The sequence below is a fragment of the Salvelinus fontinalis genome, chromosome 27 (assembly GCF_029448725.1).
Source record: "Salvelinus fontinalis isolate EN_2023a chromosome 27, ASM2944872v1, whole genome shotgun sequence".
Lineage (NCBI taxonomy): Eukaryota > Metazoa > Chordata > Actinopteri > Salmoniformes > Salmonidae > Salvelinus > Salvelinus fontinalis.
In genome coordinates this window covers 34909623-34981711 of record NC_074691.1, presented here as the reverse complement: position 1 = coordinate 34981711, position 72089 = coordinate 34909623, and the positions used below count along the sequence as shown (strand labels likewise).

The 72089-nt window shown below is 43.1% G+C and overlaps 1 protein-coding gene across 1 annotated transcript; it reads left to right on the top strand.

Moving 5' to 3' along the window:
* Positions 1-44588: 44588 nt before the first annotated feature.
* LOC129825496 (proline-rich protein 36-like) lies at positions 44589-49391 on the top strand. The gene is made up of 2 exons (XM_055885646.1): positions 44589-47252; positions 47767-49391. Exon 1 carries the CDS (start codon positions 45961-45963, stop codon positions 47173-47175), a length of 1215 nt encoding a protein of 404 aa, XP_055741621.1. The 5' UTR covers positions 44589-45960; the 3' UTR covers positions 47176-47252; positions 47767-49391.
* Positions 49392-72089: the final 22698 nt, after the last annotated feature.

The following is a 72089-nucleotide window of genomic DNA, read 5'->3' as shown; positions in this document are numbered from 1 at the left end:
ACAATAAATACAGTTTAAAAACTTGATATGGAATCTTTGGAGTGTTCTTTAGACATTAGAGGGGTATGGGCAGGCTCTATTGAATCTTCAAACTTTTTAAAAATAATTATGTGGTGTGAAGCCTATTGAATCATCTGCAGGGTGTTTATCCATAAGAAGAGTGTGTGAAGCATGGGTAGACTCTATCGAATCTTCTGTAGGTTATTTAACAATGAGAATGTTGTGAAGCGTGGACAGGAGAATTCACTGTGGGGAAACACCACATAAAAACTATAAAGCCTTGCTTTTTCTCAAGTTCTATGGTAACAGGAAATATGTATTAGTGTATTTAATTCCATTTTAATAACCAATGGCTGCAAATATTTCTAGCTATTTATACCTTACATGATAGTCTAAGTTGTAACACCCTTCATGGTGATTCAATTGTTGCCAGGGGTTTAATCCCCTTCTTTCAACAAGCCAGCTAAAGTAAACACATTCACAGTCAGCATTGCATTGTCTTCAATGTTTTTCCGATGCATTTGATGTTAGATGCACACAGAGAGAACAAAGGCTGTTTTGTAATGACTTAGTTCTGATGGAAGCCTATTAGCCACATTACCACCACTGCTACAAAATGTGGTATTTATCTGAGTGTGTAAATGAGGCACATCATCTCTCACATCTGCCAACACATACAACCCTGCATCCCACTGCTGGCTTGCCTCTGAAGCACGCACGCATGCACACACACAATGGGTTTTGTTTACCAAAGACAATGAACATGCTGCAGGCATCAGGTACAGAGGCACTCAAGCAAGGAGATAATGGGTTCAAGTCAAGAGGGGCTGTTCTTTCCTTTCACTCATTACTGGAGAGTAGATAGACGATGATGATGAACGAGGGTAGATTGATGGAAAGAGACATATTGGAGAAAGATTGCATTAGAGGCTAGGATTAAAAGTATTTAAAGCATTTATGTTGTTTTGAAGATTATTAGTAAGGCTTTCTTCAGTAGGGTTTATTTGTGGAGAGCACTTTTCAAGGCCTAATGTTTCCAATCCAGGTGCTGGATATGTTAGTTGGTATAAATAATCCTTTATTCTACATCAATAGAAGACTCATCATTATTACTGAGCCATCCAGATGCAGACTGATGTGGGTTTGAGAAATAACTTGCTGGAGACAGTACACGCTGGTGGCATCAGTGGATGATTGTTAAAAAAAAACATCTGGCCAATGACAACTGGTAGCAACATCAGCTGTAGCAGTGACAGCCAGGAAACTCTGTGTTGCTGTGTACAGTAGGATGTAGGGAGGTAAAACATCTGAGTTTATTTATTTAACCAATTGTGAGCCGCCCTATGGGAGTACAGGGGAACCATTTATCTCAAAACATCAACAGAGCCTGATAATCACACTCACACTGGCAGTGAATCATACCCTGAGGCGGCACGCGCACACACACACACCCTATATCCCAAAGCACTAACCTGGGATCGGTTTTATTTGGTTGGCATGGGGATGGGGGCTGGCGCTTAGGTGACATGATCCTAGGATCAGTAGTGCTTGGGGCATCTGCTCCGTAATGAGACACAGTTGGAGAGGAGGAGCGGATGGGTAGTTATGAGAGTTTCCTTAGTGCATGGCCACTGAGGGAAGGCACCAGGCTGGGAACAGGACGGCCACTCTGAGGGAAGGCACCAGGCTGGGAACAGGACGGCCACTCTGAGGGAAGGCACCAGGCTGGGAACAGGACGGCCACTCTGAGGGAAGGCACCAGGCTGGGAACAGGACGGCCACTCTGAGGGAAGGCACCAGGCTGGGAACAGGACGGCCACTCTGAGGGAAGGCACCAGGCTGGGAACAGGACGGCCACTCTGAGGGAAGGCACCAGGCTGGGAACAGGACGGCCACTCTGAGGGAAGGCACCAGGCTGGGAACAGGACGGCCACTGAGGGAAGGCACCAGGCTGGGAACAGGACGGCCACTCTGAGGGAAGGCACCAGGCTGGGAACAGGACGGCCACTGAGGGAAGGCACCAGGCTGGGAACAGGACGGCCACTCTGAGGGAAGGCACCAGGCTGGGAACAGGACGGCCACTCTGAGGGAAGGCACCAGGCTGGGAACAGGACGGCCACTCTGAGGGAAGGCACCAGGCTGGGAACAGGACGGCCACTCTGAGGGAAGGCACCAGGCTGGGAACAGGACGTCCACTCTGAGGGAAGGCACCAGGCTGGGAACAGGATGATCCCTCTGAGGGAGGCACCAGGCTGGGAACAGGATGATCCCTCTGAGGGAGGCACCAGGCTGGGAACAGGACGGCCACTCTGAGGGAAGGCACCAGGCTGGGAACAGGACGGCCACTCTGAGGGAAGGCACCAGGCTGGGAACAGGACGATCCCTCTGAGGGAAGGCACCAGGCTGGGAACAGTACGATCCCTCTGAGGGAAGGCACCAGGCTGGGAACAGGACGATCCCTCTGAGGGAAGGCACCAGGCTGGGAACAGAACGGTCCCTCTGAGGGAAGGCACCAGGCTGGGAACAGTACGATCCCTCTGAGGGAAGGCACCAGGCTGGGAACAGGACAGCCACTCTGAGGGAAGGCACCAGGCTGGGAACAGGACAGCCACTCTGAGGGAAGGCACCAGGCTGGGAACAGGACGATCCCTCTGAGGGAAGGCACCAGGCTGGGAACAGAACGGTCCCTCTGAGGGAAGGCACCAGGCTGGGAACAGGACGATCCCTCTGAGGGAAGGCACCAGGCTGGGAACAGGACGATCCCTCTGAGGGAAGGCACCAGGCTGGGAACAGGACAGCCCCTCTGAGGGAGGCACCAGGCTGGGAACAGGACGGTCCCTCTGAGGGAGGCACCAGGCTGGGAACAGGACGGTCCCTCTGAGGGAAGGCACCAGGCTGGGAACAGGACGGTCCCTCTGAGGGAGGCACCAATGCTGGGAACAGGACGGTCCCTCTGAGGGAGGCACCAATGCTGGGAACAGGACGGTCCCTCTGAGGGAGGCACCAGGCTGGGAACAGGGATGTAATGAATAAGTGCAGTGTGTGCGATCATGCGGGCGTACGTGACTGTGCGTGTGTATTTGTACATGCATGTGTGTGTATTTGTGTGTGTGTGTGTATTTGTGAGCTTGCACGTGTACGTGTGTGTGTGTGTGTGTGTGTGTGTTTGTAAGTGTGTGTGTGTGTGTTTGTAAGTGTGTGTGTCCTTGCAGCAGGCTGGGGACAGGGAGCAGGGAGAGGTAATGAAGAAGTGATGCCCCGAGGCAGACAAATTCACCCTCACTGAAGCACTCCATTTCCTCACATTATCCTGCCATAACATAACATATCAGAACATTATCTTGCTATAATATAACATATCAGAACATCATCCTGTCATAATATAACATATCAGAACATTATCCTGTCATAACATAACATATCAGAACATCATCCTGTCATAATATAACATATCAGAACAATATCCTGTCATAACATAACATATCAGAACATCATCCTGTCATAATATAACATATCGGAACATCATCATCCATAACATTACATATCAGAACATCATCCTGCCATAACATAACATATCAGAACATTATCCTGTCATAACGTAACAAAACATATCAGAACGTCATCCTGTCATAATATAACTGTAACGGCTTTCTTCCAGGGGTGAAGGAGAGGACCAAAGTGCAGCGCGGCTAGTGTTCAACATGTTTAATTAAAGAACAAGTGGAACACTACAAACAACATACAAAACACCAAATGTGAAAAAACCGAGACAGACCTATCTGGTGCAGACAAAACACAGAGACAGGAAACAACCACCCACAATCCCCAACACAAAACAAGCCACCTATATATGACTCTCAATCAGGGACAACGATTGACAGCTGTCTCTGATTGAGAACCATATTAGGCTGATCACAAAAACAGACGAACTAGACACACAACATAGAATTCCCACCCAGCTCACGTCCTGACCAACACTAAACAAGCAAAACACATACGAACTCTGGTCAGGACGTTACAATAACATATCAGAACATCATCCTGCCATAACATAACATATCAGAACATCATCCTGTCATAATATAACATATCGGAACATCATCCTGCCATAACATTACATTAAGGATTAAGAAGTATTGCATCAGGTCTGAAAACTGACTGAAACTACACTGAATTTCAAATACAAATATAAAAACACAGAACTATAACAACCTAGGTCTTGTCTTCTTAGATTAGGCGTGTGTGTGTGTGTGTGTGTGTGTGTGTGTGTGTGTGTGTGTTTTCACACGTGCATATACCCCTGTTGGGCACCAGATTTACTGCCAGGCAGATTTGATATACAGTACTGTATCTCAATATAGCTACAGTATACAGTAATATTGCAGTTGAATAGTTAACTGCTTTACTGAAGCACGTCCTGTTTCTTCAAAATATGTTCTATCCTATGCTGGCATGGAAAGGGAGTACAATGGACAGTGCTATTCAAAACAGATGTGATACTGTGATCATTGTTGCTGTGTTTGTTGAACCTAAGGTGAGCTCCATCTGTTTCTTTTCAGGGTAGTAAATAACAAAACTATTCAGTGAGAAATTAGGAGCAATTCAGAAACGTTGTTTAGGTCAGAGAGAGAGAGAGAGAAGTGAGAGTGAGAGAGCAGATAGAGGGAGAGAGGGAGCAGGGAGAAGGAAAGGTGTAGGTGGAAGAGAGAGTGTGAGGCAGAGGATGGAGAGTGTGAGAGTGGGAGTTGAGAGAGAGAGAGAGAGAGACAGAGAAAGGGAGGATAATAAAAGGATCTATTTCATTGGTAATGTGTGGTAAACAGTCAGTCAATCCCAGAATGCACCCTGCTGGGACTCTGACAAACGCACGCACTCATGCATGCAGACTATTAAAAGCAGGATCAATCAATAAGTCTCTCAATGTTAACTCTCCTAAAATTCAGCCCTAATGGAGTGTCACTCTCCCAGACACACTAAGCAACCATCTCATTCCTCATCAGTGTTTAAAATGGCAATATACCTCAAATCATTGACCTCAGACCCACCAATCAGACAAACAGTAAACAAACACATCAGAGTGTTATCTTTGAGTGTCCTCAGAAAACCTTGTGATAGTGAAACCGTTAAATAAATGTTTGTATAGTGCAGTGGTTCTCAAACCTCTCCTCGAGGACCCCCAGACATTTCACATATTTACATAACTAGTTCACCTGATCATTTAATCAAAGGCTTGATAATTAGTTCACAAAATGGATCAGGTGTCTTAGCTCTGGAATAGTTCAAATACTTGGAATGGCTGGGGGTCCGTGAGGAGAGGTTTGAGAACCACTGGAATAATAAATACATGTAAAAGTACTGTATATGCTTTCATCGATGTACTGTAGATTCTTTAAAGTGTGTCAAAATGACTCATATCAAAATTATTTACATCATAATTATTTCATATTAGGAGCCTATGAATTGAGAAATATGGAGTCAAATTCAGCCAAATTCTAATAAACAACTACAGTATCTATTGGGAAAACATATGTGGGTTGTAGCCAAAGCCAGCATGAGATCTGCTCCTAGCAGGGACATACATCATTGTAAATTATTTTCTGTAGAATAGACCTTTGCCTTAGGCCTACAGAGACACAGACCAACATGTGCTTGATCTTGTTCACTGAAAACTCCCCGAGGGCACCACTTTGACCCCAAGCCTCCATCCTGGGCCATCTTCTTCCTAAAGAACATCACTCTTCAACCAGTTCTTAGACTTACGTTTTTACAGGATAAAACTGGCAAGATGTTTTCATTCTTCTTACTCCTAAAGGACATCTCTCTTCAGCCTCAACCTGAGTTATCTTTGGTTTTTGCAGGATAAAAGTGACAAGATGGTTGGATTATTTTTTATTCCTAAAGGACATTCTCTTTTACAGGATAAAAGTGATAAGATGGTTGGATTATTTTTTATTCCTAAAGGACATTCTCTTTTACAGGATAAAAGTGATAAGATGGTTTGGTTCTATCTGCTCAGTTCTATAAGTAGGTTGGTTGCATCTAAGTTATTTTCTGTGCTGAAAAAGATTAAAGTGCTGCAGCACCCAAGTGACACACAGACATGTAGAGGTATGTTTATATTTCATGGGGGAAACTGTAGGGTAAATGGCCAAGCACAGTTTAGAGAAACAGTCGCTTTTAAAGAAGGGATTTCGTGGCTAATTGAGGTGAAACAGTCATTCTGCTCATAGATTATGCATGTATGAACTACATACAGTATATACACATCCATCCCAAAGCGGGAGGTTCAAAAAAGATCTACTAGTCGCCAAAGTACCGAAGCATGTATTTAAGGCAATCGGGATAATTAGGACATAAACTTCAGTTTTTCAATGGAAAGTTTATATTTTAGTCCATAGAATATGCCAGATTCTACAATCTCAGCATCGATAGGATGTCAAGAAACAAACTAGTATCCTCACTATGGCTTCAAGAAGCACTGGTTGCACAATTCATTTTGAGAAACAGCTGCCAAAAGGATCAGTGGATTCTTCAGTAGGGATGCATTTACATGTCAGTCATTCGTCTCCAGAGAGACTTACAGTAGTGAGTGCATACATTTTCATACCGGTCCCCCATGGGACAGAACTTACAACCCTGACATTGCAAGCGCCATGCTCTACCAACTGAGCCACACGTCCTTCTCCACAGGGAGCTCTGTGATAGCTCTGTGATAGCTCTGTGATAGCTCTGTGATAGCTCTGTGATAGCAGTGGGTCATGGATTGAAATCTTTAAGCTTAACACATAGTATCTACCAAGTCAAGTGTAGATTGCCTTCCCATGACCCTCTGCACATTCTATCTCTCTCACACAAATACATACTCAATCACACACTACCCACAAACCCCACAGTAAGTAGCCTTGCATGAGCTTTGGTTTGTGCGAGCCAGAATGACTCATAGGAGCAGGAGCCTTTCTCCTGTAGAGTGAAGCAACTTGATGTACAAGTTTACCCCCTTGACAATATGCTAGTCTATTGTAGGTCCTTACCCCCAAGCTATCTCTTTAATGCTGAGTGTCTAGCAGAGATGCATTGGGTCCCATTGTCAAGTCTTTGGTATGATTTGGCAGGGGATCGGACTCCAAACTTTCCAATCTCAGGATGGTCAGTCTTACCACAAGGCCACTGAGTCCATAATGCATAGCAGAACACAGACGTTATGCATAAGGCATACAAAACCCTCAGGTGATGTAACGGATCAGTTTGTTTTCAGACCTAATTTAGAAAGTGTTTGCTCAGCACCCAGGCCCATAGCTGATCAGGGTATGACAGAGCAGCCATTTTGAATGCAGGTGCTCTCACTCATCATGTCAGCTATGGGCCTGGGTGCTGAGCAAACAATTTCTAAATTGAAGCTGAGAAAAGCCCTATGGTTTTGGACATAAAAAATGCACCAGCCAGGTCAATGCCCTATATCACCCAAAACACAGCACTGTGCAGCTTCAATTTACCCTTCCTACAGCTTTGATTGTTTATCCATTTATGATTTAAAGGTTTTTACACAGGAAATACATAGGTTGTATTTCTTGGAGGTTTCATGTTCCCCCTGCCGACTCCCCTATCCTATGATCAACCAATCAACCAACTTAGAGTAAACGGAATATCTTCTCATTCCTGAAATTCCCCCTTTTCATCTACTTCTACACCAAAGCCCACATATTACAACAGACACGTTGTAAGACATCAAGACTCCAAACTGACCAACGGTTTACACATTGGGAATCGTTCAGTCGGGTAATAGTGCCTTCCGGATGATGGGTGAACATCACAGATAGCAGGCTAATACAGGCCAAGTCATGTGGAATAATGGAGCCGTCTGTCCCTGTTTGATGTTAGTCTTCCTCAGTGGTCCTGATGGGGGACAAGGAGATGTGTTAGACATCACAACCTATCATTGGCCGCTGACCCAGAGCTCCTATTACCATTCTTTCTCAGGTTTGTCACTCTGATTCAGTGTTGCTTTGCAGACGTACAGAGTACAGATGTAGGATCTTAATTTGAGCAAGTTTGCTACAGCAGGAAAATAGTGAATTATTATGTGTATTATAATTGAGTGAAAACAGAAAGGAAATGGCGCACACTGCTGCTCATGCTCCCAGGTGATATTTATTTACAACAACGTTTCGACCCTTAGGTCTTCATCAGGCATCCGTATCCCAGGTGGGGGTGGAATGTCCCATATATAGGAGCAGTACTCAGTGACATCACTTCCTGAAACAGGAGGTAAACAAATTATAACATAGTTTAAAAATATTAACATTCAATGTATCAAAATATATGACCATACACAGGAAATGTGATGATAATTCATAAACATTTTTGTAGGGGTTAATGCATTTTTGTAAGAGAAAATCAAGTCTGAAATTTCTAAGTGAAATTACAAACTTCAGAACCCTTTTTAAACCTCAACTACAAGTTCTACCTTTCCTGCATTGCAGGAAAGTTCTCCTGCAACACGGTGATCAAATTAAGATCCTACAATTGTATGCTTTGAACTTCAGAAAGCACAGCTTGCCCTCTGAAGGGGGTGTCTTGCCCCTCTTTTCAGACTCACTACCCCTTACCCTGATACTATAATTGCCAATGTTTGCTGAGTGCTCTGGTGCAAAATGGCCCTTGTGCATCAACCAGTTTGGTGCTACAGTACATATTGCTAGTGGATCTATGTTCATTAACCTTTCACGAGTATCTACCCCGGGTCCGGGATCACCCCCCACCCCCCCCACACTGAGTAGCATAGCCTAGCATAGCGTCACAATTAAATAGTAGCATCTAAATATCATTAAATCACAAGTCCAAGACACCTAATGAAAGATACAGATCTTGTGAATAAAGCCACCATTTCAGATTTTTAAAATGTTTTACAGGGAAGACAAAATATGTAAATCTATTAGCTAACCACGTTAGCAAAAGACACCACTTTTCTAACTCCATCAGTTTCTTACTCCATCAGGTGCTATCACCAATTCGGCTAAACTAAGATATTGATAGCCACTAACCAAGAAAAAAACTCATCAGATGACAGTCTGATAACATATGTATGGTATAGGATAGGTTTTGTTAGAAAAATGTGCATATTTCAGGTAGATATCATAGTTTACAATTGCACCCACCGTCACAAATGGACTAGAATAAATACATAGAGCAACGTGTTTACCTAATTACTAATCATCAAACATTTCGTAAAAATACACAGCATACACTAATCGAAAGACACAGATCCTGTGAATACAGACAATATTTCAGATTTTCTAAGTGTCTTACAGCGAAAACACAATAAATCGTTATATTAGCATACCACATATGCAAACGTTACCAGAGCATTGATTCTAGCCAAAGAGAGCGATAACATAAACATCGCCAAAATATATTAATTTTTTCACTAACCTTCTCAGAATTCTTCAGATGACACTCCTGTAACATCACATTACAACATACATATACAGTTTGTTCGAAAATGTGCATATTTAGCCACCAAAATCATGGTTAGACAATGACAAAAGTTGCCCAGCTGGTCAGACAATGTCGTGCGCCATTTTAGACAGTGATCTAGTCGTATACATAAATACTCATAAACGTGACTAAAAAATATAGGGTGGACAGCAATTGATAGACAATTAAATTCTTAATACAATCGCTGATTTACATTTTTTAAATTATCCTTACTTTTCAATACAGTTTGCGCCAAGCGAAGCTACGTCAAACAAAATGGCGTCATAAGCGATTAACATTTCTCGACAGAAACACGATTTATCATAATAAATTGTTCCTACTTTGAGCTGTTCTTCCATCAGAATCTTGGGCAAAGAATCCTTTCTTGGGTCTAATCGTCTTTGGGTCGAAAGCTGTCCTCTTGCCATGTAGAAATGCCCATTGCGTTCGGCATGAACTGGAACCGTGCCCAGAGATTCACAGTGTCTCAGAAATAAATGTCCCAAAATCGCACTAAACGGATATAAATTGCTATAAAACGGTTTAAATTAACTACCTTATGATGTTTTTAACTCCTATAACGAGTAGAAACATGACCGGAGAAATATAACTGGCTACACTAATGCTAGGAAAAAGAGCAGGTCGGTGTCCACCGCGCGCCCGACGCATCTGGAAAAGAGTTCCTACCTACACGTGTTTTTGTTTTATAGGGGCTGTGATTGCGCAATCGATACCATTCAAATCGTCATCACGTAAAGGCATCCAGGGGAAGACGTAAGCAGTGTCCGTATCCTGATAGCGTTCCCAGTGGCCATTAAACTGACTCCAGATCAGGGGCCAAAATGTGTGAAATCTGACTCCATGTCAGGGAAATTGCTGTAGAATGAGTTCTGTTCCACTCAGAGACAAAATTCCAACACCTATAGAAACTAGAGAGTGTTTTCTCTCCAATAATAGTAATAATATGCATATTGTACGAGCAAGAATTTAGTAGGAAGCCGTTTAATCTGTAATGCAATTATGCTAATGAGAAAACAGCACCCCCTGTAGTCGCAAGAAGTTAATGTTTCTCGGACATCACATTTCGAAGTGTTTGAGGTTCAGTTTAGGTATTAACTTAGGTTTGGGATAGGCTTAAAACAAAAATCTCAAAAACAACTTTCTATCACAGGATTCAAACATGCATTATTTGGCACCAGAGGCAGATGCTTACTTTATATCATTGGATTCAAACATGTAATCTTTGGCACCAGAAGTAGATGCTCACGCCCATCCACCATCCCTGTCCACAACTCCCTAGCAAAACCGAGACGTACTTTAAGGTAACAGCGTTCACCTTTGGCCCGAGTGGCCGAAGTCCATGTTGTCTCCCGACGTCCTCACACATGGATGGACGTCGAGTACTGACTTGTATCACAGGTGACTTGGCTAACTGGACATAGTATCACACAACCTAAAGTGGTTTCAGACACAGTGAACTGCGCTTCACTATGTAAATCCACATTCATGCTTATTCTTCTGCTTTCCTACATTAGGACAATCAGGAGGCCAAACTCTCTTTAATCAAACTGATATTTTTCATCCATCTTCCAGCCCAGCCACACATGATACAGTGAGCCAGACCTTAGCCATTCTGTTCAAAGCCTTTTCAGATGTCACAATTCACATACAAGACCGTCCGTCAAGCTCACTAGTATTCTAGCTATTGGTTTCAGGCGCTAATCCCAAGCTCATTTGACATGTCAGTGCCCTCGTGATCCATGGCACTGATAGCTTTTGGCTGTTTTGGAAGGGAGTTGAGATTGTTTTGTGTTGGGAGGGAGGGAGGGAGGGAGGGAGGGAGGGAGGGAGGGAGGGAGGGAGGGAGGGAGGGAGGGCCGGTGGCCTCAGAACTCAGTGGATTTATCCCAGCCAGCTGTGTAGTATTGATTAACACAAGTAGCACAGGTCTCTTAACTCAGAGATCAGACCTCCGGGGCCTACAGACGTCGCCTCTCTCTGTCACTGATTCCACAGAGTGATTGGATCCATAGTGGATCCTGATCCTTCTATATCGATGTGTCATATGGTGACTGTCATATAGAGAGGTTGGTTGCATTTGTGTTTATAGTGGCTCAACTTCAGGATGATTACAGTGGTTGTCATTGCTTACTTTTTGAAAAAGCAATAGTATCATATACATCTACATTTGAATGATTTAGCAAACGTTCTTAGCCAGAGCGACTTACAGTAGTGAGTGCATCAGTGGCAAGTATTCATGGACGCCAAGGGAAGCCAGGCTTCCCCAAAATGTATCTCACTGGAGAAAGCATCTGAGTGAGTGAAACAGCGCCCCTCTGTCTCTGTATGTGTAGCCCATCTACAGTTGAAGTCGGAGGTTTACATACACTTAGGTTGGAGTCATTAAAACTTTTTTTTCCACCACTCCACAAATTTCTTGTTAACAAACTGTAGTTTTGGCAAGTCGGTTAGGACATGTACTTTGTGTATGAAACAAGTAATTTTTCCAACAATTGTTTACAGACAGATTATTTCACTTATAATTCACTGTATCATAATTCCAGTGGGTCAGAAGTTCACATACACTATGTTGACTGTGACTTTAAACAGCTTGGAAAATTCCAGAAAATTATGTAATGACTTTAGAAGCTTCTGATAGGCTAATTGACATAATGTGATTCAATTGGAGGTGTACCTGTGGATGTATTTCAAGGCCTACCTTCAAACTCAGTGACTCTGTGCTTGACATCATGGGAAAATCAAAAGAAACTAGTCAAGACCTCAGCAAAAAATTTGTCTGATTCATCCTTGGGAGAAATTTCCAAACGCCTGAAGGTACCACGTTCTTGGCCATAATGATCATTGTTATGTTTGGAGGAAAAAGGGGGAGGCTTGCAAGCCGAAGAACACCATCCCAACCGTGAAGCACGGAGGTGGCAGCATCATGTTGTGGGGGTGCTTTGCTTCAGGAGGGACTGGTGCACTTTACAAAATAGATGGCATCATGAGGCAGGAAAATGATGTGGATATATTGAAGCAACATCTCAAGACATCAGTCAGGAAGTTAAAGTTTGGTCGCAAATGGGTCTTCCAAATGGACAATGACCTTAAGCATACTTCCAAAGTTGTGGCAAAATGGCTAAAGGACAACAAAGTCAAGGTATTGGAGTGACCATCACAAAGCCCTGACCTCAATCCTATAGAACATTTGTGGGCAGAACTGTAAAAACGTTTGCGAGCAAGGAGGCCTACAAACCTGACTCAGTTACACCAGCTCTGTCAGGAGGAATGGGCCAAAATTCACCCAACTTATTGTGGGAAGCTTGTGTAAGGCTACCTGAAAGGTTTGACCCAAGTTAAACAATTTAAAGGCAATGCTACCATATACTAATTGAGTGTATGTAAACTTCTGACCCACTGGGAATGTGATGAAATAAATAAAACCTGAAATAAACAATTCTCTACTATTATTCTGACATTTCACATTCTTAAAATAAAGTGGTGATCCTAATTGACCTAAGACAGGGAATTTTTACTAGGAGTAAATGGCAGGCATTGTGAAAAACTGAGTTTAAATGTATTTGGCTAAGGTGTATGTAAACTTCCGACTTCACCTGTATCTGATGCTGACTGGTCAAAAAGATGAGGATATTGTTGCAACCCGTAGCATTGAATGCAAGGGAAGTTTTTGGCCTCCATCACATAAAAAAACTTGAATTGTTGCATTTCATTTTGTTGTTGTCTTCCCGTGGCTAGCTAGCTAGCCAAAATTGTCCCTTTGCTAAATTAGTTATGGACGGAGATAGGGATTTGGACTTGTGGTTTTACTTAATTCTCCGTGCTGGCCAATGATTGCTACAGCGATTATGATCCAACCATCTCTCTGGCCAGAGAGAATGGAAGTTCAAAATGTAGCTAGGCTAATGTAAACTAGCTGGCTAATCATTGTCCATGAAAGGAAGCTAGACACAGTTGGGTTCAAACTGTAGAACCCAGTTCCTACTTTCTATAAGAAAAATAGATTTTATAAAACAAAACTATGCTACATTTTATCTCTTGGACACCTCAGGGAGACAAATCAGAGCACGATTGCTGAATGGAAGTACGTTATTTATTTGTTTGAATGTATCAAACCAGTTGCCGTGATAAAAGTTTTTTGTTGTTGTGCACTCTCCTCAAACAATAGCATAGTATTTTTTCACTGTAATAGCTACTGTAAATTGGACAGTGCAGTTCGATCAACAAGAATGTAAGATTTCTGCCCATATCAGACATGTCCATGTCCTGGGAAATGTTCTTGTTACTTACGACGTCATGCAAATTACATTAGCGCACGTTAGCTCAACTGTCCCGTGGGGGGAACACCGATCCCGTAGAGGTTTTAATTAAGAGCGTGTGAACGATGCTGAATGGGTGTAGACAAAGAAGAGCTCTCCAGTAGGTGCACCAAAATATTCAAGGGCCATTTTCTCAAACGTGGGGTTACAAGTTTAGCAACTTTCAAAGCAGAATTACTTTCCCATTGTTCCTAAACTGCAGTGTATGATACACAATTTTCTAGCACTGAGTATCTACTTTTATCCAATGTAAAAAACATATTTTCAAATGTTGCTACACAAGACCAAATCGAGGCGGTCGGTCACAATTATCTAAACACGTTAGTATTAACATGGCTTTCCCCCCTTGTCCTTGCTTCCCCAGTGACTTTACCCACACACCACTACAGGAGTACGTACATTATCATATATATGTTTTCCTCATACTGGTCCCTCATATGAATCAAACCCACAACCCTGGCATTGCAAGAGCCATGCTTTACCAACTGAGCTACACAGGAGTGGTTTGAAAGCTTGGTTGTTTTTGTATTTATCCTGGCTCAAATTCAACATGATTCTTTGGGACTGTTATTGTCATGTTTTTCTTACTGTAAAATCAATATCTACAAATGTTGGCATTACAGTGTACTCCGCAAATTGTAATCTGGACCTCAAAACCAGTTCCTCAGAGTTTTTGTATTCTTCCCCTCTAATTATGCAACAGTCTGACCACATCTCCTTCTCCTTCATTGGTAAATGGTGCTATCTCAGAAAATAATAAGCAAGGCCTCTGCCCCTCAATATGTCTATGACCCTCGAGCTGAAGCCATCTATATTTTAATTTCTCCTGTCCAATAAAAATGTCAGATGCTGTAAAGTCCAGACATCTCGCCCTCCATCACCGGTGACATCGTCCTTGATCTCAGACTCATCTACGGTGTCCATGGCAACCCATCGGCCGGTAACAAATCCCAGTGACATCAAGACAGCAGAGGCTCGGCTGTGTGATCACTAATGTTAGCACAGGAAGATTGTACCTAAGTGGCCGGAGAGCTTAACGTGCTTATGAATTCATTTGATGCATTTCTCTCTCAGTAGATTTTTGAAACCATTTAATTTTCATTCAATTGAACCATGCACCTTGTCTTTACTGGTTGCTGAACCTCTTCTCCACAGATCAGCTACAGTTCTTAAAAATAATAATATAATACTGTAAGTACTTGATGTCAAATAGGGACATGGTTGTGGTCAACTACTTGTTTTTATTTATTTATCTAACTCTTATTTTACCACGTAAGTGAACTGACAACACATTCTCATTTACAGCAACGACCTGGGGAATCGTTATAGGGGAGAGTAGGGTGAATGAAGGCGCCTGTTTGAAGCTGGGGATGATTAGGTGACTGTGATGGTATGAGGGCCAGACTGGAAATTTAGCCAGGACACCAGGGTTAACACCCCTGCTCTTACGATAAGTTCCATGGGATCTTTGGTGACCACAGAGAGTCAGGACACCCGTTTAACATCCCATCTGAAAGACGGCACCCTACACAGGGCAATGTCCCCAATCACTGCCCTGGGGCATATATTTTTTAGACCAGAGGAAAGAGTGCCTCGTACTGGCCCTCCAACATCACCTCCAACACCACTACTTGTCATTCCAGGCCATTCACATTAATGGTAAATGATCCAGCATTTTAATATCGACTAAAGATACCAAGAACTCATTTGACTAGGTCTTCACTTTGTTCTAGCACAGCTAATAGAACGTTCATGTTGCGATGCAGATGTCATTATTGACTGGATGTGTTACTCTTGGCAGCAAACAGCCCTGGCAGCCCTGCAGGCTGTACCCTACAGCTCAGCCCCAAACACACACACACACACACACACACACACACACACACACACACACACACACACACACACACACACACACACACACACACACACACACACACACACACACACACACACACACACACACTCCTGTCACAACCCAAAGTATCGTTATGTCACCTGTCACATAAAGTTACTGCACTGTCAGTCGCTGTGGTGAGGAACGATAGCAGGGATCCCTGAATGGTTGTGTAGACTAATGTTGTGTAGACTGCTGCCCAGCCTGGCATCATGCATAGAATTTCATGTGGGAATCAGAATGTAAGTGTGTGCATGCAGGGGCCATGCTGTGAGGTCTCATACAGTCTTTCAGAGGCCCGTCCTCTTCACCCTGTATTAGAAAGATAATCCAGAAGCATGTTGATGTCTTCACTATTATTCTACAATGTAGGAAATAGTAAAAATAAAGTAAAAATAAAGAAAAACCCTGGAATGAGTAGGTGTGTCCAAACTTTTGACTGATACTGTATGTAGGTGAGAAAACAATCCTTTTAAATAATATATATAATTACTTTTAAGGAATATTTTCTGACCACCGTCGGTCCTGTTTTCTTCCGTTTGGTTCTGTTTGGTTCCTAGTGAACACGCCCTAGGAAGTCAAACCAGGAAGTGGCAATGGGTGTGGCTAGAGAGTGACTGGGGTGGAGCCCACAGCCTATACACATCAAGGAACTATGTAACCTTGTGGATTACAAGCTTGTTAAGTTGCCCTCCAGTTGACAAAATGGGAAAAACTAAGTATTTGTACTTTCAGGGATTCCTATTTCAGGTGTTCAATTTAGAGTTGTTTATTTTCACAACATCAGTTTCTTCAGAAAGAACCACTGCAACACAGTGTATGATATTGTTGTTATAAATGCAGAGTTTCTCTTGATTAAAGACACACTATTACCATTGAGATCACAGAAACCAAGCTGAGCAGTCAGATCTCTCTGCATTTGTGTTGTAATATCTAACTTAGCCCAGGAGGCATTGAAGTAGAGCAAGATGCAATTATGTTCTAAATTCATATGACACGATGTGCCTGTCAATCAATCACACTCTCTGAGTACTGACTATGACTACTAAATACTGTATGGTCCTGTGTGGCTAGCAATGCTAAGGCTGTGGGTTTGATTCTCATAGGGATCATATAAACATTCTGGCTGAGTGGCTGAGGGAATATATACTGTATAGATACACTGAGTGTAAAAGACATTACGAACACCTGCTCTTTCCATGGCATAGACTGACCAGGTGAAAGCTATGATCCCTTATTAAAATGTCACTTGTTAAAGGATTTTTAAACCTTGAGACAATTGAGACATGGATTGTGTATGTGTGCCATTAATGGGCAAGACAAAATATTTAAGTGCCTTTGAACGTGGTATGGTAGTAGGTGCCAGGTGCACCGGTTTGTTTTAAGACCTGCAATTCTGCTGGATTTTCAAGCTCAACAGTTTCCTGTGTGTGTCAAGAATGGTCCACTACCCAAAGGACATCCAGCCAACTTGACACAACTGTGGGAAGCATTGAAGTCAAAATCTTTCCACACCGAGTCGATGCCCCGATGAATTGAGGCTGCAACTCAAACTCAACGTGTTCTTAATGATTTGTACATTCAGTGTAGATATAGACAACTGCCTTGGAAATATCTCTGGCTGACTCTTATAACGAGCAGTGTAATCTCATACACATAAACACACACAACAAGCAGTGTACCCTCATCCAGGTTCATTACCGCCTTGCGTTCATCAGCACTTCTCTCCTGAGCGGTGCGGGCAGGGATTTAAATCCCTGGCACATGTTTTGCCCCCGTATCGCATTGCTGACGGGCAGCTATCTCTTATCCAAGCCATCTTCCTCCCTCCAAAGAGAACCAACCAATCACTGACTGACTCCTCTGGACCTACTTGGCAAAACGTTTCAGCTAGAATGATTGAGTACCCCCCATTAACACGTTTAGATGTGGTAGATCTCTGCTCTGGGCGTTTTAGTAGACTGGGTTAGAGTGTGGTTGATCTCTCCTCTGGGCGTTTTAGTAGACTGGGTTAGAGTGTGGTTGATCTCTCCTCTGGGCGTTTTAGTAGACTGGGTTAGAGTGTGGTTGATCTCTCCTCTGGGCGTTTTAGTAGACTGGGTTAGAGTGTGGTTGATCTCTCCTCTGGGCGTTTTAGTAGACTGGGTTAGAGTGTGGTTGATCTCTCCTCTGGGCGTTTTAGTAGACTGGGTTAGAGTGTGGTTGATCTCTCCTCTGGGCGTTTTAGTAGACTGGGTTAGAGTGTGGTTGATCTCTCCTCTGGGCGTTTTAGTAGACTGGGTTAGAGTGTGGTTGATCTCTCCTCTGGGCGTTTTAGTAGACTGGGTTAGAGTGTGGTTGATCTCTCCTCTGGGCGTTTTAGTAGACTGGGTTAGAGTGTGGTTGATCTCTCCTCTGGGCGTTTTAGTAGACTGGGTTAGAGTGTGGTAGATCTCTCCTCTGGGCGTTTTAGTAGACTGGGTTAGAGTGTGGTTGATCTCTCCTCTGGGTGTTTTAGTAGACTGGGTTAGAGTGTGGTTGATCTCTCCTCTGGGTGTTTTAGTAGACTGGGTTAGAGTGTGGTTGATCTCTCCTCTGGGCGTTTTAGTAGACTGGGTTAGAGTGTGGTTGATCTCTCCTCTGGGCGTTTTAGTAGACTGGGTTAGAGTGTGGTTGATCTCTCCTCTGGGCGTTTTAGTAGACTGGGTTAGAGTGTGGTAGATCTCTCCTCTGGGCGTTTTAGTAGACTGGGTTAGAGTGTGGTAGATCTCTCCTCTGGGTGTTTTGGCAGAGCAGCCAGGAGTCAGATCGTGGGCCCCTGCTGTGCCCATGTTCAACACGGGCATCAGCACTGGCATTAACAGAATGCTCTGGCAGTTGCTCAAGTGCCAGGGCCTGACCAGCTGGTGGCTAGCCAGACTAGTGGCTGTGTGGCAGGGTCAGCCTCACTAGGCCTGTCTGCCTGGACCTGTACTGGCTCTGGAGCCTTATGGCTGTGGGCTGATCAGATACATGTACACACATGCACGCACGCATGCACGCACGCACGCACACACAATCAATCAAATGTATTTATAAAGCCCTTCTTACATCAGCTGATGTCACAAAGTGCTGTACAGAAACACAGCCTAAAACTCCAAACAGCAAGCAATACAGGTGTAGAAGCAAGGTGGTTAGGAAAAAATCCCTAGAAAGGCTAAAACCAAGGAAGAAACCTAGAGAGGAACCAGGCTATGAGGAGTGGCCAGTCCTCTTCTGGCTGTGCGGGGTGGAGATTATTACAGAACATGGCCAAGTTTTTCAAATGTTCATAGATGACCAGCAGGGTCAAATAATAATAATCACAGTGGTTGTCGAGGGTGCAACAGGTCAGCACCTCAGGAGTAAATATCAGTTGGCTTTTCATAGCCGATCATTCAGAGTATCTCTACCGCTCCTGCTTCTCTAGAGAGAAAACAGCAGGTCTGGGACAGGTAGCATGTCCGGTGAACAGGTCAGGGTTCCATAGCTGCAGGCAGAACAGTTGAAACTGAAGCAGCAGCAAGACCAGATGGACTGGGGACAGCAAGGAGTCATCAGGCCAGGTAGTCCTGAGGCATGGTTTTAGGGTTCAGGTCCCCCGAGAGAGAGAAAGATAGAGAGAAAGAGAGAACGAGAGAAAGAAAGAGAGAAAAATAGAGAGAATTAGAGAGATTTGATTTTGATTTTATTTTATTTGGAGAGCTTACTTAAATTTAAACAGGACACCGGATAAGACAGGAGAAATACTCTAGATATAACAGACTCACCCTAGCCCCACCATACGTAAACTACTGCAGCATAAATACTGGAGGCTGAGACAGGAGGGGTCGGGAGACACTGTTGCCCCGTCCGACGATACCCCCGGACAGGGCCAAACAGGCAGGATATATTGCCACCCACTTTGCCAAAGCACAGCCCTCACACCACTAGAGGGATATCTTCAACCACCAACTTACCATCCTGAGACAAGGCCGAGTATAGCCCACGAAGATCTCCCCCACCGCACAACCCAAGGGGGGGGCGCCAACCCAGACAGGAAGATCACGTCAGTGACTCAACCCACTCAAGTGATGCACCCCTCCTAGGGACGGCATGGAAGAGCACCAGTAAGCCAGTGACTCAGCCCCTGTAATAGGGTTACAGGCAGAGAATCCCAGTGGAGAGAGGGGAACCGACCAGGCAGAGACAGCAAGGGCGGTTCGTTGCTCCAGTGCCTTTCCGTTCACTTTCACACTCCTGGGCCAGACTACACTCAATCATAGGACCTACTGAAGAGATGAGTCTTCAATAAAGACTTAAAGGTTGAGATCGAATGCGTCTCTCACATGGGTAGGCAGACCATTCCATAAAAATAGAGCTCTATAGGACAAAGCCCTGCCTCCAGCTGTTTGCTTAGAAATTCTAGGGACAGTAAGGAGGCCTGCGTCATGTAACTGTAGCGTACGTATAGGTATGTACGGCAGGACCAAATCGGAGAGATAGGTAGGAGCAAGCCCATGTAATGCTTTGTAGGTTAGCAGTAAAACCTTGAAATCAGCCGTTGCCGTAACAGGAAGCCAGTTTAGGGTGGCTAGCACTATAGTAATATGATCACATTTTTTGGTTCTAGTCAAGATTATAGCAGCCGTGTTTAGCACTAACTGAAGTTTATTTAGTGCTTTATCAGGGTAGCCGGAAAGTAGAGCATTGCAGTAGTCTAACCTAGAAGTGACAAAAGCATGGATACATTTTTCTGCATCATTTCTAGACAGAAAGTTTCTGTATTTTGCAATGTTACATAGATTGAAAAAAGCTGTCCTTGAAACAGTCTTGATATATTCGTCAAAACAGAGATCAGGGTCCAGAGTACCACCGAGGTCCTTTACAGTTTTATTTGAGACGACTGTACAACCATCAAGATTAATTGTCAGATTCAACAGAAGATGTCTTTGTTTCTTGGGACCTAGAACAAGCAACTCTGTTTATTCCAAGTTTAAAAGTAGAACATTTGGGTCTCACGGGTGACGCAGTGGTCTAGAGCACTGCATCGCAGTGCTAGCTGTGCCACCAGAGTCTCTGGGTTCGCGCCCAGGCTCGCGACCGGGAGGTCCGTGGGGCGACGCACAATTGGCCTAGCGTCGTCCGGGTTAGGGAGGGTTTGGCCGGTGGGGATATCCTTGTCTCATCGCACTCCAGCGACTCCTGTGGCGGGCCGGGCGCAGTGGCTTCCGGGTTGGAGGCGCGCTGTGTTAAGAAGCAGTGCGGCTTGGTTGGGTTGTGCTTCGGAGGACGCATGGCTTTCGACCTTCGTCTCTCCCGAGCCCATACGGGAGTTGTAGCGATGAGACAAGATAGTAATTACTAGCGATTGGATACCACGAAAATTGGGGAGAAAGGGGGCTAAATTATATTTAAAAAATAAAAAAAATAAAAAAGTTTGCCACCATCCACTTCCTTATGTCTGAAACACAGGCTTCCAGGGAGGGCAATTTTGGTGCTTCACCATATTCCATCAAAATATACAGCTGTGTGTCATCCGCAAAGCAGCAGTGAAGAATGACATCACCAAAAGGTAAAATATATATTGAAAACAATAATGGTCCTAAAACGGAGGAAGATCGAGGAACACTGAAATGTACAGTTGATTTGTCAGAGGACCAACCATCCACAGAGACAAACTGATTTCTACCCGACAGATAAGATCTAAACCAGGCAAGAACTTGTCCGTGCAGACCAATTTGGGTTTCCTATCACTTCAAAAGAATGTGGTGATTAATGGTATCAATAGCAGCACTGAGGTCTAGGAGGACAGATGCCAAGCCTTGGTCTGACGCCATTAAAAGGTCATTTACCACCTTCACAAGTGCAGTTTCAGTGCTATGATGGGGTCGAAAACCAGACAAGCGTTTCGTATACATGGCTTGTCTTCAGTGAGGCAGTGAGTTGCTGCGCAACAGCTTTTTCAAAAACAATTGAGAGGAATGGAAGATTCGATATATGCCGATAGTTTTTTAATATTTTCTGGGTCAAGGTTTGGCTTTTTCAAGAGAGGCTTTATTACTTCCACTTTTAGTGAGTTTGGTACACATCCGGTGGATAGAGAGCCATTTATTATGTTCAACATAGGAGGGCCAAGCACAGGAAGCAGCTCTTTCAGTAGTTTAGTTGGAATAGGGTCCAGTATGCAGCTTGAAGGTTTAGAGGCCATGATTATTTTCATCGTTGTGTCAAGAGATTTAGTACTAAAACACTTGAGTGTCTCCCTTGATCCTAGGTCCTGGCAGAGTTGTGCAGACTCACGACTACTAAGCTTTGGAGGAATACACAGAGTTAAAGAGGAGTCCATAATTAGTTTTCTAATGATCAGGATCTTTTCCTCAAAGAAGTTAATGAATTTATCACTGCTGAAATGAAAGCCATCCTCTCTTGGGGAATGCTGAATTTTAGTTAGCTTTGCAACGGTATCAAAAATAAATTTTGGATTGTTCTTATTTTCCTCAAATAAATTGGAACAATAGGATGACGAAGCAGCAGTGAGGGTTCTCCGATACTGCACGGTGCTATCTTTCCAAACTAGTAGGAAGACTTCCAGTTTGGTGTAGCGCCATTTCCGTTCCAATTTTCTGGAAGCTTGCTTCAGAGCTCGGGTATTTTCTGTATACCAGGGAGCTAGTTTCTTATGACAAATGTTTTTTGTTTTTAAGGGTGCGACTGCATCTAGGGTATTGTGCAAGGTTAAATTGAGTTCCTCAGTTAGGTGGTTAACTGATTTTTATACTCTGACATCCTTGGGTAGGTGGAGAGAGTCTGGAAGGATATCTAGGAATCCTTGGGTTGTCCGAGAATTTATAGTACGACTTTTGATGATCCTTGGTTGGGGTCTGAGCAGATTATTTGTTGCGATTGCAAACGTAATAAAATGGTGGTTTGATAGTTCAGTATTTTGAGGAAAAACAACATTTATTTATTCCACGGGACAAAACTAGGTCCAGAGTATGACTGTGGCAGTGAATAGGTCCGGAGACATGTTGGACAAAACCCACTGAGTCGATGATGGCTCCGAAAGCCTTTTGGACTGGGTCTGTGGACTTTTCCATGTGAATATTAAAGTCGCCAAAAATTTGAATATTATCTGCCATGACTACAAGGTCCGATAGGAATTCAGGGAACTCAGTGAGGAACGCTGTATATGGCCCAGGAGGCCTGTAAACAGTTCCTATAAAAAGTGATTGAGTAGGCTGCATAGATTTCATGACTAGAAGCTAAAAAACGAAAATTCCGGGGGGGGGGGTTTTGTAAATTGAAATTTGCTATCGTAAATGTTAGCAACACCCCTGAAATTTACGCAATGTGCAGGGGATTTGGTCAATAGTGTAACCAGGAGGTGAGGCCTCAATTAACACAATACATTCATCAGGCTTAAACCATGTTTCAGTCAGGCCAATCACATCAAGATTATGATCAGTGATTAGTTCATTGACTATAACTGCCTTTGAAGTGAGGGATCTAACATTAAGTAGCCCTAGTATTTCAATAATGGCAGGAATGGAGGAGGTCTATATTCCAGTGAGATTGGTAAGGCGAACACCTCCATGTTTAGTTTTGCCCAACCTTGTTCGAGGCAAAGACACGGTCTCAATACGGATAGCTGAGCTGACTACACTGACTGTGCTAGTGGCAGACTCCACTAAGCTGGCAGGCCTGCACCCTATCTCATTGTGGAGCTAGAGGAGTTAGAGCCCTGTCTATGTTCGTAAATAAGATGAGAGCACCCCTCCAGCTAGGATGGAGTCCGTTACTCCTCAACAGGCCAGGCTTGGTCCTGTTTGTGGGTGAGTCCCAGAAAGAGGGACAATTATCTACAAATTCTATATTTCGGGAGGGGCAGAAAACAATTTTCAACCAGCGATTGAGTTGTGAGACTCTGCTGTAGAGCTCATCACTCCCCCTAACTGGAAGGGGGCAGAGACAATTACTCAATGCCGACGTCTTTCTAGCTGATTTACATGCTGAAGCTATGTTGCACTTGGTGACCTCTGACTGTTTCATCCTAACATCGTTGGTGCCGACGTGGATAACAATATCTCTATACTCTCTACACTCGCCAGTTTTAGCTTTAGCCAGCACCATCTTCAGATTAGCCTTAACGTCGGTAGCCCTGCCCCCTGGTAAACAGTGTATGATCACTGGATGATTTGTTTTAAGTCTAATACTGCGGGTAATGGAGTCGCCAATACACACACACACCACACACACACAGCCCTGTAGTACTCCATGAGAAAATAAGTCATTTGGGAGTGGGGAACTTGTTTGATTCCATCCAAGAGGTCTTGTAAAATAGATCAATACTAATTAGGACGCATTTAATGGTCTCTGAAGGAACTCTTCCTCTTCCTTTCGTTCAAGACAAAGTCCAGTTGATCCAAACAACAAGTTTGGCTCAATAAAACCAAACCATGATTCCCAGCAACAGCGATTATCTTCTATTTGACAGATGAACTAACCCCTTCCCCCCAAACAGAGTAGAGAAGAGACCAATTCCAAAATCTAACAAGAAAAACTAAAATGACTGTCTCCGTTGATTTCCCAGGCATATGCGTGGGTCACAGGGATACAGAGTGAGAAGGTAAGTCCTGTTCAGACATAACACGGAGACACAGACTTCCTAATAGAGCAAAACTACAATTAACCTGCCCTGCATCTGCTCCTGTGATCTCTGGGGTCCTTCTTTTGTCTGCAGTCTGGGCATGTCCTGCTCCCACCACACACCTGCTACCAGCTAGCAGCTACAGTGCCTGCAAGCCCAGTCAAAAGCACTCCACTTTGGGCCAACACTTTTCACCACTTACACCTGCTATCTGCTATGTGCTCGTACCCACATGATCTTGTACCCACATTATCTCGTACCCTTGCACATGGACTCGGTACTGGTACCCCTTGCATATAGCAAAGTTATCATTCCTCATTGTGTATGTATTATTACTTTAATTATTACTTGTTTTACTTTTCGATTATTTCTCTATTTTCTTTCTCTCTGCATTGTTGGGAAGGGCCCGTAAGTAAGCATTTCACTGTTAGTCCTCAACTGTTGTTTGTGAAGCATGTGCCAAATACAAATGTATTTGAATTGATACTATACAGTATGCTACCTGCAAGCCCAGCATAGAGATGTGCTAGAGAGCTCATCTCCTGTATATGCAATGGCCGCTTCTGTGGCAGAAAGTGTATCTTCTATCCAACTCTATGAAGTCTGGTCAATAACTCATCAATATGAGCCAGCACATCTTCTACCTGCTACTGACTACAGTATCTGGGATGCCAATCGATACCTCTCCTGTAGATCTTTCAGTGGACGAATAGGTTACAAAAGGCACCGGTGATTTGGTGGCAATGTACATAGCAGCAAGCACCACTTAATACAGGCAACATTGCTTCTTCCAATTGATGTCAACATTTAACCTCGGGAGCAACGTTGACATCAAGACATAAGCAGCATCCTAGTGAATAATTGCCTTTTAGAATAATTTGACATGGTCATCTACTTTGAATTTTCTATTGAAAGACGGATGGTGAAATCTCTAATTTCTCAATAGGCTATCTCTGAGAGAAATAAAATGGGTCATGTTGTTTCAGAAGAAGCTGAGACGTATTGTAATTTGCCCCCCATGCACACACACACACACACACACACACACACACACACACACACACACACACACACACACACACACACACACACACACACACACACACACACACACACACACACACCCCCCCCCCCCCCCCCCCCAGTATGGGTGGAATAACAATGGCGATACAGCCAGAGAAGCTCAGTGTAATCTCCCGCTGGCCATAAGAGTCAATGTTCCAGCTCACTCCGTCACTGACACTGTCCAAACAATCAGTCACCCTGTCCAAACATGCTAATCCACAGACTTCATCCTTATTCCCACACAAATTGACCCTGCCTCTCTGCCAGTTAATGTTTCTGTCTCTCTCCATCTCCCGCAGGGATGTCTAAACTTTACTTCCACCACGCACACACACACACACACACACACACACACACACACACACACACACACACACACACACACACACACACACACACACACACACACACACACACACACACACACACACACACACACACACACACACACTCATGCCCACACTCATGCCCACACACAGACATACACAGACATACACAAATTCCCAGAGCCCAAAGCCAATAGGGCCTAGCCCTGTGGCTGCATGTGTTATCTAACACAGCTACATCACTCTAGATCAGTGGGAACCAGCCCATTACATGTTTAAGACCTGTGGAATTCACATCAATCTTCATAAATGGCAGCTGGAGAGAATATTTCAAGGTGAACATACACTATGTATACAGAAGTATGTGGACACCCCTTCAAATTTGTGGATTCGGCTATTTTAGCCACACCCATTGCTGACAGGTGTACAAAATCGAGCACACCGCCATGCAATCTCCATAGACAAACATTGGCAGTAGAATGTCCTCGGTTGCAACACTCACTACCGAGTTCCAAACTGCCTCTGAAAGCAACGTAATCACAAGAACTCTTCGTCAGAAGCTTCATGAAATGGGTTTCCATGGCCGATCAGCCACACACAAACCTAAGATCACCATGTGCAATGCAAAGCATCAGCTGGAGTGGTGTTAAGCTCGCCGCCATTGGACTATGGAGCAGTGGAAATGGAGTGATGAATCACGCTTCACCAGTTTGGTGGAGGATGAATAATGGTCTGGGGCTGTTTTCATGGTTGGGGCTAGGCCTCTTAGATCCAGTGAAGGGAAATCTTAACGATCCAGCATACAATGACATTCTAGACCATTCTGTGCTTCCAACTTTGTGGCAACAGTTTGGAAGGCCCTTTCCTGTTTCAGCATGACAATGCCCTCGTGCACAAAGTGAGGTCAATACAGAAATGGTTTGTCGAGATCGGTGTGGAAGAACTTGACTGGCCTGCACAGAGCCCTGACCTCAACTCCATCAAACAACTTTGGGATGAATTCGAATACTGACTGCGAGTCAGGCCTAATCGCTCAACATCAGGTCCCAAACTCACTAATGCTCTTGTTGCTGAATGAATCGTTATTTTAAAAGTATGTGAACCTGTTAATGTTATTTTACATTCCAGGCATTTTTGCTAGTCCCACAACAAAATGCAACAAAGCGCCTATGCAAAGTCCTCACTCTGTCACTCAGAAAGGTATTCCAGTGTCTTCCTGCAAGCTGAAAATCTTTGCCAGTGTGTGTGCATGTTTAGGCTACTTGCCCCTCCCCCCTCAGAAGCATAGGCTACTGTACTGACGTTACAAGCAATTCAGAAGAGAAGGAGAGATACAACTTTTACTCCCTCAATTAGCTAGAAAAGAATGGATTCACTTGTTCAAAGCTAGTTAAGGACACTATAGGGCTAGTTATCATGTTTCACATTGTAATTATTAACTATAAAAAGGTAAGCTGGTCTGCACACACAAGCTTGTTAGCTAGCTCAAACGACATTCAAAGTTCCTCCATAGAAGCAGCTCCTCCTAGGTGTAATTCTGTGGACGTAATTCAGATAATTCATATCATAAGAACATGCCCAGTGCTTCAGGCCTCCTTTTCAACCGTCTTTGGCTCTCTCCCCACACGCACAATTTCAGTCGCATCTTATGGCATAGGCTACACTTATCTGTCAATCACGCATGTAAACAACTAGCTTGCTTGCTCTATCCTCACTGATTGTTGAAGTCATTGAATGAGCTAAATGTAAAAACAGCTGTTTACACATGTTTAAAAAGGAACAGAATGGAATGATATAAAACTCGAATGTTTTCTTTTTCTGGTTCAACTGGTTCAGAACTTTATTTTGCTGGTCGGTGGAACCAAACCAAGAAAATAGTGTTTCAGTTCAGAACAAAACGATTTGAAAATAAGACTATATCAAATGAACACGTTTAGTGGTATGATGTATTTACAGAAGTTTAGTAATGTTCTAGTTAGTCTCTTCATATACATAAATGTTTGAATAATCTTTCATTATAATGTGAGCACTATGACCTCAGTCGAACTGTAGCATCTGTGGTTTCTTCAACCCTCTTCAAATGTTGCAGTGTCGTTTGACTCTTACAACAACTCTCACAACAGCAACAGCCTCTGTCCCTACAGTCTGTTCATGAAGTGGCACTGGGCTAACAAGTCTTTGTTTCACGTCCCTTTGTTTCAACAACACAATGTGTCAGAAGTTCCTCTGTGTTTCAGGTTTTGTTTGCCTTTTCCATGAAAGGGACAGTCAGAGAGGCTTGTCGAACTTGGACGTCTGTGCATATACTGGCTTAAATCTCCAGTACAAATTTACTGACACTGTTGTGTGGTTAGAGTGCGGACGAAGAGAATCTGTGTGATGATGTTTAGACTTTAGCATCTAGTTGAGAGCGGAGTGAAGCTGTGGAGAAGAGTGGAGAAGGGTGGAGAAGAGTGGAGAAGAATGGAGAAGGGTGGAGAATAGTGGAGAAGGGTGGAGAATAGTGGAGAAGGGTGGAGAAGAGTGGAGAAGAGTAAAGAAGAATGGAGAAGGGTGGAGAAGAGTGGGGTAGATTCGGGGAATCATGCACCTATATTATAAGGGATTTTCAATTTCAAAGTCTTTGAATTAGTTCTTTATAAAGGCAACAACTTCCTGTGCTTTTTTCAGCCTGCAAATTTATGAAATTAATAAAGAAGACTGAAATTGAAAATCCCTAAATAGTATAGGTGCATGACTTCCCCGGATCTACCCCACCCTTCTCCACCCTTCTCTACTCTTCTCCACATCTTCACACCGCTCTCAACGAGATACCTCTTAAAGTGACATAAGACTGTTTTTAGCTATCGTTAGCTAGCAACTTTATGTAGATTGACACTCACAGGAAGTCAAATCAATACAGGGGTTTTTGTATTTCTGCGGCTGGCTGTGATAACAGTAGTTCATTGGTGGGCGATGCTTTGACTTTGCCGTTGACTTCCAATTCCTGTGTGGGAGGAGGGAGATGAAATGATACAGAGAGTGGGGATAATAAGAGAGATAGAGAGAGAGGGAGATATAGAGAAAGAGAGGGCAAGAGAGGAGAATGAGAGAGAGCTAGAGAGAGTGAAAGCGAGAGATAGAGAGAGCGAAAGTGAGAGATAGAGGGAGAGAGAGATAGAGAAAGAGCGAGAGAGGGCAAGAGAGGAGAATGAGAGAGAGCTAGAGAGAGTGAAAGCGAGAGATAGAGAGAGAGAGAGAGAGAGCTAGAGAGAGTGAAAGCGAGAGATAGAGTGAAAGCGAGAGAGAGAGAGAGAGAGAGAGAGAGAGAGAGAGAGAGAGAGAGAGAGAGAGAGAGAGAGAGAGAGAGAGGAGCAAGCAAAAGAAAGACAGCTGCTCAATTCACTTCCACACGATGTTGTATCTGCGTGGGCCTTGCTTGTTTGTCTCTGTTCCGACAAGGAGAAGACGCCTGTGGTCAGATGTCACCTGCCCCCTCAACACCTTTGATGCATGGCCTATATACCCACTGAGTCTGAAAGAGGGAAACAAGGGAGGAGAGGAGGAGAGGAGGAGAGGAGGGGGGGTGTTGAAGATTTGTCAATAAAGAAAAAGTGAGAGAGGCGCTTGCGTGACTGTGACCTTGCAGAGGAAGAGGAAACTAATTTCACTCCAGTTTGGTTCTAGCAGGAGAACAAGCACCTGCCACCTAAATAAATCATTAAGGAAACCTCATTCTCAGGAGGCTTGGAGAGCTCTAGTCTTATTAACATTTAAAGGGAAGGGAGTCTTATCATAGGTAGACTAGCCCCGTGCCGCTCCTCTTGAGCGCTATTAAAATATCTCATTTGGAGGGATGTGTGGATGGCATTGCCCTGCATGACGACTGCCAAATCTATAAAAAGAAAATGATGAGGCCGTTAAAAAACTTACGCTGCACCTTAATTAACCATCAGTCTTAGGTAGAATAAGGGAAGCGATGGAGGGTGAGTGGGAGGGAGAGAGAGGAGGCGAGGAGAGGGGTTCTTTCAATAACAATGACTTTGAAGTACAAAGAAGCTGAAGCAGCCTAATCAAGCATTTACCTAATCTGGTCATAGTAAAGAGGGGAGCAGGAGCAGTATTCTTGATTTACCATCAGTGGTGTTCTGAGATCTGCAAAAAGAGGAAGTATTTTCATTTGTAAAGCGGTCAAAGAGAGAAGACTAAAGTGACGTTCTTTCACATCGGGTTGAACTGAGGCATCAAAGCCGAATTTGATACCAGAAGTGTCTCACTGTGTGTTTGTTGATACCAAGAGGACTGTCTCGCTCTGTGTGTTTGTTGATACCAGGAGGACTGTCTCGCTCTGTGTGTTTGTTGATACCAGAAGTGTCTCACTGTGTGTTTGTTGATACCAGGAGGACTGTCTCTCTCTCTGTGTTTGTTGATACCAGGAGGACTGTCTCTCTCTCTGTGTTTGTTGATACCAGGAGGACTGTCTCTCGCTCTGTGTGTTTGTTGATACCAGGAGGACTGTCTCACTCTGTGTGTTTGTTGATACCAGGAGGACTGTCTCACTCTGTGTGTTTGTTGATACCAGGAGGACTGTCTCTTTCTCTGTGTTTGTTGATACCAGGAGGACTGTCTCTCGCTCTGTGTGTTTGTTGATACCAGGAGGACTGTCTCGCTCTGTTTGTTGACACCAGGAGGACTGTCTCTCTCTGTGTGTTTGTTGATACCAGGAGGACTGTCTCTCTCTCTGTATTTGTTGATACCAAGAGGACTGTCTCGCTCTGTGTGTTTGTTGATACCAGGAGGACTGTCTCGCTCTGTGTGTTTGTTGATACCAGGAGGCCTGTCTCTCTCTCTGTGTTTGTTGATACCAGGAGGCCTGTCTCTCTCTCTGTTTGTTGATACCAGGAGGACTGTCTCTCTCTCTGTGTTTGTTGATACCAGGAGGACTGTCTCGCTCTGTGTGTTTGTTGATACCAGGAGGACTGTCTCTCTCTCTGTGTTTGTTGATACCAGGAGGACTGTCTCTCTCTCTGTGTTTGTTGATACCAGGGGGACTGTCTCACTCTGTGTGTTTGATGATACCAGGAGGACTGTCTCTCTCTCTGTCTTTGTTGATACCAGGAGGACTGTCTCTCTCTCTCTGTGTTTGTTGATACCAGGAGGACTGTCTCTCTCTCTGTGTTTGTTGATACCAGGAGGCCTGTCTCTCTCTCTGTGTTTGTTGATACCAGGAGGACTGTCTCTCTCTCTGTGTTTGTTGATACCAGGAGGACTGTCTCTCTCTCTGTGTTTGTTGATACCAGGAGGACTGTCTCTCTCTCTGTGTTTGTTGATACCAGGAGGACTGTCTCACTCTGTGTGTTTGTTGATACCAGGAGGACTGTCTCACTCTGTGTGTTTGTTGATACCAGGAGGACTGTCTCTCTCTCTGTGTTTGTTGATACCAGGAGGACTGTCTCGCTCTGTGTGTTTGTTGATACCAGGAGGACTGTCTCTCTCTCTGTGTTTGTTGATACCAGGAGGACTGTCTCGCTCTGTGTGTTTGTTGATACCAGGAGGACTGTCTCGCTCTGTGTGTTTGTTGATACCAGGAGGACTGTCTCTCTCTCTCTGTGTTTGTTGATACCAGGAGGACTGTCTCGCTCTGTGTGTTTGTTGATACCAGGATGGTGAAGCCATCAGATGAGGGGAGATGGTGAAGCACGATTCATCATTCCAAGAAAAAGCGTTTCCACTGCTCCAGAGTCCAATGGCGGTGAGCTTTACACCACTTCACCCGACGCTTGGTATTACGCATGGTGATCTTAAGCTTTTGTAGGGCTGCTCGTCCATGGAAACCCATTTCATGAAGTTCCCGACAAACAGTTTTTGTGCTGACGTTGCTTCCAGAGGCAGTTTGGAACTCGGGAGTGAGTGTTGCAACCGCGCTTCAGCCCTCGGCGGTCACATTCTGTGAGCTTCTGTGGCCTACCACTTCATGACTGAGCCGTTGTTGCTCCAAGACGTTTTCACATTTCCACAATAACAGCACTTACAGTTGACCGGGGCAGCTCTAGCAGGGCAGAAATTTGACGAACTGACTTGTTGACAAGGTGGCATCCTATGATGGTGCCACGTTGAAAGTGACTGAGCTCTTCAGTAAATCCATTCTACTGCCAATGTTTGTCTATGTAGATTACATCGTTGTGTGCTCGATTTTAGACACCTGTCAGCAACGGTTGTGGTTGAAATAGCCGAATCAACTAATTTGAAGGGGTGTCCACATACTTTTGTATATATAGTGAACATGATGCTGTTGTACAAATATGAAGGTCAGCATTCAGTCTGGGAAGAATAGTAAAGACAGAGCACTGGTTTCCTGGACACAGATTAAGCCTAATGTGGGACTAACATGCGTTCTCAATACAGATTCTCCATTGAAAGCACTTTTTAATCCATGACTAGGCTGAAACTGGCCCATATATTTTTGGTAATGAAGCAGTGGTCTGACAAAGCTTCTACAGCACAATTCTCCAGCCAATACAACCCAAACTTGCCATCTTGCCCTTCCTACAACAGGACTCTCCCCTGACCTTGACCTACTCACTGATTCTTCTCCATCCAATCCAATGATATTTCCCACTATCTGACTTCCCACTGGAACCATCTCTTACCGCTTTGCTCCTCACACACACAACACACCATACAGACTGTCTCTGGGAGTGACTCTTCGGTTCAAGCCAGACAACCGCAATAAAGAGAACTACCTGACACCATCAAAGGAACCAGACCCTTAGATGCACACACACACAAACACAAACACGTATATGCATGCACACACACATGCATGTCAGATCCCCACAGACAGACAGACAGACAGAGACAGAGACAGAGACAGAGACAGAGACAGAGACAGAGACACAGACACAGACACAGACACAGACACAGACACAGACACAGACACAGACACAGACACAGACACAGACAGACAGACAGACAGACAGACAGACAGACAGACAGACAGACAGACAGACAGACAGACAGACAGACAGACAGACAGACAGACAGACAGACAGAGGCTAGATAAAAGACAAAAGAAGAATTGAATTGAGCTGTAGCTTCAGGCCAAAGGGATTAGTATGGCAGACCTCTGAGGGGGATCTCTCTCTCTGCGGCCTCGCCTCTATACCCCAGCCTGCTCTCTCTGTCCATTAATAACACTGCATATGAAGGGGAAAACATATTAAAGACATCAATAAATGTCATTAGAATCCAAGAGGATGCGAGTGACCTCATTTGAAATGGTAACTCAGAGTCGCCGTGGTGCACCATGGGAATATGCGGGTTCCTCCACTACTAATATTGAACTTAGAATTATTATTTTTTTCTGTCTTCTCGACACCAGTCCAAATGATGTCATCCTCGCACAGAGGGCAGTCAGGGAAAGTTACGATCACCGGCGTATGAGGATGCAGCAAAATGGAAAATATGCCATAATGGATTTCTAAATATTGTCCCAGTATGGTTCTGTTTTTCTAATTAGCTACATATTACATTTCCCCCTCATTTCATCAACTCTCAAAACAATGTGACATCCATTTGGCTATTGATTAAAACAGTTCAGGTTGAATCCTCAAGGTATTTCCATCCATGCAAAACTGATGTGGTTATTCATTCAAACCAAACTTCAGGTTGTCTAGGTCTACATAGCTCATAGACTACATCAAATCCAAACTAAGAAATAAAACTATTACAAGACATTATCATTCAGCATTTGCTAAGTGCAGCCAGAGGCCCTTTAGCTAGCCAGCAATGACCTCAGGATTGCTCCCCCATTCTCACCCCTCTCTCCCCCACTCCCCTCTCTCTGTCTGCCAGGAATGAGTAGATATGTGTGTGTGTGTGTGTGTGTGTGTGTGTGTGTGTGTGTGTGTGTGTGTGTGTGTGTGTGTGTGTGTGTGTGTGTGTGTGTGTGTGTGTGTGTGTGTGTGTGTGTGTGTGTGTGTGTGTGTGTGTGTGTGTGTGTGTGTGTGTGTGTGTGTGTGTGTGTGTGTGTGTGTGTGTGTGTGTGTGTGTGTGTGTGTGCGGGCGTGTGCGTGTGAGAACACAACATCACAACACAGATGTGGTTAACCTAGCATCGGACCTGGGTTGAACAAGCATGCTTTCTTTCAAATACTTTATGGGCTTGATTTAAGTGTTAGCACTTTTGGAACTATTCTTTTGCCTCACAGTACTGAAATATGAAAAGTGCAATGAAATAGATGATTTGTTCAATTCAACATCTGGCATGAGAGGACACAGAGCAATACATCACATGAACAATTGGGATTTTGTCTTTTGACAGGGTTATTTATAGTGGCTTTTAATGAGACTCTCCAATGTTGTTCAGCAGCTAAATCCTGGATTCATGTTGAATGAATCCAGGCTGAATAGATCCAGGCTGAATAAATCCAGGCTGAATAGATCCAGGTTGAATAGATCCAGGTTGAAAGAATCCACTCTGAATAAATCCAGGCTGAATAAAAGCTGGCTGAATGAATCCAGGCTGAATAGATCCAGGCTGGATAGATCCAGGTTGAATAGATCCAGGTTGAATACATCCAGGATGAATGAATCCAGATTGAATAAATCCAGGATGAAAATATCCAGGTGGAATAAATCCAGGCTGAATAAAGCCAGAAGGAATACATCCAGGATGAATAAATCAAGGCTGAATAAATCCATGTTGAATAAAATTCAGGTTGAATAAATCCATGCTGAATAAATCCAGGTTGAATAAATCCATGTTGAATAAATCCAGGCTGAATAAATCCAGGCTGAATAAATGCAGGCTGAATAAATGCAGGCTGAATAAATGCATGCTGAATGAATCCATGCTGAATGAATCCAGGCTGAATAAATGCATGCTGAGTACATCCAGGTTGAAAAAATCCAGGATGAATGAATCCAGATTGAATAAATCCAGGCTGATTAAATCTAGTTTGAATAAATACAGAAGGAATCAATCCAGGATGAATAAATCCATGTTGAAAAAAATCATGACTAATAATTCCATGCTGAATAAATCCAGGTTGAATAAAATCAAGGCTGAATAAATCCATGTTGAATAAATCCATGTTGAATAAAATCAAGGGTGAATAAATCCAGGTTGAATAAATCCATGTTGAATAAATCCATGTTGAATAAAATCAAGGTTGAATAAATCCATGCTGAATAAATCCATGTTGAATAAAATCAAGGCTGGATAAATCAATTTTGAATAAAATCAAGGCTGAATAAATCCATGATGAATAAATCCACGTTGAATAAAATCCATGCTGAATAAATCCAGGTTGAATAAAATCCATGCTGAATAAATCCATGCTGAATAAATCCAGGTTGAATAAAATCCATGCTGAATAAATCCAGGTTGAATAAATCCATGTTGAATAAAATCAAGGCTGAATAAATCCAGGTTGAATAAATCCATGTTGAATAAAATCAAGGCTGAATAAATCCAGGTTGAATAAATCCAGGTTGAATAAATCCATGCTGAATAAATCCACGTTGAATAAAATCCATGCTGAATAAATCCAGGTTGAATAAATCCATGTTGAATAAATCCATGTTGAATAAATCCATGCTGAATAAAATCCAGGTTGAATAAATCCAGGTTGACAAGATCTAAAACAAGAGGGTACCATTTAATATTAGATCCAGTAAAGGAAAAGTCCATTATTAATGTCACAAATAGTGTCCTCTCAATGATTCTACATCCTTTGGCAAGATCCCTGGAGCTAGATCAATGTGGAAGTATTGGAGAAAAGTAACATCTCTAAATGTAATCAATGGCTCCATTTTTTTCTTCGAAAAGAGCAAAGGAGTCACCAAGAATGAGAATGATCATTTCACAATGAAAGCCTGTTTTTTGCTAACTACACAGCTCCGTGAGAAATATAATAAAAGTCATTGATAATCCATCGAGACAAGCACACTGCACTTTGCTGATGAAGACACTAAGGAATCTGCAGAGGTGAGCAGGTTTAACTTTGCCATCAGGACTGAGAGGTGTGGGAGAAGGGACAGTGACACGGAGGACCAGACGACAGCACCACATAACTATATTCTCTCTAATGTCTTCTCCCCAGGTCTGACTCCGTCTGGCTGATTGTGGATGATCGGAGTTGGAGCTGAAAGCTCCCTCTGCATCTCTCAGCATCCAGACAACATCTTTATGGAGAGAGAGAGAGAGTTACACTGATTGAACTCAGTAGACGCTGTCTGCAAAATTGGATCCATTCCTCTCGGCAATTCAACGTAATAATTTATCTCAGAAAAGCTAGGGTACAACTACACAAATTACAGTATAACAACCCAACCATGTTAAAATATTAGACTGTTTTACCCCAGCTATTTTGGAGCTGGGGAAATGATCTCCAATTTGGTATTTTCTGTGTTTTATTACTCAAATAAGTAATGCTGCAAAACAGCAGCAACCGACAGCGAACGCTGTTATCCTAAACTATTCTGACAGCATCAAGCAACATGAACAGTTTATGAAGGCAATAAAACATGCATTTATCCTTCGCTGCAATTACGGCAAATGATTCCCCCATGCTATCCCTTAACTCAATCTCTCATAATTACAACGATGTCGACCAATTTGTGCTTTATGATGGATGAACTTAGAATGATTATCATGGGCTGTGTTTGTATTGGGTTTTTAAACGTTGCCGAGTTTTATGGCAATACATGGGATGGGATGAGAAGAGGATGGGAACGGGAATGGCAGACAGACGTAGTGTGGGCATTGAGGTCGTGGCATGTCGTAAGAGCCCTTGTGCCACAGCTGTAGAGACCCACACAACGGAGGACAGATGGGGGAAGCATCACTCCGTTACACAGACACACCATGCATGACTGGGATGGAAGGAGGCATAAAAAGTGGAGTCCCTTCAAATATGCAGTGGGGGAGGACTATTCCATTTGAAAGCAAAAACTGCAGAGGGTGAGAAACAAAAGCTCCTCAAAGCTATTCCAGAATTAAGTTGTTGTCTTGAAGTCTGCAACAAAACAAACAAAAAATAAGGACTTTTTTCTTTCTCAAAAACATAATTATAAGACCTAAGGAAATATTTGTGTTTTTCAAATGACTTAATCCCTTTTCTGTACTAAGACCATTTCAATGGCAAGTGTGAGAACAGATTATATTTAACTACTAAACGGATGTGTTAAAGGCTTAATGACATTGTTACGCAGAATGTTAAGCACACAAGATGTGCCCTAATAAGTTGAAGTGAAATAAAAAAAATGTAAGAGGCTTGATCGTGACACTGAATTACGCTCATTAGCTACAGTCCTTGAAAGTCCTAGCAGAGGATGGAAAGAATCTGAGAGAGGACATTAAAACAGCATTCTAAGAGATCTTTCCAAGCACTAGATGATAGTAGGTAATACTAGTAACAGCCACTTCACATTCTTGACCACACGGGTGTTCAGGAACAAGGTTTACATACTGTAGGTAACGAAGTCAATGGAACGCAGACTGTGGGGGCTATTAGAAGGACACCGGATTGATACAACACATCTGCTCTAACAGAGTGGATATTCATCAAATCCATCATTATTTATGTATTGTAACAGGCCCACAATGTGGTTAGTAAAGTCAGGTTTTCGCTGCACAACATAACAAGTTGTCCCTTTTCAGGTTTAGAAGAAGTGACAGCTAAATGCTAACTCCTGTCCGTATAAGCTGGTAGCATAGCTAACATACAGACATCAGTGGTGGTAGTCAAAGTCGTTTTTTAACTGTAATGCAGCTGATTGGTGATGCTGACATAAACATGTGTTGGGGTTGACATCCATAGAAGAATTACAGTTGTACAATCTTAATTTGAGATCAAATTAAGATCCTGCATCTGTATTCCCCTGATTTGTATCTCAACATAGTGTGAAATACACATATAGTATACACATATATATATAACCAATAGCCTAAATGTAGGATACTTTTACTGGGGGGCAATGAGGAGATTCGGGATCTTTCCCCTATGCGTTTCCATGGCATTTCCATTGTTTTGATGGAATTGGATTGATCTCTTTACTGCATGTATTTTATAGTTTGTGTCTGAACTTCGTAATATCTATTTATTTCGATAGGAGTAGAAGTAGGCTACAGAAGGAATTGATTTCCTGTCAAAAGAAGAGCTCCTTATTATGGGAAAGCCTTGTGTTTATAAGAGTTCTCTCTCCTACATGTTAACAAGTCCAATGGCCCCAAAAAACTACCACTGCAGAACAGAACAGGCTTATTTAATTCACTGTTGGTGAAATTACTATGAAGGCATTGAGAGCAGTTTTCTCATCTAAAATACTAAAAGACACTTATGCCTACTTACTTCAGCAATAATGCATAACAGGGTTTTCCTGTAATACTCTTTTCATTCTCAAACCGTTGATGTAATCAGAAACAGCTTTGCTCTTCTCTGATTTGTTCCCTTGATGCTAGCGAGGGAATCATGATTATCTTGGGTGGGTGATGTGATGCAAGGCATAGTAAACCAGGGGAAATTGCAACATCGCGTAGGAGAGACACAATAATCCACCACTACAAACTTGAATTACAAGTTTGGAGAGGCAGGCATCTGAAGTTCAGATCCCTCAATCCCAGGCCTTGGTGCTCGCTCGTGTTCAAACTTGGTGGTGGGGTTCAGGCTGACCAGAGGCAGAGTTTTAAGGATCTGCATCAGAAGATCAATGATTCAGTTCAGGTGAGCACTAAGCAACCAAGCAGAGACACAAACAAAACATGAATCAGAAAGAGAAGAAGCCTTTCCCTCCGCCCTCTCTAGAACACATTGCTGTATTTGATGCAATGACATTGATGCCACTTCACCTCTCTCACACGACACGACGACACGACACACACACACACACACACAAGGCAGACAGAGGAGGAGGAGGATTATGTTCTGGTGGTACAGCTCATTGCTTTCTAATAACACCCTCTAATCTCTCGCCAGTTCCCCGGGCGGGAGACTGTCCACTTTGAAATCATTGCAACATTTCACCTCAAATAAAACACCCTCTGCTGAACCCTGCCTCTGCTAAAGTACATCGCTGCCTCGCCTGGCCTCGACAGAAAAGAGGGTGCACGCTCTGCTCCGCTCTCCTCCACTGCTCTCCTCCATCAAAGAGATTGGACGGAGAGAGTTGGCCCAGTGTGGTCAGGTGAAGAGAAGCCCATTTTAAATCCGGACCTGTCAGGTTGAATTAACTGTGCAGCCTAAATCGCTCAGTGGAGCCTCCGCTGTGCTATTACCTGGACTGACGGGGTCACTGAGGCTTTCTATTTCCCCCACGGCCTTTTCTTCTACTCTTACTCTATTGTATTATCTTCTCCTCAACAGAACAGCCTTTGAATGTGGGGTTGATAGAATGCTGAAATGTGCTGTATGACTCACTGTCTGTATTTGTTGGCAGCCGTGGGATCCATCTGTGATCCGGCCGAGCTGACCTTTCATCATTTACCTCACCTAAATTCTTAATTTCAAACGAATCTCTCTTTCCTGTACGATCCCACACAATAGCTCATGAGCTTTAGGCCTCAGAGTCACGCTCAGGCTCTCTCTGCTATACTAGAAGAAGATTCTACACAATAGCTCATGTGCTCAATGTCTCAAGTGTACCACTCTCTGCAAGAGGAATCTTCACAATAGCTCATGTGCTTTAGGTCTGAGGTTTACTCAGGAGTTTTTCTCTCCAAATAGGATAACTAATTTCTCAGGCATTAATCTGAGCCGAACCTTATGGCCTCCTCCACACCTTTAATTTAATGCTCTGTGCGATGGCAGGGAGTGGCATGCAGCTGTGGTGGAGTGTCCCCATAGCCTCCATGTGTTCACCTCCTGATTGCTCTCACTCCCCTGGATCTGTGCTCATTTATGGAGCATGATATGAAAGAAACACACTCTGGTCCCCAAACAAAAGGAGTGTCTGAGGGAGTTTCACATGCAGCACAGATACATTAAGGAAGACATAGCGGTGCAGGGGTGGGTGCGAGGGAGGGATGGAAGGGGAATTTACTTACTAGCACATCTGTTATGAGAATTGAAAGTAAAAAAAAAAATAGTGTAAACTTGGCTTCATGGATCAGACCTGGGAGCAAATACTATTTGATATCTTTCAAAGACTATAAGTGTTTGATTTAACCTGCCCGGAGTGTCAGATGGGCGGGGTTGGCACTTCTGAAAACTCTTTAGTTTTCATGGCGACAGGCAGGCTCAATCAAGCCCAGCTAAAGTATTTAAAATAATTTTAAACACTATTTAAAGCCAAGTGTGATGGATTCCATGACGCAGAACCAGCTAACCTGGTGCTCCATCCTGATCGCTAAAATTCCACTTTGATTACTGATGACTGAAAAGTCCTGATATATGCCTTCCTCGACAAAAGAAACAAAACAAAAAACATCCATCCATAATCCGGCGACTTTCGAAGGGGAACTAGGAGATCTTGATCGACCTGATCCAGTCCCCACACACACTCCTCCCAGGGGCTGACCCACTGCTCCAGATGATCCAATGTCACTGTTGTTGGGGTTAAAGTATTAGGGATCTTTTAAACCCTCAAATACAATTAAAGCACAATGGACAAACTAAGTGGTCAGTTGATTTACTTTACCTCTGGTATCTGATAGGTTTGGGTGGGAAAAAACTATACAAAATATTTGAAAGAAGGAGTAGAAAAACATGAAGGGTGTAATTGTTAGTCGTCTTGGGGGGTCAGTGATGGTTTTTGACTGAATCAACAATTCTAGGATAATGGTGAGTAGGCCTAGTCCTATCCATTCCTTTGCATTAACAACAGTCACGGTTTTGGTCTATATGGTTATACGGTCTTAGGGAATCAAACAGATACCAAAATTAAACTCAGTGGGGGCAAAAACTTTCCAAATGCAAATTATAATGTGGGTTTCATGACCTACACCACATCAACCCAATACCCCTAATACCAGAACCATGGTCCTCCAATATCTGATTAGATAGAGGACCACAGGTCAGAAATATATTATATATCATTCATGTCATTATAGAACAAATACCAAAGGCTGGGACATAGCGATAGCTCTGAAGGATCCGCCCCTTTTTTCCCCCATTTTCGCCTAAAATGACCCAAATCTAACTGCCTGTAGCTCAGGACCTGAAGAAAGGATATGCACATTCTTGATACCATTTGAAAAGAAACACTTTGAAGTTTGTGGAAATGTGAAATGAACGTAGGAGAATATAACACATTAGATCTGGTAAAAGATGATACAAAGAAAGAACCATGTGTTTTTTTGTATTTTTTCTTGTACCATCATCTTTGAAATGCAAGAGAAATGTATTACTCCAGCCCAGGCACAATTTAGATTTGGGCCACTAGATGGCAGCAGTGTATGTGCAAAGTTTTGCACTGATCCAATGAACCATTGCATTTCTGTTCAAAATTGTGTATCAAGACTGCCAAAATGTGCCTATTTGGTTTAGTAATACATTTTCAAGTTCATAACTGTGCACTCTCCTTAAACAATAGCATGGTATTATTTTACTGTAATAGCTACTGTAAATTGGACAGTGCAGTTAGATTAACAAGAATTAAAGCTTTCTGCCAATATCAGATATGTCTATGTCTTGGGAAATGTTCAACCTCATGCTAATCACATTAGCCTACATTAGCTCAACCGTCACGCGGGGGACCCACCGGTCCTGTAGAGGTTGAATTACATTGCTATTACCCCTTGTCAATTACAGATCAATACTGATTCATTACATTGCTATTACCCCTTGTCAATTACAGATCAATACTGATTCATTACATTGCTATTACCCCTTGTCAATTACATATCAATACTGATTCATTACATTGTTATTACCCCTTGTCAATTACATATCAATACTGATTCATTACATTGCTATTACCCCTTGTCAATTACATATCAATACTGATTCATTACATTGCTATTACCCCTTGTCAATTACATATCAATACTGATTCATTACATTGCTATTACCCCTTGTCAATTACATATCAATACTGATTCATTACATTGTTATTACCCCTTGTCAATTACATATCAATGCTATGTATTACTAACCCACTCTGAAATAGATTGCGACATAATTTTCAAGCATTTTTTCAGATGTAGCATTTTATAATGGTTCACTGTCTCAATACATTATTCAAATGAAACAGATTTCTCTCCAGAGATAGTTAATAAATTATTGTGCTCTGCCAGTCTTGGGTATAAACTGTAGGGAATACAACTTAAACTGCCATGCATTATAATGCATTGTGCATAGCTCCTAAAGTGTTATAAATGTACTTACAATGCATTATGGAGAGAGAATTTAAAGTGAGTGCTAACCATATTTTATATGGAAGTTATCACTAATGTTCTAGCCCGACCATTTTGGAGCAGTCAGTTGCAGCGTGTGCGACCTTGGCTGTCATGCTAGCACAGCTGAGAGATCTGCATTCCAGGCTGGTTGATGTGCTGCTACCTATTCCGTGTATGCATGAGCCACTTAAATATTTCCTGCTCAGGTCAATCACACCAAAAGGCCGACTGATCATTTGTGACGTACAGTTTCCCCCACAAGGCCGTGCGATGCTGAAAAAAACATTATACCTCTGTTACTGCCGCCTCCCTCATCACAATGAGCCTGTAAAGGTTCTCTGTTTCTGTATGCGTGTGTGCGTGTGCCTATCTCCACTAGCTGTAGCATCAAAGAGATCTACATGTAGATTAAAGTGGAGACATAAGCTACTGAGTTGAAAAGATTTTCTAAAAGATTTGCATACTTTTTAGCCAGTAGTTCTGAAAGTAGCACTCAAGAGCCAAAACGGGTCCCCGAAAAGTGTCGTACTGCGTCATATATGTACAGATATATCCACTACGTCATTGCGCTCCCTCTCTCTCTCTTTTTGCTGTGTCACTGAGCTGTTGGGCCAGTCTTGCAGCCTCATTGGATAACACTGGGCAAGCTTGGGCCTGCCCATATTGCTAGCTGTCACTCAAATGGTGAGGGGCTGAAGCTAATAGGCCATTTACTGGGCGGGACATGCGTTTTTTGGGAGATTCTGGGAATGATCTTCCTTATGATCTGAATACTTTCCTAAAGGCACTATAATGGATCGGTGTCCCGCTAGCGGGACAACTTCCGATGAAACTGGAGGGCGCGCAATTCAAATAAATAATCATAAATATTATGGATTTTAAACATTTATGTACATATAAGTGTCTTATATCGGTTGAAAGCTTAAACTCTTGTTAATCTAACTACACTGTCTGGTTTACAGTAGCTATTACAGCAAAAACATGCCATGCAATTGTTTGAGGACAGCGCCCCACATCAAAATATTTTTCCACCGGCACAGGTTTCATACATTCACATATAACAATTAAATATTCACTTACTTTTTGAAAATCTTCCTCTGATTTGTCATCCAAAGAGTCCCAGCTATAACATGTAATGTCGTTTGTTCGATAAAATCTTTATATCCAAAAAAGTCTGTTTAGTTGGCGCCATCAATTTGAGTAATCCACTCGCTCAACTTGCAGAGAAAGGAATCCGAAAATCTACCCCTAAACTTTGTTTCAACAAGTCAAAATATGTTTCTATTTACTCCTCAGATACCCTAAAATGTAACCAAACTATAATACTTACTTCGGAAAGAAGTATGTTCAATAGGAAACCGATTTTAGCAGGTGCGTTCTGTCTTCATGGCACACGCAAAAACGAATTTCCAAGACCGTGTCCTTCTACTAAAACCTATATTTATTTGAAGTTACAAGCCTGAAACCTTGAACATAGACTGCTGACAGCTCGTGGAAGCCATAGGAATTGCATTCAGGGAGCTAATTGTTAATATGACCTTTCTCTTGCATTTCTAAGAGGATGGTCTCTCAAAATAAAAAAAATCTGGTTGGTTTTTCTTTGGATTTTCTCCTACCATATCTATTGTGTTATGGTCTCCTACATTATTTTAACATTTCTACAAACTTCAAAGTGTTTTCTTTCCAATGGTACCAATTATATGCATATCCTGGCTTCAGGGCCTGAGCTACAGGCAGTTTATTTTGGGCATGTCATTCAGGCAGGAAGTGGAGAAAAAAGGGGCCTATCCCTTAGAAGATTTATATACGTACATACTCCTAGCAAGCTCATTACTGCAGCAGCAAAAAATCGGAAACAGTCATTCTCTGTAGATCCCCCCTCGTGCGAGCAAAAACCTATTGCCTGGAACTCGAATTGCTAGGTGCCTGGCCCACGTGGGCCAAGTGTCCAGTTCTCAAAATGGTGCCCCAAAGCTTCCAGAAAACAGTTGCTTCAAACTAGGAATTTCATGTGTAATTGAGGAAAAACTGTGATTTTGCTCATAGACTATGCATGCATGAACTATACATTGACACATCCTGCCCAAAGCGGAAGGTTTAAAAAATACTTACATAGTTCTCAAAGTTCCGGAACGTCTTTTTAACTTTCCCAACCAGGACTGAAATCACACTGGCAAGTTTAAAGAAACCAGGGACGGGGTAGATGCTTTGTGTTGCGTTCTAATGCCTCTCTCTCTTCCATTATGCAGCGGACACGTCTGGAGTGTAAGGCATTTCGTTTACTTGTTTTTCTAGTAGCGTGCAGAAAGCTGGGAGCCAATTATAAAGAGCCCACCTGCTCTGCCACTGTGTGTGTCAGAGGAGGCTGGTGGGAGGAGCTATAGAAGGACAGGCTCATTGTAATGGATGGAAATGAATCAATGGAATGGTACCAAACACATGGAAACAACATGTTAGACTCCGTTCCATTGATTCCATTCCAGCCATTACAATGAGCCCATCCTTCTATAGCTCCTCCCACCAGCCTCCTCTGGTGTGTGTGTCTGCGCATGTGTGTGTCTGCCACCTGCCTCTAGCAGCACCAGAAAGGAACAGCTCAAATCTGCACATGGTCGAGCACCACACCATCAGACATATGCCGGAGGTCAAGGCGGAGATGCAGCGCCATACGTGCTGCGGAAGCGCTACGATCCGTGGCATCAGGCAGCATGCTGTTCTTTTTAGTTTAGTTAGCACACGGAGGCCCGGCGCCCCAGCCTGCTGTAGCATCTAATTACTTTTTATGGGCCCCCGCTTTTTCAAGTCATAATGACAAATCAATAAAGCAGCTGTAAAATGTCATTGCATTGTTAATAAAGTGATGGGAAATGTTCTCCCACTTTCCATTCAGATAAACACTGGAACTCTGCAAATACAGTATCTCCGTTGTTTCATATATACAGTGTCCATATTAGGATATCCCCAACTCCTGCAGAGACTGAGGATGTCCTAATATGGACAACGACATACTATCATCATGATGGATACTAGATGAATGAGGTTTCATGGGTAAGCTATTTGCACAAAACACTCAACGTAGACTATAGATGCACAACAGTTGAATGGATCCGACAATGGCATTGCTCCTGCCTAAATGTTGCGTCACTGTTGTGTTGTGATTGCTATCCAAGTTGTGGTTCTATTATCATTGGTACGGAGCAAAAACAATGCTGAGCTTCCAAATGCATGGTATTCTGGGTAAAACACTTGTCCTCATGAGGTTCAATGATGCTATTTTTGTAATGATGATCAGTCCAGTGTCTTTTTCTTCACAGAGCGATCAATATTCCTCGTAATCCAACACGGTAGTGACTATCTGCGAACCACTTTATCGTATTAATTGGGCAAATGTTTGAAAGATATGACATTTGTGTACATATGTCCATATTCACACCTGAGTTCACAGTTCTATCCACTGAGACGAGCTCTTTATGGAGATGCCAAAGCTACCTGTGTTTTTCTGCTGTTCATTTCTGGTTGTCTGCTGTGTGAAGGAAAGGAAAGAGGAGAGAGGGATTCATGTACTTCAAGTCAACAAACTACTGCAACACAAACTGAACACTTAATTTTCTACAAATTGATACCAACCAAAATCATGCCAACCTAATCAAAGGACAAACACACAGCCTGACTTGAATATTCAACCTACTCAAAGGACAAACGCACAGCCTGACTTGAATATTCAACCTACTCAAAGGACAAACGCACAGCCTGACTTGAATATTCAACCTACTCAAAGGACAAACTCACAGCCTGACTTGAATATTTTAGTGTGACCAAGAGGCAGCTTCCAATTACTCCGCTGTGAACTACAGAGCAGTTTATCACCTGTTTTCTCATCATATTCACCCACCTCTCCCTGCCAGCCCTCCTGAGCCATGTGCTCTTCGTCGACCCCCCTCAGGCTCCACCTTCACAACTCTCTCCCTGTCAGTCCCCCTCAGCCTCAGCCTCCACCCTCACACCTCTCCCTGTCAGCCCACCTTAGCCCGTTCTCAGCCTCTGCCTCAGCCTTCACCCTCACACCTCTCTCCCTGTTAGTCCCCCTCAGCCTCAGCCTCCACCATCACCTCACACCTCTCCCTGTCAGCCTCCCTCAGCCTCAGCCTCCACCCTCACCTCACAACTCTCCCTATCAGCCCCCCTTAACCCGCTCTCAGCCTCTGCCTCAGCCTCCACCCTCACACCTCTCTCCCTGTCAGTCCCCCTCAGTCTCAGCCTCCACCCTCACCTCACACCTCTCCCTGTCATCCCCCCTTAGCCCGCTCTCAGCCTCCATCCTCACACCTCTCTCCCTGTCAGTCCCCCTCAGCCTCAGTCTCCACCCTCACACCTCTCTCCCTGTCAGTCCCCCTCAGCCTCAGTCTCCACCCTCACACCTCTCTCCCTGTCAGTCCCCCTCAGCCTCCACCCTCACACCTCTCTCCCTGTCAGTCCCCCTCAGCCTCCACCCTCACACCTCTCTCCCTGTCAGTCCCCCTCAGCCTCCACCCTCACACCTCTCTCCCTGTCAGTCCCCCTCAGCCTCAGTCCCCCTCACCCTCACATCTCTCTCCCTGTCAGTCCCCCTCATCCTCAGTCTCCACCCTCACACCTCTCTCCCTGTCAGTCCCACTCAGCCTCAGTCTCCACCCTCACACCTCTCTCCCTGTCAGTCCCCCTCAGCCTCCACCCTCACACCTCTCTCCCTGTCAGTCCCCCTCAGCCTCCACCCTCACACCTCTCTCCCTGTCAGTCCCCCTCAGCCTCCACCCTCACACCTCTCTCCCTGTCAGTTCCCCTCAACCTCCACCCTCACACCTCTCTCCCTGTCAGTCCCCCTCAGCCTCAGTCTCCACCTTCACACTTCTCTTCTTGTCAGCCCCCTCAGCCTCGGCCTTAGCTTCCACCCTCATACCTTTCCCTGTCAACCCCCCTCAGCTGTAATCTCAGCCTCACACCTCTCTCCTCCTGTCATCCCCCCTCAGCCTCACACCTCTCTCCCTGTCAGTCCCCCTCAGCCTCAGCCTTCAGCCTCAAACCTCTGGACATGCATCGTCACAGATGACCCAGCCTCCAGCCTCACACCTCTGGACATGCATCGTCACAGATGACCCAGCCTCCAGCCTCACACCTCTGGCCGTGCAGCTGACCCAGCCACTATCTGATCTGCTGGGTTTGATGGAGCCTGGTGAGGCATCACAGCACATCTCACCCCACCACTCTGACTGCAGAGGAGAGAGGAGGAGAGGGAGGAGAGGGGGAGAGGAGAGAAGGAAATGAGAAGTGGAGAGGAGGAGAGGAGATGGGGAAAGGGGAGGAGAGGAGAGGGGGAGAGTAGAGGAGAGAGGAGGAGAAGGGGAGAGGAGAGGGGGAGAGGAAAAGAGGAGAAGGGGAGAGGAGAGGAGAGGGGGAGAGGAGAAGAGGAGAAGGGGAAAGGAGTAGCGGAGTAAATTGTGCAGATGGTTGATTAGAAAACTCGTATGCCATTCTAAATCCATGAGCAGTCCTTAGGGAGGAAGAGGTCTTATCTGTGATCAAGCTTCTCTACTTCTCTTCTTCCTCATCCCCCCATCCTCTGTCCTTCTTGAACTACATGGAAGATGTTCAAAGATATTTCAATCACTTGTTTCTTTTCTGTTTTTAAAGAGCTGTTCAAGGATAGGATGAGTAATTAAATCCTTTTTTCTTTTTTCTGCATACAGATCCATAACAATACCCATCAATTATTGAACAACTCCTTTCTACAGCTTCTTTGCTGGGTGTTGCTTTTTGAATGTCAATAAAGAGATGTGATATGGTACCTTCATTAATAAAGGTGTCTAAAGTTAATTTGGTTATGTTTGAATGTCTCTCAAGATTCAAGAACTGTGGGTTTTACATATGAAAAATACAGTAACAAGTCAAAATCATTGTATTATAATCTTTCACCGAAACAAACGTTTTGGTTTAGCTTTCATAATGCGTTACGGTGTTCATATTAGGACAATCCTTTAGTGGACACCTAGTTATATTCAGATTCTCATGGGAACTTCATTTGATCAGATAAAGTATTTCTCATTGCTGCCATGACTAAAGCTTGGTTTGTGCTTCTCAGTGAGTTTGGTAGCCTTTCTCTAGCTGCAGAATCCCAATCATAAAGGGTATAAGGAACATTGACTGTAACTTGCCATTGGTATTAGTGCTACAATGTGTAAAAGCGTCACTTAATACGCTCCGGTAGCCTTAGAGTTACTGGAGGTAATAAGCGACTCCAGTGTCATTTACGCAACTCACGCTGACTGTCGTGACAATTAAGTATCATTCAAGTGACTTACACATAGGGGCAATTTCCGGAACACAGATTAAGCCTAGTCCTAGACAAAATAGCACTTTAAATGGAGAATCTGTATTGAGTTTGCTTTTTAGTCTATATAACTATGCTTTTTAGTCTCAGAAACCGGCCCATAGAGTACATATTTTGTTATTTTGTAAAGGTTAATGTGACAGAAGCTGTATCAATGTTTCAGAAAATTATCTGTAACTGATTAGGATTAGAAACAATGTCAAAGAGAGGGTAGAATGACAAAGCATTTAGAAACATGACAGATACACTGCATTAGAAAAGTATTCAGACCCCTTGACTTTTTCAACATTTTCTTTTCTTATATCTTATATAATATTTAATCAATTTTAGTATAAGGCTGTAACGTAACAAAATGGAATCTAATGGACTAAATGAATCCTGATAAAAGTGAACTCCATTCCTGGAGTTTGAGTTCTCACTTATGACACCAATGCAACATGGTTAGGTAGGTTATTTTCTAAATGTAATTTGATAGTTACTAGTTACCTGTCCAAAATTGTAATCAGTAACATAACTTCTGGATTACCCAAACTCAGTAACGTAATCTGATTACATTTCGTTACATTTAGATCACTTTCCCCTTAAGAGGCATTAGAAGAAGACATGTTAGGAAAAGTATGTGAACGACATCTATTGCAGGATAAATGTCACGCCCTGACCTTAGAGATCCCTATTATTCTCTATGTTTGGTTAGGTCAGGTTGTGACTCGGGTGGGAAAAGTCTATGTTTTCTATTTCTTTGTTTTTTGCCGTGTGTGTGTGTTTCCCAATCAGAGGCAGCTGTCTATCGTTGTCTCTGATTGGGGATCATACATAAGTTGTCATTTTCCTTTTGGGTTTTGTGGGATCTCGTTTTCTGTTTCGTGTTTTCTGCCTGACAGAACTGTGCACTTTCGTTTTCACGTTTGTTATTTTGTTTGAGTGTTTTTTGAAATAAAAGAATCATGAACACTTTCCACGCTGCGCTTTGGTCCACTCTTCCTACCACCAACGAGAGCTGTAACAATAAATCAATGTTAAAGTTTACATAGCTGGCCATATATGGATGTTAAATTTTACTTTATGAGTTTCTTCTAACCCATCGCTTTCTACTACATATAATACTATAATAATATGATTACATGATATGTTTACATTAAAAACCAAAGTCTATCAGAATTCCAGTCATTCCAATAAATGTTAAACACCTTGATCTTCAAGAATAGGACTTGGAAATATGGAAGTACAGATTAGCCAAATTGTTTAACCTGAGCATAACCCCAAAACTAAGGATTTATTAGGCAGCCCAACTCTGTTGTTTATGATTTTGTTGTCATGGAGGACATGATTCAAGTTGAAAAATAAATGCTGCGCTCATGGAATGGCATGCCTTGAGCACTACTAAAAAGTGTTATTTACATGTGAAAAATTAATGCCATATGCTGCATTTGCTATAGGCCTATTGTTTACCTTTTTTGTGACACTTTGATATCTTGATAATATACAGCTGTTTAAAGGGAAAATCTGCCCTGCCTCTGTTTTGGTAAAAAGCTGAGGGATGGGGCTGGAGAAATGTAACCGCTCTCAGATTAATAGACAGAGCTATGGATGGATGCAAGGACTGACCATCCATGATATCAAAATTATTGTTTTAACCATGTTTTTAGGCTATTCAGTGTTTGTTTACATTTACAATGTTTCCAAACATTGGAGTAAAACAAGCTTCTATTTTGGGTTCTCATGGAGTCTGACAGTTGAACTAAGCTCATGTGGCATGTATTAGTTATATTCTTCAAGAATCAATGAATATATAATTTATAAGTCCAAAAACGTATGTAGCAACTACAGATTTCCCTATACATTTATCAAAAAAAGAGTTTGAGCATATGTGCATTAGGCTTATAGATTTATTTTTCTTATGAGTTTATGAGCATGAATGAGATTGAGTAATAAAAGCCCCACTTTTAATCCATAGGCTGGGATCCTCACTTTGCAGCTGTTGCAAGAGCACATTTTTCACTGGCTGTCCAGCGGTTTCAAAAACAATGATTGGTAGGCAGCTTAAACTTCTTGAATTCAACCATTTCTGGGTTCAAATACACATTTAGATTTGTGAACAGCCATCCACAACAACCACAATCCATAAGGTGCAAATAGCTAAATGAGAGAGCAGCAGTGTAATTCACATCAATGGGCTATGTAGATATCAATAATAAGGGACATCCGTATCGCCGTAGACTACACCACTGCTGTCATCCTTACCTCCAAGCGTTTATTTGCATGCCGACAGCAGTCGCACCATTGGAAGACATAGCTGGGACTGTAGTCTACAAAGCCTATTCCTGCTCTTTTCCCGCGATCCATCAAACACATTTGATGTGTCATCATAGTTACCTCTGAATTATGGTCAGACTCGCTCACGTTGACCAAATTTAAACGTGATCCTTTTTCAATGCTGATTTGAATGTCATTGAGAAAACAGAGAAGTGTCAAAGATTTGTTTTCGCAAACATCCATTCTGAATTTAAAAGTAATACTCAGAGTAATCATCTAGTTTTTCAAAAGTATCTGTAATCCGATTACAATATTTTTGCTGGTAACGTAACGGATTAAAGTTACCATTTTATTTGTAATCCATCCCCAACCCTGATGAATTCATGGAGATCATGGCATCAATTGAATAGCTATTGAATTTACATTGAAAGGTTGAACCACTCACTCTAGAAAGACGGTGAATATTTGAGCATGAGATTCTATTTAAGATATCCCAGTCCAGGGCAGGCTTTTTCCATTTGAATTTTGAACTGTAGTGAGCTTTCTATCACAGCTCTCTGCGATCAGAGGCCCCCATAGCTTTGACTGGGATAAACACCTCTGATAGCTCCATATTTCAACTCAAATACCATGCGGTTACTATCAGTCATGCCCTTTTTTACAGCGCACGCACGCACATGCACACATAAACACTTTAAATTGGTAGATTACTCTTTAGTCCATACAATTTAGAGAATGCAGAGCATTTCCATCACCACAAGGCCCTTGCAATCAATATGTCGATACCCACATCCTTCAATTCCACGCCTGCCTGCCTGCCTGCCTGCCTGCCTGCCTGCCTGCCTGCCTGCCTGCCTGCCTGCCTGCCTGCCTGCCTGCCTGCCTGCCTGCCTGCCTGCCTGCCTGCCTGCCTGCCTGCCTGCCTGCCTGCCTGCCTGCCTGCCTGCCTGCCTGCCTGCCTGCCTGCCTGCCTGCCTGCCTGCCTGCCTGCCTGCCTGCCTGCCTGCCTGCCTGCCTGCCTGCCTGCCTGCCTGCCTGCCTGCCTGCCTGCCTGCCTGCCTGCCTGCCTGCCTGCCTGCCTGCCTGCCTGCCTGCCTGCCTGCCTGCCTGCCTGCCTGCCTGCCTGCCTGCCTGCCTGCCTGCCTGCCTGCCTGCCTGCCTGCCTGCCCTTTCTCCATGAAAGAGACAGGTGTCATACTGAAGCATTCACACGCTCTATCAACCTACGTCTGCTTTTATATTCCTGTCTCTTTTTAGAAAACACTACAATTTACATGTACATTTTAGTCATTTAGCAGACACTTATCCAGAGTGATTTACACTAAAAAGCCCGGTAGGTTGCGGTGCATTTTGGGATATCGAAAATTCAGCTCTTTTTCTTCAACACTGAAATGGACTCTTTCAACCTAGTGTGTATGTCCTATATGCAAGTAGCAAATGCCAAACCTCAACAGCTAAGTTTGAGCTCATAGTTTATTTTCTTTAAATTCACTTGTCTTTGGAATCCTCAACACATGTTCACTTGTCTTTGGAATCCTCAACACATGTTCACTTGTCTTTGGAATCCTCAACACATGTTCACTTGTCTTTGGAATCCTCAACACATGTTCACTTGTCTTTGGAATCCTCAACACATGTTCACTTGTCTTTGGAATCCTCAACACATGTTCACTTGTCTTTGGAATCCTCAACACATGTTCACTTGTCTTTGGAATCCTCAACACATGTTCACGTGTCTTTGGAATCCTCAACACATGTTCACGTGTCTTTGGAATCCTCAACACATGTTCACTTGTCTTTGGAATCCTCAACACATGTTCACTTGTCTTTGGAATCCTCAACACATGTTCACTTGTCTTTGGAATCCTCAACACATGTTCACTTGTCTTTGGAATCCTCAACACATGTTCACTTGTCTTTGGAATCCTCAACACATGTTCACTTGTCTTTGGAATCCTCAACACATGTTCACTTGTCTTTGGAATCCTCAACACATGTTCACTTGTCTTTGGAATCCTCAACACATGTTCACTTGTCTTTGGAATCCTCAACACATGTTCACTTGTCTTTGGAATCCTCAACACATGTTCACTTGTCTTTGGCATCCTCAACACATGTTCACTTGTCTTTGGAATCCTCAACACATGTTCACTTGTCTTTTCTCTCTTCCCTTCTAAGAAGACAAGTAGCCTGTGTTTTCAGTGTAAATTTACACTATTACTCATATCCTTCAGTGGATGGTCAAAGCTACCGGTACGTACATGTTTAATTCATGTTACACACTGCACTCTGTCTCACCTCCCCATAAGGTGAAGACACAGCATATTGAAAATTTAACACACATTAAGACGGTACAATCCTTGTACTATTCTCCTTCGGGCTCCTGGCCTGCCATCGCCGTGATGGCACAAAGCAGTGCCAGTCTTCTGTTAAAGGAACCTGCTGACGAAGTTGAAACTCTACCCCCTCCCCCCCTCCTCCCTCTCTTGTCTCTCCTCTTCCCTATCCATATCTCTCTCTCCTCCTCCTTCCTCTCGCTCTCCTCCTTCCTCTCTCTCTCCTCCCTCTCTCCTCCTCCCTCTCTCTCTCTCTCCTCTCTCTCCATCCTCCCTCTCTCTCTCCTCTCAATTCTACCTACTCCGCGTAATAAATGAGAGTTCAGCCATCCTCGTTTGTCACCATTGACTTCCTGCTTGCTGTGTTTCTGAACAGTGACACAGAGACTCATACAATCAGATTGACAGTGGAAATGAGGATGAAAAGCCCCTTATCAGCACTTCGCCTTATTGCCTTATCGCCATGCTCTCCTCTCTTCCTGACAATGAGGTGGCTCGTTCCCTCGTTCTCCCCTTCTCACCCGCCAAGGGAGTTCTGCTTCTGGAGATGTGGAGATGATCAATTACCCCCGATGTGTCCTCTGAACAATCAAATAGGGAGGAGAGACCTAGTGATGCAAGAACAGCAGAGAGAATGGGAGGGGAAATCTGATATATAAAATACATATATTAAACATTTTACTGCATTTGTTTAGGAGTATATTTGGCAATGTTGTTACTTAGAAAAGAATTTCATACATTTTGAAGTTGGAAGCACTGTAGTTGGAACAAGTTGGACATCAATGACAAGGAACAGACCACACTGATATGACCAGTGTCCTGTCTACTCCTGATATCACCAGTGTCCTGTCTACTCCTGATATCACCAGTGTCCTGTCTACTCCTGATATCACCAGTGTCCTGTCTACTCTTGATATCACCAGTGTCCTGTCTACTCCTGATATCACCAGTGTCCTGTCTACTCCTGATATCACCAGTGTCCTGTCTACTCCTGATATCACCAGTGTCCTGTCTACTCCTGATATCACCAGTGTCCTGTCTACTCCTGATATCACCAGTGTCCTGTCTACTCCTGATATCACCAGTGTCCTGTCTACTCCTGATATCACCAGTGTCCTGTCTACTCCTGATATCACCAGTGTCCTGTCTACTCCTGATATCACCAGTGTCCTGTCCTCTCCTGATATCACCAGTGTCCTGTCCTCTCCTGATATCACCAGTGTCCTGTCCACTCCTGATATCACCAGTGTCCTGTCTACTCCTGATATCACCAGTGTCCTGTCTGCTCCTGATATCACCAGTGTCCTGTCTACTCCTGATATCACCAGTGTCCTGTCTACTCCTGATATCACCAGTGTCCTGTCTACTCCTGATATCACCAGTGTCCTGTCCTCTCCTGATATCACCAGTGTCCTGTCTACTCCTGATATCACCAGTGTCCTGTCTACTCCTGATATCACCAGTGTCCTGTCTACTCCTGATATCACCAGTGTCATGTCCTCTCCTGATATCACCAGTGTCCTGTCTACTCCTGATATCACCAGTGTCCTGTCTACTCCTGATATCACCAGTGTCCTGTCTACTCCTGATATCACCAGTGTCCTGTCTACTCCTGATATCACCAGTGTCCTGTCTACTCCTGATATCACCAGTGTCCTGTCTACTCCTGATATCACCAGTGTCCTGTCTACTCCTGATATCACCAGTGTCCTGTCTACTCCTGATATCACCAGTGTCCTGTCTACTCCTGATATCACCAGTGTCCTGTCTACTCCTGATATCACCAGTGTCCTGTCTACTCCTGATATCACCAGTGTCCTGTCTACTCCTGATATCACCAGTGTCCTGTCTACTCCTGATATCACCAGTGTCCTGTCTACTCCTGATATCACCAGTGTCCTGTCTACTCCTGATATCACCAGTGTCCTGTCTACTCCTGATATCACCAGTGTCCTGTCTACTCCTGATATCACCAGTGTCCTGTCTACTCCTGATATCGCCAGTGTCCTGTCTACTCCTGATATCACCAGTGTCCTGTCTACTCCTGATATCACCAGTGTCCTGTCTACTCCTGTTATTATCACCAGTGTCCTGCATCAGAACGAGTGGGCCTAAGGTGACATTACGAGGGTCCTCTCTTCTCACAGACGTTGGACAAAAGGGCCTATGTTACCTACCAGGTCATGATAGATAGCTCCTTGCTTTGGCAGATGGGAAAATGGTGGCATGACTGACAGGTGCAGATAGGGAAAACAATCTCCAGCAGTAGAAAGCAGAACCATATACCCATAACAGGTCATCATAGAACAGTGTTCAGTCTGCAAGCCATGGTGAATCAGACAGTCTAGATGAAAGATTGTGATGAGTTCAAACTGAAATGTAAAGGTTGTCTATTTTATACTGTTATCTCACAGTGAGAGGACCTCCTATTACATTAAACTGCCCTGGGCTTGTAGTAGGCCTCCAGACATATTCTAAATCACAAGTTCAGCTGAAGCTCAAACAAGGACTTGGAGACATGGAGTGTGTTGTGACAGCTGTAATCTAGACAGCACAGTGGTTGCCTGTGTTGAGGAAATAGGATTTTAGGAGGTAATCTTACAAGACGTAGTATCAACAGTTTTTTAGGAGACTTGTAAGGAAGACAGAACTTTAAGCTGAAATGGCCCTGAAAATAATGTGTATTCTCATTGAGGAGAGAGATGCAGAGCAGACTATTATGTTGACTGGAGGTCATCAGCTTTCTGAGATGAAATGAATAAATCATGTTTAAAATACCGCAAACACTCAGTTTCCCACCGATATATTTAAATCAGGGTCAGAATACATGGAGAGCAGAATCATATTTGTAACTCTCTTGGTTGTTTTAATGATAGGACTTTGTATATGTGATGAGGCGTTTTGATTTTAAAAGCATTGGCTTTTTGGGGGGGGCCTTTCTCCTCCTCCTCTCGTTCTTCCTCCTCCTCTTCTTCCTCCTTCTCCCCCTCCTCCCCATTATCCCTCCTCCTCATCATCATCAACTCCTTACTTTGCTCCTAGTCTTCCTCCTCTTCTCCACCAAACATCAAGAGCACTGGCTGTCCTAATTATGTCCTAATCAAAATTAATATTTAATCCCACCGTTGTTGCGTCATCTCAACTCTTTCGAGGCCCCAAGCCATCACATTTTGTGAGGGTAATTATTTGTAATTATGGGTTTTCGTTAAAGGCATAAACAAAGAAAAGAAAATGCTAATTGCTTTTCAGCTCAGAGTGCTAAATAATATAATCAAAGCAGCATTTGATAAAAGTGTTGAATGGGATTCTGCATGGAGATGTTTGACCGAGTTAATATCTGAAAATGTACTGTTTGCTTTTGATTCAATCAAAACATAAATCAGATTTGTTTTTACTTTAAATAAAGGGTCAATTGCTCCATTGACTTCAAGACATAAAAAAGGAGTTCCATGTGTGCTCTGGGAATAGAAAAATATGACAAATGCACCAGTACACCAGACATTAGGACAACTTTCTGTACGAGAAACAGAGCGAGAGACAGCCAGAGAGATGTCCAAGGCAGTATTATATATATATATACTGAGTAAACCAGACATTAGGACAACTTTCTGTACGAGAGACAGAGCGAGAGACAGCCAGAGAGATGTCCAAGAGCAGTATTCACTGAGTACACCAGACATTAGGAACACTTTCGTCGACAGGCGTGCAGAAGGCACGACAACACCTTTTCCCCCTCAGGAGACTGAAAAGATTTGGTGTTGGTCCCCAGATCCTCAAAAGGTTCTACAGCTGCAACATAGAGAGCATCCTGACCGGTTGCATCACCGCCTGGTATGTCAACTGCTCGGCATCCGACCGTAAGGTGCTACAGAGGGTATTGCGAACGGCCCAGTACATCACTGGTGCCAAGCTTCCTGACATCCAGGACCTCTATACTAGGCGGTGTCAGAGGAAGGCCCAAAAAATAGTCAAAGACTCCATCCACCCAAGTCATAGACTGTTATCTCTGCTACCACAAGGCAAGCGCCAAGTCTAGATCCAAAAGGCTCCTTAACAGCTTCTATCCCTTAAGCCATAAGACTGCTGAACAATTAATTAAATGGCCACCAGGACTATTTACATTGACACCCCTCCTTTGTTTTTACACTACTGCTACTCGCTGTTTATTATCTATGCATAGTCACTTTACCCCTACCTACAAATGACCTGGACTAACCTGTATCCCCGCACATTGTCTCGGTACCGGTACCCCCTGTATATAGCCTCGTTATTGTTATGCCATTTTATTGTTACTTTTAATTTAAATTTTTACTTTAGTTTGTTTATCAAATATTTTCTTAACTCTATTTCCTGAACTGCATTGTTGGTTAAGGGCATGTACAGTAAGTAAACATTTCACAGTAAGGTCTACATGTGTCGGCACATTTGACAAATACAATTTCATTTGATTATGTATGCACGACAGAGAGAGAGACAGCCAGAGAGATGTCCAAGGCAGTATTCTATATATACACTGAGTACACCAGACATTAGGAACACAAGATTTAACAAGTGACATGAATAAGGCATCATAGGTTTCACCTGGATTCACCTGGTCAGTCTATGTCATGGAAAAAGCAGGTGTTCTTCATGTTTTGTTCGACACAAGTTACTGTTACAAGGCATTAATCATTTTGTTTGTTGAAATACTCCACTGAAAATTCCAAATACTGAGTCACGGATGTGCACACCTCAGGGTTAACACCATGTATTTCTGGAAGGAATAGCCTCCAACTGTTATTATAAAGAGAACACACTGTTACTTTGTAATGCAGGTTCACTGTCACAGAAGGACATCCTGTAGAGAGAGACATTTAACTCGCTCACCATGTCATCATCTGAAGATGCTAATGATGCTAACACACACACACACACACACACACACACACACACACACACACACACCAGTTGTCATTATCTTCAAAGGTCGCTGTTTACAGCATGTTATTGTACTACTCCACCCTGAGAGCCTCTCTGCAGGAAAATGAGAGGGCCTCAGGTAAACTGAGCAGTGTGGACTCCCCACGGCAAGGTTGCTCAAATATGTGTTGTGTTGTACACAGCACTTTGTCAAGTAGAAGGTGGGTCCGTTCACTAGTGTGTATTCTCCTGCATGATACAGTGCAGTGCTTGTGTTTGTCCACTAGCTAGACAATGGGCCTCGGGGGGGTTGTCAAGAAAGATGACACTGAAACACAGTTAGGGAACATGTTTCTGTTAGACACACACTTGCACGCACGCACGCACACACACATGCACACACACACACACACACACACACAGTTAGGGGCCAATGCATTCTGGTCTAGTATGTACAGTATCAAAGCTGTATCCAACAGTGTGGAGTGGTTATAACTGACAACACAGCTAGGGCCTTGTCCCTTTTTCTCCCCTAATTGTGAGTGACTGAGTTCAGTAGGGACTGAAGCTGCTAAGATTAGATGCTCTTGGAGCCGGGGAGAGCCGGGGAGAGCCGCCTTTATTTGCCTTTTTAATCTCGCTGTCATTCTTTCTCTCACTCTGTCAGTCAGGCCGCCCAGCAGATGCTGTTCTGGGCTCCTGGTTTGGTATGGGGACGGGGTTTAAGTAAAAACTCACGCATTCGGGTGCCAATTTTGTGATTTAAGCCCAAATTTCAACTTAACTTGTTTTTGCTATGGTGTTTAATTTGTTAGATGATGTTGGGTTGTTATGTCCCTCAACTGCTTATTAATTTGCTCCTGCTGGATGTTGTTTAACAGAATGTAGCAATATGTATACAGACTGCAGTGCAGCAAAATCTAATCTAGACAACAGGCTGTTGTATTGTAGGTAAAGTGTCAATACTCCACCTTTAAATGTCCGCCTTCTCAGCATGACATTACAATTGTTTATATGCACTATAACAGCATTTACAGTTTGTAAACAACCCTGTTTCCATCCATTACCCCACACTCAAAACCTGCTCAGTGCTCTCTGGGTGACTAGTATACAGTCCTGTTCATTTCGATGTGCCCCTATGGAGAGAATTCAGCAGCAGAGAACATTTAAGTCAATTTTCATAATTCAGCAACATTCCAGCCAATGTTGCTGTTCTTTTTTTCCCTGTGACACACACACACACACATACAGAGATAAACACACACACACTTTTCCCCACAACAGCGGAATGTAAATGTAGTGTATGATGAATCCAGAAACGGTGTCAGCTGGGGGGAGGTGATGGATGCAAAGATCCCCATCACTAATGCATAAATAATGACTCCTCTGGAATAAAATGCACATACTCCGTCAAAATACTATCCCATTTACCTCTCAATCAGCCCTGTTTGGTGTGTGTGTGTGTGTGTGTACGTGTGTGTACGTGCATGTAAAGCACGACTGTGTCTGCGTGTCTGTCTAAAATACCATATTCCTGTATCAGTGGCAGCCTATGAACAAAGGCAACGGCCATTCGGACACAGTCTCATTGTGAATTCTGAAACTGTCCATTCAGAATCGCAGACCTCATCCCTCTTGCCCTCCCCTCTTCCCCCTTCCCCCTTCCCCCTTCTCCCTTCTCAACCTCTCCTCTCCTCTCAGATCCCCTGTCCTGACACTCCGGTCTCCCAGGTCTATCTCTCTGTCTCCCTCCCTCCTCCCCTCCTCCCTGTCCTGACACTCCGGTCTCCCAGGTCTATCTCTCTGTCTCCCTCCCTCCACACAGCCTCACCATCATGTGAGCCTCATCATGTATTTTTTCCTCTCCTTTTTTGAAGTCAGAGAACAGTCACAGGGCTTGTGAAAAGATGGCAAGGGTTGTTAGGAGAGAGAAAGAGAGAGAAAGAGATAAGCATCTGTTTTTTCCTGTCCTCAAATTTCAAACAACATGATGATTCTCAATTAACCTGTTGAGGATGGGGGCGCTGTTGAGACTATTTATGCTAATTGAGTAATTTTTGAAACGGCTTCCCACAAAATCCTTGATCGTACAATATGCATATTATTATTATTATTGGATAGAAAACAGTCTATAGTTTCTATAGGAGTTGAAATTTTGTCTCTAAGTGGAACAGAGCCCATTCTACAGCAATTTCCCTGACATGGAGTCAGATTTCAGAAATGTTGGCCACTGTTCTGAAGTCAGTTAAAAGGGCACTGTTATTGCTATGACTATACAGACACTGCTTACGTCTTCCCCTGGATGCCTTTACGTGATGACGATTTCAATGGGGTCGATTGCGCGTTCACAGGCACTACAAATGAAAAAACCCTGAGGCTAGTCATTCTTTTGGAGCTGCGTCATGCGCCTAGAGGACACCGGCCCGCACCTGTTCCAAGCATTAGTGAAGGGGGTAATATTACTCGGGTCATGTTTCTACTCGTTATGGGAGTTAAAAACATCATAAGGTAGTTAATTTAAAGCGTTTTATAGCAATTTATATCCGTTTAGTGCGATTTTGGGACATTTATTTCTTTAACGCTGTGAATAGCTGGGCACGCTTTCAGTTCATCCCGAACGCAGTTGGCATTTCCACATGGCAAGAGGACAGCTTTCCACCAAAAGACGATTACTCCCAAGAAAGGATCCTTTGCCCAAGATACTGATGGAAGAACAGCTCAAAGTAGGACATTTTTATTATGATAAATCGTGTTTCTGTCGAAAAATTTTAGTGGCTTAGGACGCCATGTTTTTTGACGTAGCTTCGCTTGGCGCAAACTGTATTGAAAAGTAAGGATAAATAAAAAAATGTAATTCCGCAATTGTATTAAGAATTAAATTGTCTATCAATCCCTGTCCACCCTATATTTTTTAGTCACGTTTATGAGTATTTATGTATAAGAGTAGATCACTGTCTAAGTGGCGCAAGGACATTTTCTGACCAGCTGAGCTACATTTCACATTGTCTAACCATGATTTTGGTGGCTAAATATAAACATTTTCGATCAAACTCTATATGGATTGTGTAATATGATGTTACAGGAGTGTCATCTGAAGAATTCTGAGAAGGTTAGTGAAAAAATTAATATATTTTTGGCGATGTTGACGTTATCGCCCACTTTGGCTAGAATCAATGCTGGGCTGCTATGTGCTATGATAATATAACGATTTATTGTGTTTTCGCTGTAAGACACTTAGAAAATCTGAAATATTGTCTGTATTCACAGGATCTGTGTCTTTCGATTCGTGTATGCTGTGTATTTTTACGAAATGTTTGATGATTAGTAAGTAGGTAAACACGTTGCTCAATGTAGTTTTTCTATTCCATTTGTGACGGTGGGTGCAATTGTAACCTATGCCATCTACCTGAAATATGCACTTTTTTCTAACAAAACCTATCCCATACCATAAATATGTTATCAGACTGTCATCTGATGAGTTTTTTTGTTGGTTAGGGGCTATAAATATCTTAGTTTAGCCGAATTGGTGATGGCTACTGGTGTTGGTGGACAAATAAAAGATGGTGGATTATGCTAATGTGTTTTTAGGTAATAGATGTACATCTTTACATATTGTGTCTTCCCTGTAAAACATTTTAAAAATCGGACATGTTGACTGGATTCACAAGATCTGTGTCTTTCATTAGCTGTATTGGACTTTAATGTGTGAAAGTTAAATATTTAAAAAAAAAAAAAAAATTTGAATTTCGCGGCACTGGTTTTTCAGTGGGGGGGGGGGGGGGGTGTGCCGCTAGCGGCACGCTGATCCTAGACAGGCTAAAGCATTTTGTTTGTGTGGTGGACAAAGGATTCATGTGTCAGCATGTACAGTACGTCAGGTTTCTATGATGACTTGAGCACTCACATCAAGTAGCAATAGGGCTACACTTACTGTAAATGTTAAATCATTATTAAAGCTACAGACTGTAACCAGTGAATATTTTAAGAACATAGAAAATATGGTATCACTCAATATGCATCAAGGCTGATAGTGGGGCTTGGTATCGATAATTTGGGTCTTCACAAAGCTATTTTGAAGATGCAATATGCAACTTTCTGGGTGATCCAACCAAATGCACATAGAAATGTGACTTATAGATCTGCCATTCTCTTTGCAAGCAAGTCTTTGCAAGCAGCCAGAGCCCAGACTTGAACCTGATCTAACATCTCTGGAGAGACCTGAAAATAGTTGTTCAGCAACACTCCCCATCCTTGAGGAGGATCTACAGAGAAAAATGTGAGAAACTCCCCAAATACAGGTGTGCCAGGCTTACTGAGTAAAGGGTCTGAATACTTATGTAAATGTAATATTTCAGGTTATATTTGTAATAAATTTGAAAAAAAAAAAAAAAAAAAGCAGTTTTTTCTTTGTCATTTTGGGGTATTGTGTGTAGATTGATGAGAGGGGAAAACAATTTGATAAAATATAGAATAAGGCTGTAACGTAACAAAATGTGGAAAAAAGTCAAGGGGTCTGAATACTTTCCGAATGCACTGTATATGCAAAAGTATAAGAAATTTCAAACTTTTTGGACGAACCAACCAAAGAAATGTGAGTTACATAGAAATGTGAGTAATAGATATGTCATTCTCTTTGCAAGCAAGTCTAAGAAGCAGTAAATCTGTTCTGTGTGCTATTTGTATGCTCCCCATTCTTAAGTTAAATTTTTGTGTCTTTTACATTCGGTTTTGTACACCGCTAAACAGCTGAAAATACAATATTTTTGTTTATGTAAAATATACACTGCTCAAAAGATAAAGGGAACACTTAAACAACACAATGTAACTCCAAGTCAATCACATTTCTGTGAAATCAAACTGTCCAATTAGGAAGCAACACTGATTGACAATAAATTTCACATGCTGTTGTGCAAATGGAATAGACAACAGGTGGAAATTATAGGCAATTAGCAAGACACCCCCAATAAAGGAGTGGTTCTGCAGGTGGTGACCACAGACCACTTCTCAGTTCCTATGCTTCCTGGCGGGGGTTTTGGTCACTTTTGAATAATGGCGGTGCTTTCACTCTAGTGGTAGCATGAGACGGAGTCTACAACCCACACAAGTGGCTCAGGTAGTGCAGCTCATCCAGGATGGCACATCAATGCGAGCTTGGCAAGAAGGTTTGCTGTGTCTGTCAGCGTAGTGTCCAGAGCATGGAGGCGCTACCAGGAAACAGCCCAGTACATCAGGAGATGTGGAGGAGGCCGTAGGAGGGCAACAAGCCAGCAGCAGGACCGCTACCTCCGCCTTTGTGCAAGGAGGATTAGGAGGAGCACTGCGAGAGCCCTGCAAAATGACCTCCAGCAGGCCACAAATGTGCATGTGTCTGCTCAAACGGTCAGAAACAGAATCCATGAGGGTGGTATGAGGGCCCGACGTCCACAGGTGGGGGTTGTGCTTACAGCCCAACACCGTGCAGGACGTTTGGCATTTGCCAGAGAACACCAAGATTGGCAAATTCGCCACTGGTGCCCTGTGCTCTTCACAGATGAAAGCAGGTTCACACTGAGCACGTGACAGACGTGACAGAGTCTGGAGACGCCGTGGAGAACGTTCTGCTGCCTGCAACATCCTCCAGCATGACCGGTTTGGTGGTGGGTCAGTCATGGTGTGGGGTGGCATTTCTTTGGGGGGCCGCACAGCCCTCCATGTGCTCGCCAGAGGTAGCCTGACTGCCATTAGGTACCGAGATGAGATCCTCAGACCCCTTGTGAGACCATATGCTGGTGCGGTTGGCTCTGGGTTCCTCCTAATGCAAGACAATGCTAGACCTCATGTGGCTGGAGTATGTCAGCAGTTCCTGCAAGAGGAAGGCATTGATGCTATGGACTGGCCCGCCCGTTCCCCAGACCTGAATCCAATTGATGCTTTAGTCCAGGTCTGGGAGGAGATCCCTGAGGAGACCATCCGCCACCTCATCAGGAGCATGCCCAGGCATTGTAGGGAGGTCATACAGGCACGTGGAGGCCACACACACTACTAAACCTCATTTGGACTTGTTTTAAGGACATTACATCAAAGTTGGATCAGCCTGTAGTGTGGTTTTCCACTTTAATTTTGAGTGTGACTCCAAATCCAGACCTCCATGGGTTGATAAATTTGATTTCCATTGATCATTTGTGTGTGATTTTGTTGTCAGCACATTCAACTATGTAAAGAAAAAAGTATTTAATAAGAATATTTCATTCATTCAGATCTAGGATGTGTTATTTTAGTGTTCCCTTTATTTTTTTGAGCAGTGTATTTCATAGTGGTTTAGATGATGATTCTCTACACTATACTGGCTTGTTTTGGCACATGAACTGAAATTAAGCAAACTATTTGAATTTTAGCAACCAAGAAATGGCGGAGCGATTTCTGCATAGTGCATCATTAAGTGCATAGTCGTGACAAGAACAGTGGGCATAGTGGAGACTGTTTTAATTGTCTTTCCAGCACAAAGTTTTCCTCTATACATATCTTAAGGAACCCTGCGGGTCTCATTCAGGCTCACAGGACAAATCACACACCATCTTTGTCCTTCACCCACCAACAGCAATGGTTTCTCAATACTTCCTAAAAATGTAATTATGTTGACTGACTGAAGTTCCATTGGTTTTGTTCAACAGAATGACAAGCCCTTACAATTAATGGACATATCATCTGGTATGTAATACATAGACCTTAACCTTCTTATGGCAAAGAAGGCGTTCACCAGCAAACAAAGACATGATCATTTCTCACTCTCTCCCCTGTCTCTCTCCCCTGTCAGAGGGGGAATTAATCGTTGTCTGTGACAAGCCCCTCTATAGCCTTAAGAGGAATTTCACACTGTGCTGCTAAGCTGCTTTAGTGATTGGGGGAGTCACGAGGACAGGCAGGTATGTGAATGCGATCCAATGTGTGCACGGTGTCCATATTAGGACAGCCTCAGAAAGTACTGTACATGCTGGAAGACAGAGGGCTTTTTTTTATGTTACCGTAAAAACAAATCACAGTAGATGAAACTTGATAAAATGATAAACACATACACAGGACCTTCAGAAAGTATTCAGACCCCTTAACCTTTTCCACATGTTATGTTACAGCCTTATTGAAAAATGTATTAAATAAATAATGTTCCCCAGTAATCTACACACAATACCTTATAATGACAAAGTGAAAACAGTTTATTTTTTATTTTTGCAAACGTATTAAAAAGAATAAACAGAAATATCTTATTTATATAAGTATTCAGACCCTTTGCTATGAGACTCGAAATCCATTAATCATCAATGAGATGTTTCTACAACTTGATTGCAGTCCACCTGTGGTAAATTCAATTGATTGGACATGATTTGGAAAGGCTCAGTGACTTTCAATGTGGCACCGTCATAGGATGCCACCTTTCCAACAAGTCAATTCGTCAAATTTCTGCCATGCTATAGCTGCCCCGGTCAACTCTAAGTGCTGTTATTGTGAAGTGGAAACCTCTATGAGCAACAACGGCTAAGCCACAAAGTGGTAGGCCACACAAGCTCACAGAACGGGACCGTCGAGTGCTGAAGCTTTAAAAAATCGTCTGTCCTTGGTTGCAACACTCACTACCGAGTTAAAACCTGCCTCTGGAAGCAAAGTCAGCACAAGAACTGTTTGTTGGGGGCTTCATGAAATGGGTTTCCATTGCCGAGCAGCTGCACACAAGCCTAAGATAACTATGCGCAATGCCACGGGTTGGCTGAAGTGGTGTAAAGCTTACCGCCATTGGACTATGGAGCAGTGGAAACGCGTTCTCTGGAGTGATGTGTCACGCTTGGCCATCTGGCAGTCTGATGGACGAGTCTGGGTTTGACGGATGCCAGAAGAATGCTACCTGCCCGAATGCATAGTGCCAACAATAAAGTGGAGGAGGAATAATGGTCTGGGGCTGTTTTTCATGGTTCCGGCTAGGCCCCTTAGATCCAGTGAAAGGACATCTTAATGCTACAGAATACAATGACATTCTAGATGATTATGTGCTTCCAACTTTGAGGCAACATTTGGGGAAGGCCCTTTCCTGTTTCAGCAGGACAATGCCCCTGTGCACAAAGCGAGGTCCATACAGAAATGGTTTGTTGAGATCTGTGTGGAAGAACTTGACTAGCCTGCACAAAGCCTTGACCTCAACCCCATCGAACACCTTTGGGATGAATTGGAACACCGAATGCGAGCCAGGCCTAATCGCCCAACATCAGTGCCCGACCTCACTAATGCTCTTGTGGCTGAATGAAAGCATTCACCAGATGAGTGGAGGCTGTTATGGCAGCAAAGGGGGGACCAACTCCATATTAAAGCCCATGATTTTGGAATGCGGTCATTGACGAGCAGGTGTCCACATACTTTTGGTCATGTAGTGTATTTATTACCTCTAACGAGTCACAAACCCGGATCCGGGATCCCCCCCATCAAAAAAGCTGACTAGCATAGCCTAGCCTAAAGCCACAGGGTTATCATATAATAAATTATTCATGAAATCACAAGTCCAAGACACCAAATGAAAGATACACATCTTGTGAATCCAGCCATCATTTCTGATTTTAAAATGTTTTACAGGGAAGACACAATATGTATTTCTATTAGCTAACCACCATAGCAAAAGACACAACTTTTTTTCCCCACCATTTTTTTCCTGCATAGGTAGCTATCACAAATTCGACCAAATAAAGATATAAATAGTCACTAACCAATAAACAACTTCATCAGATGACAGTCTGATAACATATTTATTGTATAGCATATGTTTTGTTTGAAAAATGTGCATATTTCAGGTATAAATCATAGTTTTACATTGCAGCCACCATCACAACTCTCACCAAAGCAACTAGAATAACTACAGAGAGCAACGTGAATTACCTAAATACTCATCTTAAAACATTTATGAAAAATACACAGCGTACAGCAAATGAAAGACAAAGATCTTGTGAATCCAGCCAATATTTCAGATTCTTTAAGTGTTTTCCAGCGAAAATACAATTTAGCATTATATTAGCTTACTACAATAGCCAACCACACAGCAGCATTGATTCATGCACGTTAGCGATAGCGAATAAACCAGCAAAAGATATTACATTTTTCACTAACCTTCTCAAAACTTTATCAGATGACAGTCCTATAACATCATATTACACAATACATATATTGTTTGTTCGAAAATGTGCATATTTAGCGGAACAAATCGTGGTTATACAATGAGAATAGTAGCCAAGCTGCCAACAAAATCTCGGGGGAAATCTTGAGAGGCACTTAATCTAATCAATAACTAATCATAAACTTGACAAAAAAATACAGGTTGGACAGCAAATGAAAGATACATTAGTTCTTAATGCCACCGCTGTGTTAGATTTTTAAAATTAACGTTACTACGACATACAGCGTGCGTTAAAGTGAGATCGCACCAAAACTAATGGAGGAATAGTAGTGTAACATTTTTCAACAGAACAACGAATTAACATCATAAATAGTTCTTACTTTTTGATGAGCTTCCATCAGAATCTTGTGCAAGTTGTCCTTTGTCCAGAATCATCGTTGCTCGGTTGTAGATTGTCGTCTACAACTTAGGAATTAGCAGCAAACATTAGCTATGTGGCCCAGACGTGTCCAACTCTTCATAACGCAGCACAAAGAAAATTCTGAAAATCGCAATATACTGATATAAACTGATATAACTCGGTTTAAAATAACTACATTATGATGTGTTTAACACCTATATCGAATAAAATCAGAGCCGGATATATCTAAGGCCTATAACGAGAGCTTTTCAGAATGCCATCCTGAGGTCTGTCTTGCGCCATGACGAACATTGAAAAGAGTGCACCCCACGTTCCAAGAGCCTTTATATGGCCTCAGATCTACCTAGCAACCCCATTCCAATTCTCACTGCTTACTGACATCTAGGGGAAATTGTATGCAGTGCATGTCGACTCATAGATTACATGCAAATTAATAAACTGACCCTGGAACAGAGTGCCCGATTTCAGATTTCTCACTTCCTGACAGGAAGTTAGCTGCAACTTGAGTTCTGTTTTACTCACAGATATAATTCAAACGGTTTTAGAACCTAGAGAGTGTTTTCTATCCAATAGTAATAATAATATGCATATTGTACGAGCAAGAATTGAGTACGAGGCAGTTTAATTTGGGAACGAATTTTTACAAAGTGAAAACAGCGCCCCCATATTGACAAGAAGTTTTAAATGCTTAACGTAATCTTGAAAGTGGGCTTACTGTAAGTATAGAATATAATAGGATAGCTGCCATGTACTGACAGGGAGAAATACAGTACAACAAATATGGAGTGGCAGATTACAAGTATTTCCCTTATAGCACCAACCAGTGTCATAGAGATGCATTTAAAGAGAAAACCAATTCCACACATTATACTCCTACTCACTGTTGCTTTAACATTGGCACCGCTGCATGACAATTAACCTCATTTCATAAGTGGCTTAATGATGGATCGGCCTTTTAACTAGCTGTTGAATGGCTTATGTACTGTTCAGCTCTCAACTCAAGGGCATCCATCTGCCATTAGCTTAGTGTTGTGTTGTTATGTCAGCTGCATGCTCATTAATGATCCTGATAGCACATGGAAACAGGTGTTTTAGAATGGAACAACTAACTAAAGATAGAAAGGGATGTCAACACGCTGTTCATTCTACCACCAGCAGAGCACACAGCTCTGTCTATGAGGTTCACTGGCTGTATGTCTCTGACAGGGATAGGACAGCAGAATGAAATGGTTGGCAGCTTAAGTGTGTGTGTGTGTGTGTGTGTGTGTGTGTGTGTGTGTGTGTGTGTGTGTGTGTGTGTGTGTGTGTGTGTGTGTGTGTGTGTGTGTGTGTGTGTGTGTGTGTGTGTGTGTGTGTGTGTGTGTGTGTGTGTGTGTGTGTGTGTGTGTGTGGTAGGAGGATGAGAGAGAGAGACTACAGTGTAATATATAATAGTACAGTACTTACTATATAATTCTGTATTATACTGTAGAATGCTATGGTAAATACGGTAACACTTTACTTGACACCCAGTGTCATAACACATTATGACAGGGTCATAACCATGTCATAATAGCTGACATAACTTGTCCTAATCTGTCATACTATGGTCATAACATTGTCATAACCAATGTTCCCTCTAAGCTGGGAGCGGGCGCAAAGTAGCCCGAGACTGCCGTGCAGCTCCCCGGGCCTGCCATGCAGAAGAAATACTGTATCAGCACGCAGAATAAATATGGAATCAGCCCGTAGAGAGAAGCACGAGATTCAAATTCACTCAACACTATCAACGTTTTCCTTTACTGTGGCAATTGTGATAGCATGTACGCAATATTAGCCACTTCAATGCAACATCCCAAAACAAAATGAACAATGCAAGAGATTTTGTTTTAGGCAGAATGCATTAGATTAAGATTCTAATGCACTGACACTCATGACTCAGACCGTACTCTACAGCAGGCCTAGAGTGCTTTCGGAAAGTATTCTGACCCTTGGCTTTTTCTACGTTTTGTTACGTTACAACCTTATTCTAAAATGGATGAAATCGTTTTTCCCCCACTGTTAAATGCAATGCATTCCAGGTGACTACCTCGTGAAACTGGTAGAGAATGCCAAGAGTGTGCAAAGCTGTCATCAAGGCAAAGGGTGGCTACTTTGAAGAATCTCAAATATAAAATATATTTAGCTTTAGATTTGTTTAATACCTTTTTTGGTTACTACATGATTCCATATGTGTTATTTCATAGTTTTGATGTCTTCACTATTATTCTACAGTGTAGAAAATAGTAAAATAAAGAAAAACACTTGAATGAGTAGGTTTGTCCAAACTTTTGACTGATACTGTATATATACTGTACATCACATTTACATAAGTATTCAGACTCTTTACTCAGTACTTTGTTGAAGCACATTTAGCAGTGATTACAACCTTGAGTCTTCTTGGGTATGACGCTACAAGCTTGGTACACCTGTATTTGGGGAGTTTCTCCCATTCTCTGCAGATCCTCTCAAGCTCTGTCAGGTTGGATGGGGAGCGTCTCTGCACAGCTATTTTTAGGTCACTCAAGAGATGTTTAATCGGGTTCAAGTCCAGGCTCTGGCTGGGCCACTAAAGGACATTCAGAGACTTGTCCCGAAGCCACTCCTGCGTTGTCTTGGCTGTGTGCTTAGGGTTGTTGTACTGTTGGAAGGTGAACCTTCGCCCCCAGTCTGAGGTCCTGAGCGCTCTGGAGAAGGTTTTCATCAAGGATCTCTCTGTTCTTTACTCTGTTCATCTTTCCCTCAAACCTGACTAGTCTCCCAGTCCAAGACATTGAAAAACATCCCCACAGCATGATGCTGCCCCCACCATGCTACACTGTAGGGATGGTGCCAGTTTTCTCCAGGCGTGATGCTTGGCATTCAGGCAAAAGAGTTCAATCTTGGTGTTATCAGACCAGAGAATCTTGTTTTTCATGGTCTGAGAGTCTTTAGGTGCCTTTTGGCAAACTCCAAGTGGGCTGTCATGTGCCTTTTACTGAGGAGTGGCTTCCGTCTGGCCACTCTACCATAAAGGCCTGATTGGTGGAGTGCTGCAGAGAGGGTTGTCATTCTGGAAGGTTCCCCCATCTCCACAGAGGAACTCTGGAGCTCTGTCAGAGTGGCCATCGGGTTCTTGGTCACCTCTCTGACCAAGGCCCTTCTCCCCAAATTGCTCAGCTTGTTGGTTCCAAACTTCTTCCATTTAAGAACGATGGAGGCCACTGTGTTCTTGGGGACCTTCAATGCTGCAGAAATGTTTTGGTACCCTTCCCCAGATCTGTGCCTCGACACACAATCCTGTCTTGGTACTCAATTCTGTTTTCGCTTTGTCATTATGGGGTATTGTGTGTAGATTGATAAGGAAAACAATTGTTTTAATGCATTTTAGAATAAGGCTGTAACATAACAAAATGTGGAAAAAGTCAAGGGCTCTGAATACTTTTCAAATGCACTGTAGGTGTCCTAACCAGCCATAAAATAACACAATACAGTTGAAGTCGGACATTTATATACACTTAGGTTGGAGTCATTAAAACTTGTTTTTCCACCACTCCACAAATTTCTTGTTAACAAACTATAGTTTTGGCAAGTCGGTTAGGACATCTACTTTGTGCATGACACAAGTAATTTTTCCAACAATTGTTTACAGACAGATTATTTCACTTATAATTCACTGTATCACAATTCCAGTGGGTCAGAAGTTTACATACACTAAGTTGACTGTGCCTTTAAACAGCTTGGAAAATTCCAGAAAATACTGTCATGGCTTTAGAAGCTTCTCAAAGGTTAATTGACATCATTTGAGTCAATTGGAGGTGTACCTGTGGATGTATTTCAAGGTCTACCTTCAAACTCAGTGCCTCTTTGCTTGACATCATGGGAAAATCAAAAGAAATCCGCCAAGACCTCAGAAAAAAATTCAGGCCTCCACATGTCTGGTTCATCCTTCAGAGCAATTTCCAAATGCCTGAAGGTACCACGTTCATCTGTCTCCTAGAGAGGAATGTTCTTGGTGCGAAAAGTGCGAATCAATCCCAGAACAACAGCAAAGGACCTTGTGAAGATGCTGGAAGAAACAGGTACAAAAGTATCCATATCCACAGTAAAACGAGTCCTATATCAATATAACCTAAAACGCCGCTCAGCAAGAAGAAGCCACTGCTCCAAAACCGCCATTAGAAAGCCAGACTACGGTTTGCAACTGCACATGGGGACAAAGATCGTACTTTTTGGATAAATGTCCTCTGGTCTGATGAAACAAAAATAGAACTCTTTGGCCATAACGCCCATCGTTATGTTTGGAGGGAAAAGGGGGATGCTTGCAAGCAGAAGAACACCATCTCAACAGTGAAGCACAGGGGTGTCAGCATCATGTTGTGGGGGTGCTTTGCTGCAGGAGGGACTGGTGCACTTCACAAAATAAATGGCATCATGAGGAAGGGAAATTATGTGGATATTTGAAGCAACATCTCAAGATATCAGTCAGGAAGTTAAAGCTTGGTCGCAAATGGTTCTTCCAAATGGACGATGACCCCAAGCATACTTCCAAAGTTGTGTCAAAATGGCTTAAGGACGACAAAGTCAAGGTATTGGAGTGGCCATCACAAAGCCCTAACCTTAATCCTATAGAAAATGTGTGGGCAGAA

Excerpts from the sequence above, each read along its gene's own strand:
- LOC129825496 (XM_055885646.1), top strand. The coding sequence starts at position 45,961 with ATGTGCTCTTCGTCGACCCCCCTCAGGCTCCACCTTCACAACTCTCTC.